This window comes from Phascolarctos cinereus, unplaced genomic scaffold, assembly GCF_003287225.1.
Source record: "Phascolarctos cinereus isolate Bilbo 61053 unplaced genomic scaffold, phaCin_HiC Scaffold_7;HRSCAF=346, whole genome shotgun sequence".
Taxonomy (NCBI): domain Eukaryota; kingdom Metazoa; phylum Chordata; class Mammalia; order Diprotodontia; family Phascolarctidae; genus Phascolarctos; species Phascolarctos cinereus.
The window spans coordinates 95,549,636-95,621,724 of NW_027556180.1; positions in this window are offsets into that span (position 1 = coordinate 95,549,636).

Below are 72,089 nucleotides of genomic sequence, written 5' to 3' on the forward strand. Positions count from 1 at the left end.
TTTTCAAAAGTCTTGTATTCAAGTCAAAGTTCATTTCAACATTATGACAATTTCTGATAGATTTAACCTTCTTTATGGATTTTATTATTACTATCATGGCAAGTTAGAACTGGCATGGAGCTTGGAGTTCATCTCTGCATTCTACAGAAGAAGAAACTAAGGCACAAAGAGAGGAAAAGACTTATCCAAGATTGTAAAATTAGCAAACAGCATTCAGATAAGGGACACAAATTAATTGGCCTCTATTCTAGGGTGCTTTTCATAACACTTTTCTCACACTATCTAAAGTCCATCTTATCTTCAGGCACATTTTGAAGACAAACTCCATTTTGACTCTCAACATGACTGATTTGAAAAAAAAAATGAGTGAGTTATTTAAGATAGTAATTGCCAAAATAAAGAAAAGAACTTCATTTTGAAATATTCAGCTAAAAGCGTGATCTGGAAGATTCAAAGAACTATATCATTTATTAATTGTTTTAGAATTATTCTCATTTATATTTGCTTGATTTCTTTGTTACAAGTGACATTTAATTCACTCACTCAAAAAATATTCACTGGAAGATGGCAGAATAAAAGCAGTGACCTGCTTGAATTGTCCCCCAAACCCCTCCAAATATCTGTAAAAATGGCTCTAAATAATTTCTAAAGCTGCAGAACCCACAAAAAGACTGAATGAAACAAATTTCCAGCCCAAGACAACCTGGATGGTTGATAGGAAAGTTCTGTTGTTCTGGGCTGGAAGAGAATTGCAGTTCAGCATGGGCCACACAGGCAAAGACCAGGCCTCAGTGAACCTGGAACAGTTCTCAGATGATTGAATCAAGGGGAGTTTTGGTGGTTTCCAGACTTCTCAACCCACAAACACCAAAGACAACTTAGAAGGTCAATAGGAAAGGTCTGTTGGAACTTGGCTAGAAAAAATTGGCTCCAGTCACGGCATAGCCCTGAGATGGTGTCTGCTTCTGGAGTTCTCAGCCCACTGACAAAGTGGAAATCAAGTGAATGATCACAAGGGAATTGCAGGGATCTCTGTGATGGTGCTGAGGCAGGATTTTCTTGTTCTGCCCATGCTTGAATCTGGGTTGCAGTTCTAGGTAGCAGTCCTGGGGTGTGGAGGAAAGCTGGCCTGGTGGAGCTTGTGGTGGCAGTAGAGAGGTAAACCTTCTCACTGTTTCAAGGCAGAAAAGAGTGTTTCCAGTCACTCAAAGACCAGAGCACAGGCCAGGAAAGGAGTAAACAATTTGCCTTTGACCATACCACCTTGGAAGAACTGAAAATTTGCAGGTCTCTAGAAGTATCTCTGAAAACACCTGCACAAAACCCCCAAAGCTTGGGACAGTACATTCTTCACACTGGAAGCAGACCTTAACAAAGAGTTTAAAACTCTAGTAATTGGCTTTTAACATGAGCAAACTACACAAAAAATCAGAACATATAATCTTACTTTGACAAAGAAGGTCAAAATATACAACCACAAAAAGACAACAAAGTCAAAGCTCCTACATCCAAAGCCTCCAAGAAAAATACAAATCAGTCCCAGGCCATGGAAGAGCTCAGAAGGGATTTTGAGAAGTGAGAGAAGTAGAGGAAAAACTGGGAAGAGAAATAAGAGTGATGCAAGAAAATCATGAAAAACAAGTCAACAGTGTGCTAAGGGAGACTCCCAAAATACTGAAGAAAATAACACCTTAAAAAATAGCCTAACCCAAATGGCAAAAGAGGTCCAAAAAGCTAATGAGGAGAAGAATGCCTTCAAAATCAGAATTGGTCAAATAGAAAAAGAAGTCCAAAAGCTCACTGAAGAAAATATTTCCTTAAAAAGTAGAATGGAGCAAATGGATACCAATGACTTAATGAGAAATCAAGAAATTGTAAAACCAAACCAAAAGAATGAAAAAATAGAAGACAATGTGAAATATCTCATTGGGGGAAAAAAAACTGACCAAGAAAATAGATCCAGGAGAGATCATTTAAAAATTATTGGACAATCTGAAAGCCACGATCAAAAAAAAAAGAGCCTAGACATCATTTTTCAAGAAATTATCAAGGAAAACTGCCCTGATATTCTAGAACGAGAGGGTAAAATTGAAATGGAAACAATTGTTGCTCATGGGTAGACCGAGGTAATATAATAAAAATGACAATGTTACCTAAGCTAATTTACTTATTCAGTGCATACCAATCAAACTACCAAAAAAATTTTAGAGACTTAGAAAAAAATAATAACAACATTCATTTGGAGGAACAAAAGGTCCAGAATATCAAGGAAACTAATAAAAAGAAATGCAGGGGAAGGTGGCTTAGCCATTCCAGATTTAAATTGTGTTATAAAGCAGCAATCATCAAAACTGCTTGGTACTGGCTAAGAAGTAGAGTGGAATAGTTTAAGTATGCAAGACACAGTAGTAATGACTACAGTAATCTATTATTTGATAACCTCAAAGACCCCAGCTTCTGGGATAAGAACCCACTCTTTGACAGAACCTGCTGGGAAAACTGGAAAAGACTATGGCAGAAGCTAGACATTGATAAAAATCTCACACCATATACCAAAATAAAGTCAAAATTTTGTCATGATTTAGATATAAAGGTTGATACTATAAGCAAACTGGGAGAGGAAGGATTAGTTTATCTATCAGATCTATGGAAAACAAAAGAATTCATGACCAAATGGGAGACAGAGAATATTATGAAAAGCAAAAATGGATAATTTTGATTACATTAAATTGAAAAGTTTTTGAACAAACAAAGCCAATGCAACTAAGATTAGAAGGAAGGTAGAAAATTGTGAAAGAATTTTTAGAAACAGTGTCTCTGATAAAGGCCTCATTTCTAAAATATATAGAGAATTATGTCAAATTTATGAGATTACCATTCATTCACCAATTGATAAATAGTCAAAGGATATGAACAGGTAGTTCTCACATGAAGAAATTAAAGCCATCTATAGTCATATGAAAAAATGCTCTAAATTATCATTGATTAGAGAAATGCAAATCAAAACACCTCTGAGGTACCACATCACACCTATCAAATTGGCCAAGATGACAAAACAGGAAAATGATAAATGTTGGAGAAGATGTGGGAAAATTGGAACACTAATGTATTGTTGGTGGAGTTGTGAAATGATCCGACCATTTTGGAGAAAAATTTGGAACTATATCCAAAGGGCTATAAAAATGTTCATACCCTTTGACCCAGCAATAGCACTTCTAGGGCTATATCCCAAAGAAATTATACAAATGGGAAAGGATCCACATGTACAAAAATACTCATAGCAGCTCTTTTTGTGGTGGCAAAGAATTGGAAATTGAAAGGATGACATCAATTGGGGAATGGCTGAGCAAGTTGTGGTATATGAATGTAACGGAATATTCTTGTGCTATAAGAAATGATGAACAAGATGACTTCAGAAAAACCTGGAAAGACTTGTATGGTCTGATGCTGAGTGAAGTGAGCAGAATCAAGAGAACATTGTACACAATAACAGCCACAGTGTGCGATGACTAATATAGATAAATTTAATCCTTCCCAGCAATGCAAGGATATAAGACATCTCCAAAGGCCTCGTGATGGAAAATGCCATCCACATCCAAAGAAAGAACTATGGAATTTGAATGCAGATAGAAGCATACCATTTGCTAATTTTTTTCCTCTCCTGTTGAGTTTTGTCTCCTCTTTCTGGTGGTTCCTCCTATTGGTTCTAATTCTTACTTACAACATCACTAACGTGAAAATATGTTTAATAGGAATGTATATGTGTAGTCTATATCAGATTGTGTGCTGTCTTGTGGAGGGTGGTGGAGAGGAAAGGGGAGAAAAATTTTAAACTCAAAAGCATATGGAAAAGATTGTTGATAAATCAAAACAAATTAATAAAAAAGCAACAACAACAACAACAACAAAAGAAATGGAAAGAATCCCCCGATCACCTCCTGAACAAGGTCCCCCAAGGAAAACTCCTAGAAATATTATGGCCAAATTCTGGAGTTCCTAGGTCAAAGAGAAACTATTGCAAGCAGCCAGAAAGAAACAGTTCAAGTATTGTGGAAACACAATCAGGATAACACAAGATTTAGCAGCTTCTACATCAAGGGACTGCAGGGCTTGGAATATAATATCCTGGAGATCAAAGGAGATAGAATTATAGCCAAGAATCACGTACCCAGCTAAATTGAATATAATCCTTTGGGAGAAAAATGGATACTCAGTGAAATAGAGGACTTTCAAGCATTCTTAATGAAAAGACCAAAGCTGAATAGAAAATTTGACTTTCAAATACCAGACTCAAAAGAAGCATGAAGAGGCAAAAAGGAAAGAGAAATCACAAGGTATTTATTAAAGTTGAGTTGTTAACCTTCCTACATGGAAAGATGATATTTATAACTCATGAGACTCTTTTCTGTATTAGGGTAATTGGAGGGAAATTACAGACAGACAGACAGACGGATAGACAGATAGATAGATAGATATAGATAGATAGATAGATAGATAGATAGATAGATAGATAGATAGATAGATAGATAGATAGATAGATAGATAGATGACACAGCCTGAGTTGAAGATGAAAGGGTGATATCTAAAAAAAATAATATTAAAGTGTGAGAGAGAATTATACTGGGAGAAGGAGAAAAGGAGAGGTAGAATGGGTAAATTACTTCACATAAAACAGAGAAGAAAAATCTTTTACAGTGGAAGGAAAGCAGGGGAAGGTGACAGGGAATGAGTGAATCTTATTCTCATATGATTTGGCTTAAGGAGAGAATAACATAAACACTCAATTGGGTATAGAACTTTACTTATCCTACAGCAAAATAGGGGGAAGAGGATAAGAGCTCGGGCAGATGATAAAAGGGAGGGCAGAATGGGGGAGAGGGTAATCAGAAACAAACACTTCTGAGGGGGTACAGGGTTAAAAAAGAGAATAGAATAAACAGGGGGCAGGGTAGGATGAAGGGAAATATAGTTATTTTTTCACAATATGACTACTATGGAAGTGTTTCGCATGACTACACATGTATAACCTGTATCAAGTTGCTTGCTTTCTCAATGAGGGTGAGTGTGGAGGGAGGAAGGGAGAGAATTTGGAACACAAAGTTTTAAAAACAAATATTAAAAATTGTTTTTACATGCAAATGGGAAATAAGATATACAGATAATGGGGTATAGAGATGCATCCTGCTCTATGGGAAAAATAGAGGGGAAAGGGGATAAGAAAAGTGGGGTGATAGAATGAAATGCTGTCTCAGGGTGGGAGGAGGGGTGAGATAGGGAGAAAATTTGAAACCAAAATTTTATAATTTCTCTAATAATTTTAAATGGAATTCATCTTTTTATCTCTTCCTGGAAACTAAGGGATGCCCATGAACTGAGGAAGAGCTAAATAAGTTGTGATATCTGAAGGTGATGGAGTACTATTGTGACATAAGAAATGAGCAAATAAAGTATTTCCAAAAGATATGAAAAGACCTACAGGAACTGATGCAGAATGAAATAAACAGAACTAGAAGAACAATTTATACCATGTGTCAATTATAAAAAATGAGTAATTGTGAGGACTTTTATAAAATGATGAAGAATGAAATTAGGAGAAGGGAGGAACAATTTATGCAATAACACTGTCAAAACAAATACCTTTAAAAGCTCTAAGGACTATGATCAATATAATGATGATTCATGATTCAAGAAGACCAGCACCAAATACATCTTGATAGTGTTACTTTCTTACAAGTGATGTCTCACAGATTAGATGCAGGAAGAAGTGGGGTTTGGGGGGATAATCAATAAATGTCTGTAATATAAAAACAAAACATATAAATGAAACTGAAAGGAGAAAAAAAGAAATATTTACTGGCAAACAAATTTATTAAAAACAATGTAATAATTATTTTGGAATACCAAAATGAATAAGCTTTCTTATTCTAAAGGAGTCTTCAGAGTAGAGTAGTAGAAGACGTAACTCATATACACAAGAAACTTTAACTGATTAAAGAAACTAAATATATATTAAGGCCGTAAATGAGATAACAATGTTTAATAGTAGTTCAGAGGTGGGATAAATGATTTCTGGTGTGGGTGGAGATTTAGCTAGCAAAATACATAACTAACAATTATGTAATCCTTCAAAATTTGCAAAAGTGCTTAACAATAATATTATATATGGTTCTCACAACAACACTATTATTATTAACAATATTATTATTCCCATTTTACAGTTAAGAAATTGAGGCAAATGTTAAATGACTCATCTAAGATTACACAACCAGTTTCTGAGGCTGTATTTGTGATTTCAAGTCCAGAGTTCTACCAATTGTGCCACCTCTACCAATTATGACAAGTGGCTCATTAAATAGTTAATGAAGGAAGAAATGCCTAGTTTTGTAGGTGGGTCATAGAATAGCATTGGAACAATATTTTGAAGGTTGAGTAGGATTTCAGCTGGTAGAAATAAAGGTTTTGGGAGAGTTAGAAATAAGAACTTCTAGGCAGAGAAAATAAAGCAAGCCAAGTCAAGGGAGAAAAAAAAGTGGTAGTGGATATACTTAGTAAATAGAAAGCATTTCTGTTTGGTGTAAGAGGGAGTGGAGAGTCAATCTATTAAGAAAGCAATCAATAATCAAGCATTTATTAGGCTCCTAAACTTCCTAGACACTAGTATATGCTGAGGATAAACAGACCAAAAAAAAAGTCCTTTTCCTTAAGGAGTTTATATTCTTGGGGGAGATAGCATGCACATAAACAAGTGCACACAGGACATTTACAGAATAAATACAAATAAATGTCAAGTAAAACATGTAAAGTCTGTAACTTATGATATGTCCTTGGAAAACAATGAGGATTAGATATAGGTGTCTTTTCCAATTTGTGATAAATAATAGAGATTTCAGGTGATACATCTAATAATTCATTTGGTTTACATATATGCTATTTAAGTTATTCTGTTATAAATCTGAAAACAAAGTATGCACTAAGTTAATGTAACTGAGCATTATGATGCATTTAGTACTGGGGGATGCTATTAGAAATAATGTTTTCCCTTATTTAAAAATACTATGTAGAAGCAACGTATTATTCTTACATATGCAGCACATTTACAATTTACCTGTGGATCTATATAATGTAGATAAATATGTGAGTATGTGTATAGAGTGTGAGATAAATGTATCTTAATGAACATGGTAGCCAGAATACTTAACACCCTCTTTTCAAATCATGTGTTATGTAATACACCTAGGGATAAAGCGCATCATTTCAACTCCCCAATTCACAGAAGTTAAGGAGTATGGGACACTGGCCTAACTGGAGTTAGAAATGTACTGCGTCAAAGAAATTGATCTCCATCATAGTTAATGAATCTGAAATGAAGACTAGAAGAGACAATGCTACAAATCCCATTTTTACTGCTTGGAATTGTATTCACCCTTGGCAAAACACCTTATTTACTGAGGCTCATTATGACTGATATAGTTTTGTAAGCTACCCTTTTCTAGGAATAAAGGTTATCAAAGATCATAACACAATGAAAGCAGGAGGTATTTTCACAACATTTCAGCATTCTTTTACTACTGACTATAATGCTGCAATATACCTAGTGTAAGTATTAGCATTACAATCCTATTACCAACACCTTCCCTCTATTTTTATTGTCAAAAGAAATTATATTTAGTCAAGCTTGGATAATGGTGCAACTAAAAGCGGTACTGAAAAATCAAAACTTAATACAAAGAAACAAATCTGGGAACATGTAGGACAGATTTATTATCCATCTTTAATATTTCTATAGTACCACAGATACAGGATAGAAACAAAATACTAACCAAGGTGACATCCTGGGAAGAATTATTATCTAACCCCAACTTTTCGAGCAGACAATAAAGAATGTGGCTCCAATCTTATTAGTTTAAAGATCCCAGAGGGGGAAAAAGTTCTAATACAGTACCCTAAAGGTTCCTACAAAATAGACATTTCTACTTCTATAAGACTTTCCCTGAATTAGAACTGTTTTAAAAGCCGTAACTCATTCTGGTGGGTTTTGCTGACACCATAATTCACCAGTTTGGAAATGTCAGACAATTGCAAGATGAATTGCTTGCCTGTTAGGGGTCTTCTCTAATTATATGGTATATTTAAATTAAATGAGAAAAATCTAATTTAAGTACCAAAGGTGGTGTTCTGTGCTGATATGAAACTATTATGAACTTCCCAAAGGTGTTAAAGACAGAGGTAAAAAACGATGGATGTCCTATTAAAACAGATTGGAAACATTTAATTTTTTTTTCCAGCTCAATTTTTTTTTTTGTGGGACTTTGTAAACTTCCTCAAATATGCATTAGGAAATGCAACATATTTCATCAGGATGGAAATAGCATGATACAAATTCTTTCTTTGCTCTTGCTTATGACTCTTGAGTGTCATTTTCTTCTACAACCCATTTTATCTCACTCTATATGCACTCACATTGATCTAGACCTACAATTAGAATTAGATATGTATCTACATATAGTCAAACTGGGTTTTAATCTTTCTTTCTCATCTATATAACTTTACTCATATTAAATTCCACAACATACTTCCTTTGTTTAAGTCCCTCCCATCCTTCAACAGCCTTCCTGACTCTGAAATATTAAAGCGGAGTCTTTTATGTCCCATAGTCCTTTGCCAGGGTCTTTCCTTTGAGCCTCTCTCGCTCTCCCTTTCTTATCCCTACCAATTTCTCACTGTCTCTTGTTTGTTACTTGTGTTCACTTCACATCTAACACAAGCCATAGTTTGTAAGCTGTTTGAGAGTGATGTCTGTGTTTCAAGTTGCATGGCCCTAGTTCCTTGCAAAGTACATTACACAAAGTAGGTGAAGAATAAGTATTTGATTACCTGAACTGAATTCCCCCTATACTTTACGTATCATTTCTGTGATCATTCCTTTTGCATCTCTGGTACAATCTTTTTCTTTCACATAATGAGGCCAGAGTAAGACAGGGAAGTCTTTTTAGAATATTTATTGCCAGGAGCAAAGTTTTTTGGACAGCAAGATAAGGAGTATCTCTACTACCATAATTCAGTGTCTAGATTTCATACATTATATAAAAATGCAAAAGAAAAAATCACCATCTGAATCCATCTTACTTGAGGGTATATTGTAACTTGAAAACTGCAAACTTCTGGGTGTTGTAGGCCTGCTACATAATAAGGCAACTTTAATTGTTTGGCAAACTAATCATAAGCTATTCCTTGTATAAACAGACTGAATGGGGAGTTTTCCATGTAGCTATACAATTAGTTAATAAGGTTGGTCAATATAGACAATCACATGATATGAGACAAGTAAAATTCCTTTTTTCTACCCTTACTAGAATTTGTCACCATATTTTCTGTGCTGAGATGTGTGCTAATCTTCCATTTTCTTTTACTTAAATGACTATACTAATAACAAATGTATTCATGCAATTTCCAGTAGTATCTAATGGAAATGTCCATTGTTTTGGTCTTAATTTCCATGTAGGATTTTTAAAATAGTATTTTATTTTTTTCTCAATACATGTAAAGACAATTTTTAGCGTCCATCTTTACAAATTTGGAGTTCCACATTTTTCTCCCTTCCACCCTCCCCTCCCCCTTTCCTAAAATGGTAGGCAATTTAACATAGGTCATATATGTGCAATCATGTAAAACATATTTCCATATTAGTCACAGTTGTGAAAGAACAAACAGACCAAAAGATGAAAAAAAACAAAGAAAATAAAATTAAAATAGTATGTTTTGATCTGCATTGAGTTCTTTCTCTCGGTGTGGATAGCTTTTTCCATTATGAGTCTTTTGGAATTGTCTTGGATCATTCTATTACTGAGAAAAGCTGAGCCATTCATAGTTGATCACCATACAACACTACTGTTAGTTTGTGTAACGTTCTCCTGGTTCTGCTCATTTCACTCAGTATTATTTCATACAAGTCTTTCCAGGTTTTTTCAGAAATCCACCTGCTCATTATTTCTTACAGCACAATAATATTCCATTACTTTCATATACCATAGCTTGTTCAGCCATTCCCCAATCGATGGACATTCCCTCAATTTCCAATTTTTTTGTCTTCACAAAAAGAGTTGGTATAAATAGCTTTGTACATATAGGTCCCCAGCCTCTTTTTATAATCTCTTTGAGATACAGTAGTAGTATTGCTGGATCAAAGGGTATACACAGTGTTATAGCCCTTTGGGCATGGTTCCAAATTACCAGAATAGTTGGATTAGTTCTCTACTCCACCAGTAATAGATTAGCATCCTGGTTTTCCCACATCATCTTCTAATAATTTATTTTAATGGGGCTGTAAATGTGAATAAACATGGTGCTTACTACAACAATTTTGAATACTTCCTTACAACAATGAACACTGGATACTTTTCTAAATTATTTTATATTTTAAATATCAAAAATCTGTTTTCTCTTCCCTCCACCTCTCCAACTCCTTTGAAAAAAACAAAACAAAACAAAACAAACAAAAAACACAACCCTTAAAAAATATGCATAGCCAAGCAAAATGAATTCCCAAAGTATCGACATACAAAAATTAGATGTATCTATCTGAAACATATAGCTATCTCTTCTTTCTACCAAGGTAGATGGTGGATTCCATCATATAACTCTGAAACCGAGATTGGTTAGTGCATTGATCAGAGTTCTCAAGGCTTTCAATTTTTTTTTAACATTTCTATTTTTGTATAAATTGTTCTGGTTCTTCTCATTCTGCTGCTCATTAAGTCATAAAATTCTTATCAAGTTCTTCATCATTTCTTACAGCACAATAGTATTCCCTTATGTTCATATGCCATAATTTGTTTATCCAATATGTAATCAATGAGTATAATCTTAATTTCTGATTCTTTGCTGCCACAAAAAGTCTATGTGTATATACATATACCAGTATGTATATGTGTGTGTATGTATACAAACATTTTGCATATATCATTCTCTTCTTTCTTTCATCTCTTTGGGGCATAGGCCTGATAACAGCAGTGTTAGGTCAAAGACCATAGAAAGTTAAATAAAATTTTGAGACAATTCCAAAATGCTTTGCTGAACATTTAAACCAATTCACAAATTTGCCAACTGTGCATTAAAGGGTCTATTTTCCCACAATCCTTCCAACATTTGTCATCCCTCTTTTTTTTTTTTGCCAATTTTATCAATCTGTTAATTAGGTGGAAGTTCAGAGTTGCTTTAGTTTGCATTTTTTCTGATTATTAGTGATTTTGAGTATTTGTTCTTTGCTTCCCATACTTTCTTTAAAAAAAAAAGGTAATTGTTGAAGAAGTGCTCAGAAGTATTTTTCTACACTTAATACAATCTGCTTCCATTCCCCTTTCCTTTGACCAGAGTCCACTGACAGGGTCTTACGACTACCTCCCACCCCCACGACCCCCCACCCCCCCGATTTTTTTTCCCTTTTAACCTCATCTTTACAATCAACGCTAAGTGGTTAGAATTTGGTTTGCTTTTAATGAATCCCTAAGTAGGCACTCTTTCTGATTCACCCAACTCCCTTCACCCCTTTCACTACAGTTTCTCTTTTGAGTTAAATGTATTTCTGGAACCAATTATCTATGTGTTTTCTCTACTCCTTTGAGCAATTCAGTTAAAAGTGTGTTTCAAGTGTTTTGCTTATCACTTTTTTTCTTTCTTTTTTATATAGTCTTCTACCTCTGTACCCTAATTATGTGAGATAATGTTGTCTATCCTCCTTACTTCTTTTCATTTGATTTGCTCCTTTCCCCCTCTATTCCTTTTCTTCTTTTAAGATAATCAAAACATTGCAAGTCTTCTGTTTTATTTAACTCCCTGATGATGTTAAGGTTCTGCTGGGACACAGTTTTTCATCTCACTCCTACTAGAATGTAAACACTTTAGTATATAGTCCCTTCTATTTGCTAACTCATGTTTATTCTTTGTGTTTCTCTTTATTCCAGTGTTTGTATTTCAAATTTTCTATTCAGATCCAGTTTTCTTTAGGACTGACTGAAAATTGTCTTTTTTTTTTTTATTAAAAATCCATTTTTTACCTTGTAGGATTATAATGAGTTTTTCTGGGTAAGTTATTTTTGGTTTAAGTCCTATATCCTTTGCAATGTCATTTTCTGAGTTCTTTGTTACTTTTCAGGGGCTGCTAAATTTTGTGTGATCCCAATTGTGTCTCTGAGGTACTTGAATTCTTTTAATGTGTCTGCTTGCATTATTTTTATTTGACCTGAAAGCTCTGGGTTTTAGCTATGTTGATCCTGGGATTTTCATTTTAGGGTTTTTTTTGAGGAAGTGACCTGCAGATTCTTTCAATTTTCATGTTGACCTTTGGTGTAAAGAGATATAGGTAGTTTTCTTTTATAATTTCTGGAAACATGATATCTAGGCTCTTTTTGTTGTTGTTCATTGCTTTTAAGTAGTACAATGATTCTTAAATTATTTCTCCTTGATTTTTTTTCTAGGTCAGTTGTATTTGACATAAAATAGCTTACTTTTTTTTCTTTCCCCCTCTTTTGATTATTTTTGTTGTTGTTTTATCATATTGTCATTAACTTGTACTTTGTTCATCCTAATTTTTCAGAAGTCCATTATATGGATAATTTTTTAAAAAATCTCTTTTATATAGGCATTAATTTTCCTTAAAATCTTCTCCATAGACCTCATTTCTTTTCCTTTTCTTTGTGCCCTCTAATTCTTCTATTTTGTTTATAACATATTTTTGAACTCCTTTAACTATTGCTTATTCCTTCCAAGAGTTGTAAATGAATTTGTGCTCAAGATTTTTTTTTCCCATTTGTGGCTTTCCTTGTAGGTGTTGTGGAGATATTCTTTTCTTCTGTATTTGTTTTTTAGGCATAGTTCTTTATGGAGGGGGTATTTTTATTTTTGTTGTGGTTGTTGTTGTTTGTTTGTTTACTCATTCTTCCACCATTCCCAAATTCAGTCTTTTTCTTAAAGTCAAGAAGCATACACTTCTTGAAGAAATGTTGGGGTCTTTCTTGGATGAGTTTTAGATTCTCTTGAACTTTGTTGTTGCTTTCTCTGGGTATTGGGTCTCTTTACTTTAAGGACAGCAGGACAAGCTTTCCATCCATTCAGAGCATTGTGATCCAGGGTGAATTCTGATCACTACCTTCCTGGCTTAATCTTGGTAAGCTATGATCAAAGTTTGGGCATGGAAACCCTGGTTTCCAAGCTAGAATCTGGAAAATGACTATGATTTTAATCACATTTAAAGCCGCAGTAGGATGCTGATGGCATGGTATCTGTCAGCAAGCTTGTAAGCTTTATAGGTCCAGATCAACAGAACTATATAATCCCCTATGATCCTACAGATGTTCCTTGCTGTACTCGTTTAGTTCCTGGCTTTAGGTTGATTTGGGGACTACATCAGAGGCCATGGGTCAGATTCACAGAGTCATTGCTCACTTTGATTCCTACTATTTGATCAATACTCAAGTTCAGGCCTCTGACCACTCCTTATCCTTATCTGCCACCCATAGGTGCAGGTCCTCTTCACAATTCACAATGTATCTGAGACCCAGTTCTAATGTAGGAGTGATAGAGCTGCTAGCTATCATTTCTTCCTGCTCCTTGGAACTGGGTCAGACCCATTTGTGATGAATCTGAGAACTTTTCTTACCCTACAGGGTAGGGAACTTGTGGCCTTAAGGCCACATATGGACTTCTAGGTTCTGGGTGCAGCCGTTCAACTGAGTTCAAATTTTACAGAACAAATCCTTTTATTAAGGTGATTTGTTCTGTGAAGTTTGGATTTAGTCAAAAGGCCACACTTGAGAACCTGCAGGGCCACATGTGCCCTCAAGGCCACAGGTTCCCCACTCCTACTAGTACAATACTGTAGGATTCAAGTCAGTCACAACGTAAGGAGGCTCTCTGGAGACGTCCTGTCTAACTAGAGCCACCCAGAAAAATTCTGTCTGTTTCCTTATGCCACCAAAGTCTTGACAAATTGCTCACTGTAATTTGTTCTTAGATCTCAAGATCAAAACTTCATCCAGTGTATTTTTTCAGGTCTTTATTGGAGCAGTTGTTTTGGGGTTGTGTTCTATATTTCTTCCTCTTGTCCTAACATCTTGTCTGATTTCCTTGAAGATTAGGTTCTTAAGAAATATAGGCCTTTATTACTGTCTATGCCTTCATCTGTTAAGCAGAGTGGCAGATCTGTAGCCTTTTCCTTAGTGAGGAAACAAGGAGACATGGGTTCAAGATGTAGCAGGTAACAACAAAGGGTTACTATGCTTAGAGATGGAGATACAATCTGTACATTGCTGCAGCAGTGTACTGAGTCTGCTTTATTCTTCATAGGTAAGCCACATCCAGAAGCAGTCAGAGGTCCCTGTGAGTAATGAGACAACAAGGGGGAAAGTAACAAGTGTCATGGTTTCTGTTTCATACCAGATTCCAAGTTCTGTGCCCCAGGATAAGCTAACATCTCAAGTTCAGAGTTTCTGTGTCTTTATCTAAAGATTTACTTTAAGGGAAACATGAGGATCAGGTGGGCATTCTTTGCCTTGGGGAGCTAACAGCCTTGGGGAACTAAGCAATCTCAAATAATAAATTTCCTAAAATTCCTGTGTTTTGATAATTCCTGTACCTAGGGACTTCCAGCCTTCTGGGAGAGGATGTAGTCATGTAGCTGCTCGGTAGATATTTTATTATGTATTGTTTTATTGTTAATATGTACTGTTTATTTGCTTATTGATTGTTTGCTAGTAATAAACAGTTTATGATGCCCAAGAATGTTTGTCTATTTATGTGGGAAGTTGAGCCAACTTCATTATGCCAAGGTCATACAATCTCAGCATCACACATATTTACAACTGAAGAAAACATGAAGATTTTTTCTGATTCCTTCATTTTGCAGATGATTAAATTGGTGTGTAGAACAATGAATTACCTTTGCTTAATATTACATAGGTAGTAAAGTGTAGAGAGGGAATTGGAATCCAGGTCTTCTGACTCCAAATCCAACATTCTTTCCACTGTACTATATTCCCTTATGTTTGGAACTCAGTAAAATGTATATATATATATATATATATTTTGAGAAGGAGGTAGTAGTACTAGGGATGGGCAGGGTAGCCAGTTTGATATAGTCACAATAATATCCCTAAATAATGAGTTGTTGCTGTCTTATGGAGAAGAGGTCCATTTACTTATTAAGAACCATGGAGAGTTTGGGATTTCCTCACTATTTACTCCCAATGAAATGCATGCATATAACTGCCAAAGTTTACATGGGAATCTCCAAGACCAAATCCCCACCCCCCCACTTTCCTTTAAAAAAAAAAACTGAACAGGTTCAGATGAGTGGCTAGTAGTAGTTCTACCTAGTAGGAAAAAAAAGAAAACATTTAAGCAGCAATAAATGATATGCCATTTTCTAGAAAATAAATTTAAAAATGTTTCTGTATGATAGAAGAAATTTTAGAAAATAGATTAAGTGTGCAATGAGAAATAATAATTATTAATAAAAAATATTGATGATAATAATATTAAATAACATGGAATAATTTGTTTATTTTAGTTTCTAATTTTTAAATTAATGAGAGTTACTTTCAAATCTCAGAAATGTTCATTAAAGGCCTATAATACGGTTCCCTTGCCAGGGCTCCCTGGCTTCTGGCTACATTGACATGGCTTCATATTTTTAATGGGAATTAAAAGGAATCACCTATGTAGAAGCTATATAGAAGCCTCTGAACTAGAAGACTTATCATTCCTTGCTTAACAACCAGAAGACTTATCATTCCTTGCTTTGTTGAATAGACCCATTTCCATATGAGGATGATGAAGTTACAGATAAAGAAATTTAATTTGTTAATTCATTTAAGCATTTATTAAACACTTTCCATATGCAAGGATAATGCTAGGTTGTTGAAAATACAATTTGATTTTATCCTCACAATAACCTTAGGATGTAGATGCTGTTATGTTTCCATAATAAAAATAAAGATAATGAGGTAGACAGAGTTTAAGTGACTTGCCTGGGGTTAAAGAGCTAGTTAAGTGTCTGAGGCTGGATTTGAACTCAGACTATCTTGACCACATATTCAGCACTCTATCTAGTATACCACTTAAGGGTCCTGAAAGTAAGTGCAACTACATAATTTTTTTTTTGCATATTTTTGAAATATTAGGGGTAAATAAAAGTTCCTTTTGTTATCTGTTCAATGCTTAAAAGTCCTCATTTCATCCCAACTTTGAACTTGAATTAACAGTATGCTGGTATTAGAATTGTTCTAATAGAGCTAAAAAGAAAATTAGTATACAGGTTATCATATATTTAGGTTTAAAAAGACATAAGTACTATAAAGATAGGCTACAAAAGAACATCAAAGTATATGTCAAACTATATATCCAATGTGATGTTGGAAGCATATGTTCATGTGCCATTTTATGATAAGACTTTATAATCCAGAATTCTAAATAGATTTTTAATTTTGCACAATCCTTAGCTAAAGAATTCTTGTAAAACTCCCCAGGTTTCTAATTCCTGCCTTTTTAAGAAAATGCAGTCAGTTGGAATTCAAGACCAGTCATCATATAGACTGTTGATCACTGGTTGGTCAGCATCACTAGGGTGTTTGGAACTGAATTTTAAATTTTCCTAAAGGTTGTGACAATATAGGGTCATAGATTTTGAGCTGAAAGGGACTACAGAGGGCATATATTCCAACCCTTCATTTTACAAGTGGGGAAACTGAGGCCTAGTTTCAATGACTATTCTAAGTTCACATATATAGTAAGTGTCACAGGTGGGACTTGAACTGTGTTGCCACAGTACTTGAGATTCAGTGTTCTTTCTACCCTACCATAACAAATTGGTCTTTTAAAACTTTGTAATGCTTTTTGATACAGTTCAATATTTCTTTCTACAAAATTAATATTGGGGCATAGCTGGTTAGCAAACTCTCTGATCTGGCTGATCAAGTGGAGTTACAAAGCCAAACACCCACGTGGCAGCCCACCACTAGCGAAATTAAATATGAAAATGTTGAAGTGCTTCACTAATAGAATGTATGTGATAGGTGGAATAATCTGTAGTTTAAGGTAGTTTACCTTATTAATAAAATCTAGTCATTTGTGGTTATGCATTATGCATCAGATTCATGTTCATGATTGTACTACCTACCTTTGCTCCCAAATCACTTTATTCTATTATGCCCCTATTCTGCCCTCTCCATTTCCCTTTTAATTTTCATTCTCTCCTCATTCATTCAAAGACTATTTAGCATTTATTGTGTACAAAAACCGTTTGTGATGACGAAGAAACCACAAAAGAAATAGAAGATAACACCCATACTCTCCAAAATGTAAAAACTCTCTGTGGAATTCCATGTTATCACAATGAATTCTGAAAACTCTGGGTTGTTTTGACTTCTTTCACTTGAATTAATTTAAGAAGTAAAGGTAGCTGTCAGAGTTAAGAATGTCCAGGCACTAGACAGATTTCACACAAATGTTATGGTTATGTTCTTTTCATTATCTAACTTCAAATAATCCAATACCTGGACAATGACTTGATTGAAAGATTTTATTTTCCTCCACTGTGAGTAAACAGGTTCTAACATTTTTTTCTTTAGCCTTCTTGCAAGAACACCTGAATTCTGTTGGACGTTATTGTCATGCCAAACTAGACTGCGTCTCTTTTTAATGGAGTGCTGTCCTTAGTGTCATAAATATAGAAGTGAAAGAGACTTTATAGGTTATTGACTCTGGCCCATTTATTTTTACTGATTGGCAATGAGAGAACTCAGGCTCAGAGAAGTTAAAAGACTTGCCCAAGGTCACACAATAAAAGGTGGGATAGGGATTCAGACCATATCAGTAGGCTCTAATTCCAGTACTTTCCACTAACTCCCTTCTATCACCATGATTAAAGCTGGAGTGATTTAGATCTTTTTTCTTTTCATAAGACTATAGATAGTTTGAGTACTTTGTCTAAAAATTGCCTGTTCATATCCTTTGACTGGAAGAGGACAAAGGAGAGATCTGTAGAGGGGAGGGAAAGGGAATAGGTTAAAGAAGGGTATAGAAGGGTGTTTAGATTTATGGGAATAGGACAATAAGGATCCTTGGGGTGGGGGCAGGTTAAGTAAGAGGAGAGAAAGACAGCAGGTAGATGTAAAGTAGAGGAGTCAGGAGGGATAAGAAATAAGAGATATGCACAAACACAAAAGCGAAGATCAGGAGTATAATTTGTTAGGGAAAGCATATGTCTGTATATGCATGTATGTGTGTGTGTGTTTATACATGTATGCACATGTGCATATGCATATGTATATGTAAATGTTAAATTTCTACATAAAAATCTGCACTTGAAAAAATAAAGTTATTTGGAGGGGTTTTGGGGAGACTTTAGACTAGTCCTTGCCTTTATGCCGCCATCTTGGCTCTGCCCTCCATCCTGGGTTTTTCAATTGATGCTGGCTGCCTAGTGGACGATATTTTCTGCCACAGACAGTTTTTATTTTTAATCAGGAGTTCAGCTTCCAGTTTTGTAAGAAAGGCCATGAATTATAGCAAAATGGGGAGGTGAAGGTGATGGATAAATTCATATTTTCATTGTATTTTTTTTTCATAATTCCTGCCATAGGTGCTGCTAGGTGGCATAGTGAATACAGCACTGGCCCTGGATTCAGGGGGAAGTGAATTCAAATCTAGCCTCAGACACATAACACTTACTAGCTGTGTGACCCTAGGCAAGTCACTTAACCCCGTTGCCTAGCCAAAACAAACAAACAAACAAACAAACAAAAACCCCATAATTCTACATCATCCACAATGTGCAGAGATAAGCAGAAAGGATTTAGGAAGAATCAGAATATCAAAATACAGGAGGAAAAATACAGAGAGAAAAGAACATATATGAGCCCATGCTATTTGACCATTTCACAGTCCCTTTGATTAGAGCCTGAGCTCTCTCTTAGTTTTATCTAGCACTAGTTCCCTTCGCTCACACATAGCACAATCAAACTATTGCACTTGATGTTCTTTAAGAATACATCACGTTTTCTTGTCTCTGTTTCTTGATTGATGACATTCGCCTTGCCACCTCAACTCACTTATAATAATAACTGACACATGCTACACCATGAAACTGATAAAGTGCTTTACAGACATTCAACATGTCTTTGCAACAACCCTGTGAAAATGATGCTACTCTCCAAATTTTACTAATAATGGGGATTATGCACTCAGAGAAGTGAAATAAAATTGCCTTTGGTGGCAGAACCAAGATGTATTAGTCAGTATTTGAACTCATACCTTTGCTGACTTTAAGCCTCATGCTCTTTCTCCTATATTGTGCTGTCTTTCCTTTGACTTGCAAGCCTACTCCCCTTTCATGGTCAAAAAATCACTTCTTCCATGGATCCGTTCCCAAAGTGACCTCTCTTTCTCTTCTGCGATCCTATAGCTCTGTGTCTGTAACTTTTTCAAACTCTTTATACAAATACTTTTTTTTCTTGTGAGAGTCCCTAGAGACTGTTGTTCAGAGCTCTAAGAGGATGGGAGACAAAATTTCACCTCCAGCATTCCAAATTCTACGCTAGGCGTGGGTGAGGAAGCAGAGTGGATGGAGGGGGCAGGTATTGCACATTTTAAAGCTTCAAGTCAATCTTTAACTAAGGAGGACACCGTTTTTTTTCTGGGAGACACATTATTCTGGCTAGTGTCCATTTGGAGGGAGAGAAGAGTAACTTTATATCATCATTCATTTTAAGTAACTAGAAGGCAACATACTGACCATTGAGAACTATATTATTTTTAAGGATACTTTGATGAACGGTTTCTTAATGGCTCCGACTACTGCCAAGCAATAGAAGTGAAGTTCTCCCCTATGTCCAAGCTAGAATCCCAGAATTTGATAATTGCAAGGGACCTCAGAATCCTTCTAGTTCAATCGATAACAAAGGAATTCCCACTATAACATGTCCAACAATTGTTTATTATACCTCTGCAATACACACACATATACATATCCAAGGGAAAAATAGGGTATTGCTAAGTTTCTTCAGCCATCCTAAACACACTTCCTATTCTATGTCATTCCAATTTATATGATTTTCTTTTTTAATTTAATATATTTTTTCTAATTACATGTAAAAATATCTAATGATTTTCAAGACTTTTTTTTTTACTCTTAGTATAAAATCTTTGAGATAAATTCTCACCTGGTTAATGAATAAGAATGAAGAACATTATTACTTACTTTGAGTGGGATGAGTTGATTTATCAACCTACTCAATGAAAACCACACTTACATTGGCATTCCTCTTTTATAATATAAGTTCCTCAAGAGCAGGGACCAGCTTGCTCACTTGTTTGCATATTCAATGTTTAATATCATTCTAGGCACATAGTGCTCAATAAATGATTTTTCATTCATTAGATTATACTTTCTTCTTTACTATATACTTCTCCTTGAAACACATGCTCACATAGAATTTGTTTGATGATCTCTAAGGGTTATTATTTCCAGAAACAATATAAAAATGAGTGGTTTTTATGAAAACAAAATGAATTTTGCACTTATAACATTCTGAAAACCCTCAAGGTCTATATAAATATCAGTCATCATTGTTATTTTTGCTACTGCTGCTACTACTCAGGCTTCTGCTGCTTCTTCTGCTACTGCTGTTTTCTTCCTCTTCCTCCTCCTCCTCCATTATTATTATTATTATTATTAGTTTAAGGAGTGGAAGCCCACAAAAAGAAGCCAGTGAAATAAAAAGAGGAGAAGAGGTCAGAGAAATAGAGGAAACATGAGAGGTAAGTATCATAGAATCCATGAAAAAATTGGGGTTTTCTTTGGTGTCAGTCGAAATGCTGGTATCTATCATTGATCAATAAACAAACATTTATCCACCTAGCATGTTCCAGGCACTATGCTAAATGCAGGGCATACAATGATAAAAATTAAAGGATTTCATATTATATTGGGGGAGAAAACATATACATTTATATATATGTATACATATATACATATATATATATATCATTTGATAGAATCAGACAACACTATTATTAACGTTATCTTTGTAGGAGAAAAAAAGTCGCTTATTGTATTACTGGAAGCAGAAAAAACTAATTAAACAGAGAAAATGTCGATAAATAAACACAGTGAAAGGTGAACATCTACTTTCCTTTATTATAATGCAACACAGTATAATGGAAAAGAAGAATGAGTTTGGGTGTCAGAAGCATATAGGTTCAAATCTCAATTCTTCTACTTATTACCTGAGTATTCTCGGGCAAGGTGATTGACCCTAGGGAGGAGTGGCCTTAGTTTCTATAAAACAATGATTTGGTTAGATGGCATCTGAGATCCCTTCTAGTTCAATGTTTTTTTGTTTGTTTGTTTGTTTGTTTTTATACTTTGACTACTACAAGTTTTAGGTCTTTTGCTTTCTCAGAGCAAAAGTGTAATATGGAAGTAGATATTTCCATGCCTGCAATAAAACAGATAGGTACAAATGTGGTATTACCACCAGCTTCCTGCTTTCCTTCTGTTAAAGAAATGTGTACAATTTTCCTAACCCACAGAACCTTTCATTCTAAAAGACCACCAACATCTTTTGCATTCAGTGCATCTATTAAAGCCATTTCTATTAGAGATTTCTGCTTACTTAATGCTGCATCATCAATCAGCAGGTTGTCATTCTGAGTCAACCTCAGCTCATGCTGACTCATCATCCTCATAAAGAATGCTAGGATACTCCAGGCACAGGCTGGGCAAAGCCAAGCAGGGTGAGTGCTCCCGCAGTGACATTGGAAACAAGTGTGTTGCTGAATAATTGTGATGGATTGATAATTCCTTTGCTGCAAAAGAGCTCTGAAGATAGAAAACCTCTATGAATGAATGAGCTGTGGGGCCATAATGAGCAACAGGGTAGCTCCCACTGCAATCACCATTACAAATTCCTGACATGCACCAGGAAAGTAGAAGTTCTAATTCTATGTATTCACTTACAGACCTTGTTTCTAACCCAACTTTTCAGAAGTAGAGCAAAGAATCAGACATATTAACCACAGCTCAAATTTATATGTCACTGGGATTTTTGCGAAACACTTTGCATATATGATCTTATTTGTTCCTCCCATTATGCCTGCAAAGTAGAGTCTCCACATACCAAAATTGCACCATCTTCATTTTACAGATAAAGCAACTGAGGCTCAGAAAGTTTAAGTGACCAATCTATAGTAACACATCTAGCAAGTGTGTAATGTTTGATTTTAACACCAAATCCAATGCTCCACCCCTTATCCAATCTCCAACTATCCCATAATATTTGTGAGTCTACTATTTATTATTTTTCATCCACTGTGGTAGACATTGGGGACAAAAAGATGAAAAATTGAACAATCTTTGTCTTTAGAAAGGATACGATTTAATGAGGGTTGAAAAGACATTTGCAAAGAGGAAAACAACATCAGAGCAAAGAGAAGATTCAAACGAAAAGCTCTAAGGAAATTTTAAAATGTAGATAATTCAGTTTGGGTGAATCAGAATAGAGCTAGGAGCAAGTCCTAGTTCTGCCATTTATTGCATTTATTTAACCTCTGTGACCTTAGAAAATCTACTTAATCTTTCTGAGCTTCAATTCCCTCATCTGTAAAATGGAGATAATAGAATTTTAGGGCAAGAAGTTACCTTAGATAACCTTCACCTTGTTTCCAGAGTTGTTCTAAACATTGAGTTACTAGACTATATATTCCCTCCACAACAAAAACTACTGCTGTCTAATGCAAAAATTAGAACCATTTGGAAAAAAGAAATATTTTTAGCAGTCCAATCCAATTGTTAATTGGCTTGAAGAGTACCCTGGGAATGGGCTTTGTATCCCTACTACCTACCACAGTGTCTGGCATGTAGTAGATCCTTTAAAGACATTAGTTTATGATTGATTATCCCTCTACCTCTCTTTACTTTTGACCCATGATCACATTAAAAATAATAATTTCTGCCTATATACGTGTACACACATGAATGTATATTTGCATATGTATGCATATATAGTGCAGATATATGTTCATATATACATGCATGCATGTATATTATATGACTGTGTATTTACACATGTGCATATACATGTAAATGTGCATACATGCATAAATCAAAGGAAGTTTGTATATATTGTATATATGTATATACATACACAAGAGCAAGAAGTTAAAGGAGGCATGTGTGTATATATGTACATGTATATATGTACACACACATATATAATCTCTATCTCTGTCTCTCTATATATATATCTTAACCTCTCCTTGCCTGTGCCTTGAAATGCCCAATTTGTATGTGATTGCATGTGGCAATGCATTTTACGTATTCCTCACGATCATCAAAATACATATGGTCTTTTATCCTCTGGGCCATGATGATGATTACTTGTCTAATCTCTTGTCCTTCTCTCTTATGTCCTACCACCATTTGCCCAGCCTTAAAACCCAGGTATACTCAGCAACAATATTGCCAAACTCACCTTTGTCTTCTTCCTTTGCTTCTGATGACTAATTTGTATAGCTGCTCACAGGAACCCTCCCCATCTATTTCCAGAATGTTATCCAAATGAAGGCTGAAGGTATGCCAAGCTCACTACAACAGTATATTGTGCTAACATAGTACACTTCTACAATAGTATATCAGGCTTATGGTATGGTTCAATACTTCCCATCTTCTAGCACCAGAATTCCATTACTTCTAGAGTATTTCTAGGCATTCCTTAACTGAGAATCTGTCTCAGTTTTCATCTCTTTAACATAAAGCCACTAAACTACTGGATTTTCTGTGTAGTTAAGGTTTTGAACATGATTCCACCCGCTCCCCACCCTCCCCACATACACACACACAATTAAATTCAAAGATATGCATGTATTTCTGAAATATTCTGTCTTGTCCTGGTGACTAAGCAGTGGAAGAGGAGAAATGGGCATTAAAGATTCAATTGGTAGATCAGGCAGAATGGTCCCCTGTGCCAACTGATTATTATGCTGCATCTAACACTCTATTTGTAGTAAATCTGCCATTCCTATGGATGTCTACCTTTTAAATGTCCCCCCTCCCCTCCCGGGGCCATTCAAGATGTTCAGTTTATGAAAAGATTTCTATAGTATTTTAACTTCATTAATGCCATATCAATTCAAACATAGGGTTTCTGGGTTTGCCTGTTGTTTTGCTCTGCTTTTTTTTATATTAAAATCTACATTGTCAAGAAACAGATTTTAATTCAGAGTTCCATTTTCCAACATCTTCCCAATGAACACATTTTTTTACCAGTTAATATTTCCTTATCAGATAAAATAAAAATACTTTTAAATGTTACCAGCCATTTTGTCCATATTGTTTATGTATTGAAAATTCATTAAAGTAAGAGCCCTTAATGTATAGTGTGATAGCAAATATTCTAAGAACTCCCTATAATCTCCCTCCTTTAAGAAAAAGGAAAAGAAAGGAAAGAAATAAAAATTTTTAAAAATACTCTAAGACAAAATATTCTTTTACTTCAGTAATGGTTGAAACTGCTTGAACCAAACCAAATCCTTTAATTCCCCAGTGAAAGATAAATTTTCAATTGCAAATACCCCAGGAGAGGTAACATATTAACTTCAAAAACACACTCAGCTGAAAGTCATAGGTATCACATCCTTTCCTAAAGCATTATGATAGAGTAAAAGAGTCCTTGTTTTGAAGTCAAATGCTTGGGTTTTATATTGGTTTCCACATTTAGGAACTCTGCGTAAGTTAGACAACTTGAGTTTTCTCCACTAAAAATTTGAGGTAGTACTTTAAATAACTATCTCATAGCATAAAGTGAAAAACGTTTTGTTAATTTTTAAGTGCTACATAATCTGAAAATGCTACATAATTATGAGATTATTATTGTATCATATTTTTAAAAGGCAGAAATATAATGGGTACCCAAATGGAATGGAAAAAAGATTGAGGAGGAAGGGGGGAAAAGACCCTGATGTGGAGCACAGATCCTGGTAATAGGAAATCTGGTCTATTGAGGATTAATATTTCTAATTTCTTAATTTTCCATAGAGCTCAACAAATAAAGAAATTAATGCCTTTCAGCTTGAATTCTAGTTTTTAGTAAGATCATACTCTAATATGTCTGAATTCTTAGTTGACATTTTATGTAGCTACATATACTACATATTAAAATAAGTATGTCTTTTAAAAAGAAAACCAATATCAAAGTATTATAAAGATGCTACAAAGTGGGAAAACTGAATGTTAGAGAGGATGTAGGAAGGCAGGAATACTAATTTACTAATAGAAGAGTTTTAAATTTGTTCAACCATTCTTGAAAATATTTTCAAAATTAGAGAAGTTGCTAATTTTTCTTTTCAGGCCTTTAGATCCAATGTGAAGACAATATTCCAAAAATGGAAGACTTTAACAGTTGTAGGAGAAAGAAGAGCAGGGAGTGACCTCCTGCAGAAGATTGAGTTTGAGCTGAGCTTGGAGAGTTTTGAAAATTGTATAGTACATTGCACCTAGTGGTTGCTTCACAAATAACTGCATGGAGTTGCAATTTTACATGATGCATCAGGTGCTTTTCTTAAATTGGCAAAGCTAATCACAGCAGGCCTTATACCTCTTAGGCTTATGACTAACGTATGATGAATCCTATGAAGATGGTCTGTTTTATACCCTCTTGAAGCTTGCCTGTTCTCTTTTGATAACTTTACTCATGGATATCTTTGATGTACAGATAGAATATTCATGCAAATATTTTTATAGAAACATAGACATGAGAAAATAAGAATAAATCCTTTACTTTGATAACTTTAGATGTTGTTTCATTACCTTTCTTTTTTATTGTTCTTGTTAAAAGTACTTCCAGTGATCCTTCCATTCTCTTGGAATCTTACCCTTAGCTTCCAATTAATGGTTTTAAACAAAGTGATCAATTTCAAATCCATAATTTTTTAAAAACTAGATTCATATTTTCATTGCAAACATTTATTTTTAAGACTTGAAAAAATATCCCAGAAAATGGAAAGAGAAACCACTGCAAGGGTAGGCAACTATTATTTGTCTTACATATACATTGTTGTTCATAATTAAGTTATATTTTATATATAGATCTTTGATAATGATATTGCTGTGGCTTTGCTTTGTCAATTGTGTTTGTTACTTTTATTGCTGTGTATAATACATATGTGTACTTTTGAAATATGGATTATTATGTCATACATGTAGTTAGGTATCCTCCCAGATGATGCCCTGCATGTTCATGTCCACTGCATGTGCTATTAATTGCATTTGTTTTATTTCAGCTTCAGTGGTACTTAAGGTTGATTATCTAGAATGCTAGGAAACCATCCACCACCCCCCCCCTTGTTGTTTTCAATCACTGATGCTTGTGTTTATACTGCATAATTACAGATTTTTGGATTGGCCCCAGGTGATCTTTGAAGGGGACTGCAAAGTATTTTGGGCCAGATAAGGAATATTACCCAAGTAACAAAGCTTATTGGTATGGAATTGTCTCCTCATTGGTTGAGATCAAAATCCACACCTGTGTGAGGAAAAAGGTGGAATTTAGAGAAGAGATAGAGGGGAAACCTTCACTATCTTTTTGTTCTTAATTTTTTTTTTTTGAAATCTCTGGAACTTCTTTGAGTTTCCTCATTCTCTTTGGACTCTGCAGTTTCTTTAGACTTTTCAGATTCCTCAGACGTTAGATGCTTTTGATGTCCTGCTTAGAGAGATAAAGATGGATAATGCAAACCCCTCTTCAGATTATTGAACAGAAAATAAGATTTCAGGAAGAAGCTGATCTGAGAATAACTGGCAGTCTCCATCATGTCCCTATCCACAGCTTGCTGCATTACAGATTTTAAAGAATTTCTCCATTGGATAAGATCTAGGACTCTTTCTCTGTCTCTGTCTCTCTGTCTCTGTCTGTCTGTCCTGTCTGTCTCTGCCTGTCTCTCTGTATCTCTCGGTCTCTGTCTCTGTCTCTCTGTCTCTGTCTGTCTGTCTCTTTCTGTCTCTGTCTATTTCTGTCTCTGTCTCTCTTGGACTCTGTTTCTCTCTCTCTCCCTCTCTCTCTCTCTCTCTCTCTCTCTCTCTCTCTCTCTGTGTTTTTCTCTGTGTCTTTTTCCCTGTCTCTCTGTCTGTCTCTGTATCTCTGGCTCTGTCACTTTGTCTGTCTGTCTGTCTCTGTCTGTCTGTCTCTCTTTCTGTCTCTCTCTGTCTCTCTCTCTGTTTTTCTCTCTGTCTCTGTCTCTCTCTCTATCTCTGTATCTCTCTCTCTCTCTCTCTCTCTCTCTCTCTCTCTCTCTCTCTCTCTCTCTCACTGAGTTACCTCACTCCTAATGGAAAAGTTATTTGACTCTGGTATGTAGCTGGCGTGTAGCCTCTTATGTATAATTTCTCTGATTTCTGTTTTGCTATCAGTTTAGACAAATGATTTTCTGTGCTGTTTACTCTATGTGTGTGTTCATTGTGAAATTGGTATTTGGTGGAAAGAATGTCAAGTTTGGGATATAAATATAAATAAAATCCCACTTCCACACCTACCCAATTAATGAACAATGATCAGAAGTTTAGCTTGAACTGAAAGTCAAATATCCTAGACCATGGCTAAGGAACTTGTAGCCTCAAGGCCACATGTGGCCTCCTAGATCCTTGTTTTACAGAACAAATACTTTTATTAAGGTGATTTGTTCAGTAAAGTTTGGATTCAGTCAAAGGGCTGTACTTGAGGACCTAGAGGACCACATGTGGCCTCAAGGCCACAGGTTCACCACCCCTGCCTTAGACTAATAAAATTTAAGGGAGAAGATAGCTATTATTTTAGGCCAGTACCCCCTTTTTGAGGAAAGCCAAGTGGCAAAGCTTTTGGTGCCAACTCCCTTCTTTGTTTCTAAACAGAAAATAGAGTTTTGGAGAAGGATGGGTGGGAGGGAAAAGAAACTAGAGATGTCTACTCTGCCTCCCTTTGAGTCACACAATGACATTCCACAATACATATGGGGTGAGCCTTTGTTATAAATATGTTACTTAAAAGGACTGAGGATTTTTTAGAAAAGACAGGGGTAGAAGTTCTGATAGATGACTTCAAAAATTTGGAAAGCTATTATGTAGAAGATGAATTCAGTTTGTCCTGCTCAGTCCCAGAGATCAAAACTAGCAGGTATAAGTGGTAGATAGGTTGCAGAGTTTGCAGAGAGGCAGAGCGTAGTTCTACATAAATAAAATCCAGCTATCTATCATAAAAGTCCAAAGGTATAATGTCCTCACCACAGAAGTAGTGACTTCAAATAAAGTTTGAATGAGCACCTATTCGGTATGTTTTAGAGCAGTGCTTCTTAACCTGTGTGTTGTGACCCTATATAGGGTTGTGTAACTGAATATGAGGGTCATGAAAAATTTGGCAACAGTGAAAGGTTTCTGAATGTGCAATAACCAAACATTATTCAAAATCAAACGCACAATGAATCCCGAAGTGTTTCTGAAACAACTTACCCATGCTGTATCATGTAACTTCACTGCAGCTGTGGTTCTGAACACACAACATGCACACTTTGCACTGTGCATTCTATAACACCACACAACACCAACAAATGCTCCCAGAAACACCTCAGCTCGGATCTGAGATTATTGTGTCTTGTGAACAACAGTGTTTTTACTGTACATACAAAGTTTTCTGTCCTTACAGAACATAATAGTTTAATTATGGAAAACAAAGATTTTAATACTTGGTAGGCATTTAATTTTGCCATTTATTAAAGAAAAAAGCAAGGAATGACCAAGTCAAGCGTGTAATGGCCCTATCTCTATGTATATATTTGGAGATAGAGAAAATTCTAGAGAATTAGGAGTAATAAATTAATTGAGCTCATGCATTACCTGTAATCAGTAATTGTGGTGATTTTGTGGAAAAACATCTTTGCTTAATTTGTAATGAAGTTTTGGCTGCAGAGAGCGTGAAACCAGCCAAACTAAAATGACATAATACCAAGCATGCAGTGCACTGCAGTAAGCCAAAGGAATATTTTGAATGACTTTTAAACTCTCCAAAGAAAGAAAAAAACAATGTTTTGAGAATTTTGTTACTGGCAGAAAAAAATATTTATTTGCAGCTTACGAAACTTCTCATTGTATTGCAAAACCTAAAAAGCCCTATGCGATAGAAGATCTTTTGTAAACTACTGCTATTAAAATGTCAGAAAAAGTTCATGGGGAAAAAAGCATGCAGATGAAATTCATAAAGTTCCTTTATTGAATTATCATTCTATTTCCAAAAGAATTTCTAAAATTCATAATGACAAATTCCAGCAGCTTATTATCAGGCTTAAGGGCAGAACAAAGTTTGCAATTCAGTTAGATGAGACAAATGATATCTCTAACATGGCACAGTTATTACTTAATGTAAGATATGTTTATGAAGGGAGCATACATGAGGAATTATTATCTTGTCACCCTTTGAAAGGGCACACAAAAGAGGAAGGTATATATGTATTAAAGTCAATGAATTTTTCACAAGTGAAGGTTTACAGTGGAAAAATTGCATTAGTCTATACAGACAGTGCTAGAGCAATGATGGGTGAGAATGTTGGATGTGTAGCAAAAGTTAAAGCTGGTGATAACGAACATATCACTTTTACTCACTGCCTGATCTATTGGTAGGAACTTGTAGTCAATGTATATATATATGTGTGTGTGTGTGTGTGTGTGTGTGTGTGTGTATGTATGTGTGTATATATGTATATATGTTTTACATATATACATATATATATATATATATATATATCAATATATATGTATCACCAGAGTTAGATGTTGTGCTTAATGATGCCATCAAAATAACTAATTTCTTTAGAAGATGTGCCCTGAACAGTCATTTGTTTAAATAGATTATTGAAATTGAAAGATGAAGTTATATTTTTGACTGCATAAAAATCTAATTTTGTTAAATTTTTTTCATAATGACTTATGGCTTTCAAAATTGTGTTATTTGTTAGATATTTTCAAAAAACTCAATGATTTAAACATGTTCTTTCAAGGAAAAATTGTGACATATATGTTAAAAGATAAATTTGAAAGTTTTACTCAAAATGTTACAGTAGGGGCAGTTAGGTGGCCCAGTAGATAGAACATTGGCCCCGGAGTCAGAAGGAATTGAGTTCAAATCTGGCTTTAGACACTTGACACTTAATAGCTGTGTGACCCTGGGTAAGTCATTTAACTGCATTGCCAAACAAAACAAACAAACAAACAAACAAAAAACCCCAAACAAACCCTCCAAAAAACAAAGCCAAAAATGAACAAACAAAAAAAGAGTAGGCTAGAAAATGATTCTTTAGTAATGTTTACAGCTACAGTTGATTTTAAATTTGAAAATAATCTTCCCAATGATTTAATTCTAAGAGTTATAAATGATCACCTGAAGTGCCTTGAAGAGATAGTTTCAGAAATACTTCCCTTTATATTTTGACTCTAAAAAAAATAAGTTGGGTGCATAAACTGTACTCAATTGAAATGAAAAAGTCAGTCATCTGACACTAAAAGTTCAGGAAGAATTTGCTGAGTTATCAAGTGACAAAGGTTTAAAACATGAGATGGTTTTAAAAAAAAATGTTAAATGAAATTTGTCTTGAGATTAGGACAGAATTTCCAACAATTTCCGAAATGCCCTTAAACAAACTTCTGCCATTTTGTACTACATATTTACGTGAAGTGGCATTCTCAGCATTGACAAAATACCCATCAACTCTGAAAAACATTGGAGATTCTCTGTGTCCTGCAGTATCAAATATTCCCCAAGATTTAATTATTTATGTCAAAATAAACAAAACATCTGTCTATTAGTATGCAAATTTGCATGTCTTTAATAAATGGCAAAATTATATGAGTACCAAATAATTGTTTTAAAATAAATTTCTTCATTATTTGTTATCAGTAAATGTTTGATTTGTATACCTATTTTACATACCTATATATCCAGGGTCTTGTAAAAATTTCTCAGGTGAAAAGGAGTCATTAGTGGAAAAATGTTTAAGAAGCCCTGCTTTAGAGGACATTCTTCTGTAGTTTAAGCCTTAAACAGATGATCTCTAAGGTTCCCTCTATCCCCTCATTACAGGGATTGGAGACAGCTTATGTTGCAAGGATAGATTTCAATCCATATAATCTGGAATGCCCATTGCCATGTCTTCAAGGGAGACTGTGATTTCTGCCATTGTGGAAAGGAGGGTGACCATGACTGGGCAATCACTCATTTGCTCTCCTATGTTCAAGAATGACATTGGGCTAGAATTATATCTATTACACAACATAGATTTTCAATCTAGGGTTATTATTGTTATTATTATTGCTATTGTTGTTGTTATTATTATTATTATTTAAGTTCAGGATGAAATCCATTTACCCTACTTGCTCTGGTTGGGAAATAATTCCACCTCAGTCTGGGAGTGTAACATTAGTTTTAGCCACTTGAGTTCCCCTACCATCAACTTTTTATCACAGACAAGACAGCCATTGACAGTGAGCAAACATTTATCTTAAAAGTCACTAAAGCAGTAGTCAGGGCAATTATGCAGATCAGGTTAGGCAACAGAACACTCCAGATTCAGGGACTCTGACTCAGAAGCAAAATAACATCTCAGTTCAACAAAGTAAAGAACAATCTCAATTGTAAAGTCCACTCTTAGCAGGTTATGAACATTCAGATGCTTAGAATCAAGGGACGTGTTGGGATGCCAAGTTCTCTACACAACTGTGGTCCAGTAGTTTTCAGTTTGACATTCAAAGTCCTTGCTTTCCTTATCTCTTCTCCTCACCCTATTTCTCTCACCTCCACCTGTCTCTGAAATTTCTTCAAAGTTTCTCTGACACTACACAGCCATAATTTGAACCAAGCACTTAATCAATAAACATGCGCCTATTATGTGCCAGGCACTGTTCTAAGCATTGGTTATACAAAAAGAGGAAAAAGACATTTTCTGATCTCCAGGAGCTTACGATCTAAGAGAAGAGACAACATGCAAACAAATATATACAAAGAAAGCTATATAAAGGCAAAAAGTAAATAATTAATAGAAGAATTTGGAATTCCAAGGAGTTAGGAAAATCTTCTTGTAGAAAATGAAATTTTAATTGGGACTTAAAGGAAGCCAGGGAGGTCAATGGCTGGAAACAAAACCAGAGAACTTTCCAGATGTGGGGAAGAGCCAGAGAGAATTCCTGAAAACAAGAGATGGAATGTATTTTTTTGTGAAACAGCCAGGAAGCCAGTGTTACTGGATCAAAGAGAATGTGTCAATGAGGAAGGTGTAAGAAGATTGTAAAGGTAGGAGAAGGTGGCTAGCTTATGAAGGACTTAGAATGCTAAGCAGATTATTTCGTATTTGTTCTTGGTGTCAAAGGGAAATCACTGAAGTTTATTAAGTAGTGGGGTAACATGATCAGATCTGTTTTGTGCGTGTGTGTGTGTGTGTGTGTGTGTGTGTTTTTAGGAAAAAAAATACTTTAGTTGCTGAGTGAAAAAAGATTGGAGTGGGAAAAGACTTGAACAGACATATCCACCCACAAGTTATTCCAATAATCCAAGCATGAGATGATGAGGAACTTCACTAAAATGCACTTATGCACATTCCCAGAACTATACTTCAAGGAATGACCAAATCAAACATGTAATGGCCCTATCTCTATGTAAATGTTTGGAGATAGAGAAAATTCTGGAGAGTCAGCATTAATAAATTAATTGAGCTCATTCATTACCTGTAATCAGTAATTATGCTATTTTTTTCTTTCTCTTTACTCAAAGCTTTTAGAAATTACACATTGTCCCTTGACCCTTGTTAGTCAACTTGTAGTTGTGTTCCTTGGGACTTGTTGAAAGGGTGCAAATGAAGAGACAAATTGTCAAAAATACAAATATAAGAAATGTGAAATTAAGCATCAATTAATAAACATTCTTAAATCCTAACTAAATGCTAGCTACTATACTAGGCACTGGGGCTACACTGACAAAAATTAAACATAGGTACAATAATTCATGCCTTTTTGAAAATTAAGGATAGCCATCTGCTCACATACATACATATATATATATATATATGATATATGTACATGTATATGTGTGTATGTATATGTACATGTGTATACATAAAGGATGTTAGATTCCATCTAGGCTAATTCCTTCATTCTGTAGTTAAGGAAAATGATGTTTAGAGGAGGTTTGGTGATTTACCTGAGGTCTCAGAGGCAGGAAAACACAGAGGAAAAAATTGAACCCCATTCTAAGACTCCATATCCTATACTCTTTCGATTATACCGTGAAGAACATTCTGAATTTTGGTTAAAATTGATGTCCCTCAGCTATTAACTGCCCATGAAATGAATGCCAAAAATAATGTTTCAGTTCCATATATTTCCCTAGTTGTCATATTATTACTATTAGTATTTTGCTCTATCAGTTATCAGCTATCATACTACACATTTGTATTAAACTGTTTCAATAATTTTCAGTACCAGTTCTGAATGGTCTCATTCCCAAAAGATGAATCAAATCATTCCACAAAGTCTTTATTTAGCTTTAAACATTTAAAGGAGATATAATTTCTCATTTACTTAGCAAGAATATTTTCATTCATTTTTATGTAAATGATGTAAATATTTGGAGCACTTTACGGACTAGGTAAGCAGCTAAATTTTATATGAGTCCATTTTTATATGTACAACACTGTGCTCAGAGAATTTATCTAAAAGAAATAAGGCAAACTATTTCTGAAAAAGACTTGTTTAAGAAAGCAGGCAATAATAGTTCTTATCCCAAATCCAGCAAGCATATGGTCCAGCTTCTACATCTAGAAGATGTTCCTTCATTTTTTTTTTTAATGTCTATCTGAATCCAATCCCACTTCGGTCATTCAATACCTTTGCAATACTTAGGCAAATACTTTAACCTCTGAGTTTAGTCTGTATTTAGCAATATGAAAACCACATATTTAAATATTTGGAAACCATACATAGATGTGAATATTTATATAATATTGTTTTCCTCTTAAAGGCCATGGGGGAAATGCATATTAAAAAAATCCTCCTTTAAAAAAAATTCTTAGAGGAATATAAAACATTCAAATATTTTTTTCAGATTAAATACAGTTAAAAAAGTTTATTGATCATAACACATTTTTGTGTATGTGTGTACACATATGAGTATAATCACAAATGTTAAGATTACAGACAGATCTGGAATAGTCCTCGAAACATCTAATAGCAATGCCTCATTTTACTTATTGGGAAATTGAAGGTCAATGAGGTTAAGGAATTTGTCCGAAGTCATATAGTTATTAAATGTCTGATCTGAGATTCAAATTCAGGTTCTTTGACACCACATTTTTTTTGTATTAAATCATATGTGTGCACATGCATATATGTGTGTGTGTGTGTGTGTCCTTGGCTTTCTTATAGTACATAGTTTGGGCAGAAGGGGTAGATGGGAGAGGGAAGTGACATGGAAACAGGAGAAAAGATGGCAGAACAGGGAGATAACAGAAGAAGAAAGGGATAAATAAAGAGAAAGAAAGGCAGGAAAAAGGACACAAAAATATAGAGGGAAGGGGAATGACTGACACTCAGAGGTATACGGAGACACAATTCAGCAGAAAAATTGTTTATTATGCATCTCTAAAGTGCAATATACTGTGCTAAGCTGCTAGGTTATAAAATTGACAAGTGTTGTGAGCCCTGGCAAGAAGAAGCTTTTAAGAAAAAGATGTAACATGCATGTAAAGAAATATGCTAGAAGGTAAAATATGATGTAGGCAGAGGAACCAGCTAGGTAGCTCAGTGGATAAAGTGGTGAACCTAGAGTCAGGAAGACCTTAGTTCATATCCAACTTTGGATTATTTACTAGCTGTGGTACCCTTGGCTAATTCTCTGCTTCAGTACCCTAATCTGTAAAATGTGGATAATAATAGCAACTATCCCTCAGGGTTGTGAGGTTGTTTTTTTTTTAGGCCACTGGGGTTAAGTGACTTGTCCAGGGTCGCACAGCTATTAAGTGTTGGTCTGAGGCTGGATTTGAACTCAGGTCCTTCTGACTTCAGGGCCAGTACTCTATCCACTGGGCCACCTCACTGCCCCTGAGGTTGTGAGTTTTAAATAAGATATTCCTAAAGCACTTTGGAAATCTCAAAGTATTATATAAATGTTATTGTTATTAGAAGACATTCAGGAAAGATTCTTTGCAAGTATTTGAGAAAGAGGAGAATGCTTTCGGCTAGGAGCATAAGAGAATTCTTCCTGGAGGAGTAACATCTGAATGGAACCTTAAAAGACTTTGAAAAGCAAAAATGGGTAATCCAGGCTATGAAAGTTACTGAAGGTACAGTGGGCATAAGGCCATTTCTGTTCTTTTTGTACGGAAAATCTTATTGTGGGAATGCATAAGAATGGGAGAAGGTAAAAATGAAATGGAAAACAGTTTATAGACCAGTTTGACTAGATGTGTTTTATAGGAAATACTGTGATGTAAGATAAGGCAAGAAAAGTAGATAGGAAGAAAATTGTAGGGGGGGAATACACAAAGGAAAAGGAAGAGTGATGGAGAAGGAAGAAACATAGACTATCTTCTGAAGTAAAAGTTAGTTTTTACAATAGTACTGTCAGTTATTATTCACTGTCTTTTGAAAGTTGATTGTTCAACTAATTTAAGACTTATTCCTTCAGAAATGCCAATTGGATTTCAGTAATGAGGTCTCTCAGGCAGCTAGGTGGCTCAGCGGATAGAATATCTGGCCTAGAATCAGGAAAACTCATCTTCCTGAATTCAAATGTGGCCTCAGACACTTATTAGCTATGTGACTCTGGGTAAATCACCTAACCCTGTTTGCCTCAGTTTACTCATCTGTAAAATGAGCTAGAGAAGGAAATGTTAAACCACTCCAGTATCTCTGCCAAGAAAGGAGTCACAGAGTTGAGTACAACTGAAACAACTGTCCAAAAATATGAGGTCCTTTCACCAGGGATACATTACCTTTTAGACAGAAACAGCAGTAAGCAGAGCAGTTATCAACCTAAGGGAAAGAGGGAAGGTTAGATGAAGCTAAGATTAGTTTTGGTCTAGTCCCCCCTGTTTATTTTTCTTCCCTAATTCTATTATGGAAGGAAGCTCTGGTAAAGGCTCCCAGGATAATTCTGACTACATTTTCATGAAGTTTTACTCTGATGCCTCATTGTGGTGTGCAAGTAACCTAGGATTCTTGATGATCATGACAGTAGAACACAAGCCAGAAAGTACAAGACTAATGCCAATCTGAACACTTTCTGTTTGAGGACAAAGCTAGCTGAGTTTGGAGAGGCTCATGATCGGATTGGATACACAGTGACGACCACAACTATCACGCCACAATGATCAAAGACATCTACTACGTTTTAGGGCAGTTGTGATCAGTGAAGCACATATACAGGTCAAGGAAACAGCAGTACGTGATCAACATTGAATCTTTGTAGCCACTGGGGTATCTAGGGACAGAGGGGAAAAAGAAGAAAGAAAAAAGCATGTACCTATATATTATTGGAGATTTGTAAACTCGGAAAAGCTGCAAACTGTTAATAGGAGTGCTCACTTCATAACTATTTCCAGTATTTCTCTAATAAGAAGCAAACAAATATCCAGGGTTTGGGTTTGTCTGTTTTGTTTGCAAATATAAGGTGCTGACTTTCCTATGTGAAGTTTGGCTGATGAAAAGGGGAAAAAAAAACCCAAAAAACATTTGTGTAAGGAAATCTGAAAATCAATTTGAGAAGAAACAGTATGTAAGATAAAATATTGAGAAGAGATGAAGACTGATCTGAGATAGGGGTCAAGGAGGCTGAGGGGGGCTGCTGGGGCTGCGGGAGCCAGGGGGCGCTTAGAGTCCAAAGTTTGTCCCTATCTCAGCCCTGGCTGGAGTTCCAGATGTAGTGACTCATGGGAGCACATGGAGGAAGCTCTGGTTGACACTGTGAACTCCGCTGCTTTTTTCCCATAGTCTTCCACCCAGACTTTTACTTGATGATGCCCTTGGACCTGTTTTCATTGTGAAATAAAAGCTTCCAGCCCATTATCTCCCACCTCCAAGCCTTTGCCTCCCCCACCCCAAGCCCAACCTCAAGTCTGCCTTCGTTCATCACCAAGCTGCTCATGAGTCTCCTGATCGGAGAAGTGGACTTTAGAAAGAAAGAAATTTAAAAAAAAAAGAGAAAAAGAAAAAAATTCAAAAAACAGACCAACCCAAGATCATCCCTCCTTTCCCTGCCCTGCCCTGCCCTGTTAAGGTCATGACTGGCAGTGAAGACCCAGGGAGAGAGTCTTGTTGGAGGCCCTTCTTGTTTCAGCCAGGAAGTGAGAGATTTCTTCAATGTGAAAAATGTCATCTTTAAGTCCATCAGAGCTGGATAGAGACTCAGATGATTCAGAATTAGCAGCTAAATTTCAGGAAGTAAAATTGCTAGATGCTGTACCACTAGATGACCTTAAAGCCTAAGCACTTAGTTGTTGAATAAGTATAAATTTTTGCATTTGTACCAATTTCTTTGTCTCATTATCCCAGAAGACACAAAGTAGTTTTAAGATGTCTTATTTATGGACCATACGTTTGTTTTTAAATTAATTTTGAATTAATTTGAACTCTAGCTTTTGTGTCCATAATCATTCCATACCTTGTATTTTTCTCATATATGGTAAGATTATGCAACTTGATTCACATATTTACCAGATACCTTCTACATAGGACACTGTGTTAGGGGAGATTAAAAAAAAAATCTGACACTTCTTGATTACATGGAACTCTCAGTCTACTACTGAGACCATGACTCATGGCATCAGGACATGCAAAAAAAAATAAAAAGTAGTTTGTCAATAACATTTATTATGATTGTAGCAAGAACCATGAATACAAATGATTTCATATTGCTCCTTACTCTCAATAAGCTCACATTACAATGAAGGAGATAGCATATAAATGGGTACATACAAGATTTATACAGAGTAGACGAAAATTAATTTCAGAGGGGGAGGCAGTAACCAGAGTGAGTTGAGAGGAGTCAATGAAGGCCTCTTGCCAAAGGTGAGAGTCAAACTGAGTCTTAAAGAAGCCAGGGAAATAAGAGACAGCAATGAAGAGGAAAAACACAGCAAGCATGGAGATAACCAGTGCCATGGCACTGAGATGGTGATGGAGGGTTGTGTGTAAGAAACAGCAAATTGGCCACTACTTCTGTACCATAGGGAGGAATAGTGTAAGAAGAGTGTCAAATGATTACAGAGGACCTTATATTTGGTCCTAGAGATAACAGACTAACTAAAGGTTACTTTTAGTAATGGAATGACTTAGTCAAAACTCTGCTTTAAGAAAACGATTTTGGCAGTTGAGTAGAGGATGGATTGGAGTGGTAGGTAGGGAGATCAATGAGATGGTGTTTGCAATAAATAGACTGGGCAAGAGGTGATGAGGGAGTGATCTGTGACTAGAAAGAAGGGGATATGATACATACAAGAAGTGCTGTGAAGGCAGAAAAGATAAGATAGGGCAATGATTTTTTATTTATGGTGAGAGAGAAGAGTCATTCCTTTGGCACTTTGGTATCATAGATGACCCCCAAAATATAGCCCTGGGTGCCAATACCCTCAACAGTAACAAAGTTTGAAAGGTGGAGCCAAGATAGCAAATTAGCAGGAAGAAGTACAAGTCCTTTCCCCAGCTTCCAAATCCTGAAAGATTTGTGAGTGTTGAAGATAGTATCTCTTTAGAAGCATACTATGTAGAGGACACAGAGAGGGGCTGTGTCCCAGGGAGAGAAGAGGTCTCAGGTCATACAGAGGGAACCTAGCGCATGAACCGGTGCCAGTTGACAGTTTTTGTCACCTACTACCAAGTCATCCTAGGTCACCGATCCAGGGCAGACTGAGGAAAGGACCTGTACTCAAGGGTGAAGAACAGTTGCAGACCCTCAGTGGCATCCTAAGCAAAGAGAACATTCAGAAGCAAGCTGCAGCAGTGTGGTTTAGATTGCAGAAGCAGAGTGGGGTCTCAATGCCAGCTTTCAGCCCAATCAGAAGCTTGCAAGGAATAACCAGGGGAAAAATACCAAACCACAGGGGAAACTTGCCTTTTTGTCTCTCTGAACCATAGGAGCTTTCAAGTTGGCTGATTAGGGCTGAATCTAACAGCAGTTTAATGTTGCTCACATGCAAACCTAGGTAAGGAACTTACAGTGCTGACCAAGGCACCAGGAATCAGATTCTGTCCTGGATCAGAAAACTCTTAGAGCACTGAAAGAAAAAAGAAAACTGAAAGCTTGCAGGTTCCCAGGTTAAGCTTTCCCTGAGAGCCTAGAATAACACAACATTCAATACTGTCCCCCATCCCCCTAAAAAGTAGCAGCAGGACCAGTACAAACTTTCCTTCCGGAAGTGCATAGAGCCTAAACCTAACAAAGTCTGGAGTTAGAAATTAGGCTAGAAGAATAAACAAGCAAAAAACAAAGAAACAAAAACAAACAAACAAACAAAAAAGAATCTCACCATAAAAAGTTCTTATGGCTACAGGGACACTTAAGACAAAAACCCAAAAGAAGAGGATGACTCCAAAACTTCTACAAGTGAAGCCTTAAATAAAAATAATAGCTTGGACACAAATTCAACTAGGATTCCTGGAAGCTATGATGCAAGAGTTTAAAAAAAAATTAAATCTTTTAAAAATTTTTAGTGAAATGAGAATATGGGGGGGGATTGAAAACAAACAAATGCAGAAAAGCAGGAATATTACATATACCATGTTCTCACCAGAGTGTAATAAAAATTACATTCATTAAATGTCTTTTGAAGTATAAATTAAAAATCTGTTACAAACTAAATAACCTAATCCTAAAGAACAGGTAGAACAAAAAACAAATCATAAAAACAATAATTTCATTGAAGATGGAGACAAAATGAGATAACATACCACAATTTGTGGAATGTGGCCAAAACAGTACAGAGGGGAAATTTTATATCTATAAATTCTTTCATTAATAAAAGAGAGGAATTGGTCATGCAACTTAAAAAATCTAGAAAACCAACAAATTGAACAGCTCCTGAAAGCAGAAATCCTGAACATCAATGGAGAGATTAACTATATTTAAATTTTAAAAGTCACTAACTATTAAATGAAAAACCTAATAACAGAATTTAAAAAAAGGCTGGTCTGAGGTAAAGAGAAATTCTTCTCAGATGAATATACCAACACTTGTTTGAAATCAGAGAAAAGTCTGAAGGAAAGATGGCTGTAGGGAATTGTGGTCTACTAGCTCATTTCCATGTGACTGGCTTTAGAGTTTTAGAGGTTATGATTTAGAAATAATAAATTAAATAACTGTTTGGGGGTTACTCTCTTCTGGAACACTGCCTTGTCATGGCAGAGTGATTCGTGTAGCCCAATGAAACTATAAGCTGTGTCGTGCAGGGTTACCCAAAGTGGACAGATCACAGTAGAGAATTCTGAGAAAAGGTGATCCACTGCAGAAAGAAATGGCAAAGTATTCCAGTATCTTTGCCAAGAAAACTCCATGGGCAGTATTAAAGTGATAAAAGATATGGTACCATAAAATAAACCCCTCAGGTCAGAAAGTGTCCAACACATTCCTGGGGAAGAGTGAAAGACAAGAAGCTCCAATACTAATAAAAGGGCTGCACCAACACTGAAAGGAAGCTCAGCTGTGGATTTGTCTAGAGATGAAAGGGAAATCCAATGCTGTAAATATTAATATTGTATAAGAACCTTGAATGTATGACATATGAAGCAAGGTGAGTTAAATGTGTTCAAATAGGAGATGGAAAGATTAAACATTGACCTCCTTGGTGTCAGTGAACTTAAATGGATAGGAACGAGTGAATTTAATTCCAGTGATCACTGCGTATGCTACTAGGGGCAAGAATGACTTAGATGAAATGGGGTAGTCTTCATAGTCAATATAAGAGTGAGAGAAGCAGTACTGGGGTATAATCTCAAAAATGACACAACCTGTTGAATTCAATGCAAACCACTCAACATCACAGTAATAAAATACTGTGTTCCAACCACTGATGCTGAGGCCTAAGCTGATCAGTTCTATGAAGATATACAATATCTTCTAGAAATAATGCCAAAAAATCAAAAAAAAACCCAAAAAGTCACATATATCATAGAGTATTAGAATGCTAAAGTAGGAAATCAAAAGATAATTGGAGTAACACTCAAATTTGGCCTCGAGCTATAAAATGAAGCAGGGCAGAGACTGACAGAGTTTTGTCAAAATAACTCACTGGTCAAAGCAAATAATCTTTTTCTACAACCCGAAAGTAGACTCTAGACATGAACATCATATGATGGGCAATACCAGAGGTAGATTGTTTATATGCTTTGCCATCGAATGTGGAAAAACTATATAAAGTAAATTAAAACAAGACATGGAACTGACTATAGCTCAGATCATGAGCTTCTTATTGCAAAATTCAGACTTAAACTGAAGAAAGTAGAGAAAACCATCAGGCCATCTAGGTTTGACCTAAGTAAAATCCCTTATGAATATGAAGTAGAAGTGATGAATAGATTTAAGGGATTAGATCTGGTACATAGAGTGCTTGAAGAACTGTGGACAGAAGTTTGCAATATTGTATAGGAGACAATTAAAAAAATTGCAAAGAAAAGAAAGAGCAAGAAAGCAAAATGGCTATATGATGACACTTAACAAGTAAGGGAGGAAAGGAGAGTGAAAAGCAAAGCAGAGAGAGAAAGATATACTCAACTGAATTCAGAATTCCAGAGAACAGCACAGATAAGAAGGTTTTCTTAAATGAGCAATGGAAGTAAAAAAGGAAAGAACATAATAGAGTGGGAAAGACAAGAGATGTTTTCAAGTAAATTAGAGAATATCAAGAGAAAGTTTCATGCAAAAAATGGGCATGATTAAAGACAAAAACGGTAGGAATTTTTAACAGAAGTAGAAGAAGGGATTAAGAAGGTGTGGCAAAAATGCATGGAAGAACTGTACAACAAAGAGCTTAACATCACCAATAACCATGGTGGTGTGGTTACTGTTGTTTGTCCTTTGCTTTCAAAGAGGACCAACGACATTACCAATGGTGTCTTGATTTGCATGTAAACTGGATTTCAGTGAGGCAGAGTTGACTCCTCCAGAGTTATCAAAGTCCAGTGTCAAGACAAAAGTTAAGATGACTGAGAATGGCTCAGGATGCAACTCCACAAAGCCTGCTTCAGCTGTCTTCATGGCCATTGGAACAAATTGTTCTCATCTTCCTTTTCTTTCTGTTTTTAGGCAATTTGGATTAAATGACTTGCCCAGGGTCACACACTCACACAGTAAGAGTCAAGTGTTGGGTCTGAGGCTGGATTTGAACTCCAGTCCTTCTGATTCCAGGGCTGGTGTTCTGTCCACTGTGCCACCTCGCTGCCCCTCATCTTCCCTTTCTTGCGAAAGTCTTCATATACTTGGGGTAGACATCTCCTAACTCACTGGGTTTGAGGCTGGTTTAGCCTGTCTGCCAAGACAGTTTTACCAGATAACCACTGTGAATGCATGCTACAGTGTTTTTGAGCCACATGTGAGACTTAGGCAAATCAGGTTGATACCAAAGGTGGATGAGCAGTCTTGAAAAGGGCTTAGAAAGCTGTCACACCAGAGGTACTAGACCTCCTAAACACCCTATACACTCCTGTGGTTACTGATTTTAGTCCCAGACATTCTGGAGAATAAGGTGAAGTGGACCTTAGGAAGCACTGCTAACAATCAAGCTAGTGGAAATGATGGCACTGCAGCTGATCTATTTAAAATCCTAAAAGATAATGCTACACTCAATATGTTCAGCAAATTTGGAAAACTCACCAGTGCCCACTGGATTGGAAAAGATCAATTTGTGTCCCTATCCTGAAGAAGGGTAACGACAAAGAATGTTCAAATTACTGAACAATTGTGCCCATATCTTATGCTAGCAAGATTATGCTTAATGTTCAGCAAGCTAGGCTGCAGCAATACGTGAACTGATAATTACCAGAAGAAAATGCTGGTTTTTGAAGAGGCAGAGGAAGTAGAGACCAAATTGTCAGTATTTGATGTATAAGGAGAAAGCAAAGGAGTTTCAGAAAAAACAAAAACAAAAACAAACCAAATTCAAACAAACAAAAATCTACTTTTGCTTCATTGACTATACCAAAGACTTAGTGTAGATCACAACAAAATGTGTCAAGTCCTCAAAGAAATTGGAGTACTAGAGGAACCTGTATGTGGTTCATGACCCAACAGTTGGAACCAATCATCAAACAACTAATTGGTTTAAGGTTGGAAAAGTATAACAAAGCTTCATATTATCACTTTATTTATTTAACTTATATGCAGAATACATCATGTGAAATACCAGGCTAGATGAATCAAAGGCTGGAATTAAGATTTCCCTGAGAAATATTAACTACCTCAGATATGCAGGTGATAACACTCTGAGGCAGAAAGTGAAGAGAAATTAAGAAGCCTCTGGATAAGAGTGAAAGAGGAGAGTGTAAAAGCTGACTTGAAGCTCAACATAGAAAAAAATAAACAAGAAGATCTTGACAACTGGACCTATTATTTCCTGGCAAATAGAGGAAGAAGACAGGGAAGAGGTATCAGATTTTATATTCTTAGGCTCAAAGATCACCACAGAGTGATGGTAGTCATGAAATTAAATGATGGTTGCTCCTTGAATGAAAAACTCTGGCAAATATGGAAAGCAAACTAAAAATCAGAGACATCACTTAGCCAACAAAGGTTCATTTAGTGAAAGATATGCTTCTTTTCCAGTAACAATGTATGGCTGTGAGACTTGGGTTATCAGGAAAGGTAAGTGTAGCAGAATCAATGCTTTTGAAATGTAGTGCTTTTGAGATTCCCTCGGGTATCAAAGAAATAGTATCAGATAATACTTAAAGAAATTAATCTGGACTGGTCATTGGAAGGTCAAATACTAAAAGTGAAGATTAAATACTTTGGCCACATAATGAGAAGACAGGAATCACTGGAGAAGAACATGATGTTGTGAAAAATTGAAGACAAAAGGAGAAGAGGATGACAGAAGATGAGATGAATAGACTTTGTTCTGGAAGCCATGAACATAAGCTTGGACAAACTTAGGGAAGTAGCAGAGAATAGAAGGGACTGGCATATAATAGTCCATGGAATCACAAAGAATAAGTCCGACTGAACAACTCAACAACAACAACAATTTGGAGACTATGAGGCTATGTAAGGACTGCTGGGGTTATATATGATGGAAAGGTGACATTATTCAGATTCACATGGTAAGATGGGCCAATTTTTGTGAGGCAGTATTGAAATGAGGCTTTAGAAGACAGAGAAGAAGGTACAGGGAAAAGAAGCCCACAAAAGAAAAACAGGCAAGTAGAAGAGGAAAGTAGAAAAGGGATATGCTGAGTACAGAGGAATTCAGGGACAGAAGACACAAGAGGTAATGAAAAAATCTAATTATTAAGGACAGGATACAGCAAGCTGGTTGAAGCTGAGTCAGATGATTGACACCTATTAAACTCTGCAACCAGTAGAAATTCATTAGAAGACAGTTGAATTCTGAAGCTGTGTGAAGAGTTATGTGGGCTTATTATTCTCTATAGCCATCTCTAGCCTGAGGGAAGGGAGAGCTTTTAAGGTATCTGGGTCACCATCTACTGCCTCCATTACTTTGAAATTGAGAAGCAAATGGGAAAAAACAGATTTTTGCATCTTCTTAGTTGTGAGAAGAGGCTTGGAGCTAATTGAACAACAAAGAATTTTCTACTAGATGAAGAAAGGCTGGGGAAAGGCTACATGGTCCTAATGCTATCAACAGCTTAGAAGAGAGAAAGTCCTTGGAGCCCAAGAAAAGATCTGAAGAGCTTGACAATTCTCATATCTAAGGAAAATACTTGTCACTGAAAGAAATACTTTCTCAGGACATCGACAAGGGTGGAAATGTAAGCAACCAATGAGTAGCAGTGAAGTGGCTTGGCTCAGTAGGATTGCTGTATGGACCATGTAGGAAACAGATAACAAAGAATTAGTTTTATTTAGCAGGTGACATATTGCTGACTAAACTTTCTCTAGAAAGAGCCATGTCTTCCATGTGTTTTTCCACTTACATAATTCTAGTTATTATATATATAAATATGTGTATACACACACACACATACACACACATATATATATATATATGTATGTATATACACACACATACGTACATACATGTATAATTTTTTTTCTTGCTGTGAATACTTTACCCAGCATCAGTGCATGGAAATCATTGTTTCTCATTATTCATCATATCTGTAATTTCTCACAGTACAGTAAGATTCCATTATATTCATGCACTATAATATATTTGACCCATTTTCTCCATCAGTGGACATCTGTTTGTTTCCAATTCTTTTTTATCACACACACACACACACACACACACATACACACACACACAAACTGCTGCTATAAATATTTTGGTATGTATGAACACTTTCTTATCAATTTCTGTTTGTCTTTCCTTCTTGAAGAGGGCAATGACATCAGCAAGGTGATGATATGACTTGCAATTGATTTTGATTTGAGTGAGGGAAGGATGTGCAAGGTCACCACCCTTACTTTCTCTTCCAGAGCCATCTGGGTCCAGTGGTCAGATATTGATGAGGATGACTGGAGATGACCCAGTTATCAATAACTTATTTGGGTATGACAGCCTAATAACAAAAATTTGTGAGAAAGTGTAGGTATATTTTAGTCACTTTATATGCATAATTCCAAACATCTTTCTAAAACAATTATATGGATCCCACAAACAATTCTCTAGTGCGCCTATCTTCCCTCAGTCCTACCAACATTGACTATTACCATCTTTTATTGTCTTTGCCAATTTCCATGATATAAAGTTGTTTTGATGTGCATTTCTCTTATAATTAATGACTTAGATAATTCTTTAATATGGTTGCTAATAGTTTGCAATTCTTTCAAGAACTGATATTTCACATTTATTTAGCCTACATAATTAAAGAAGTATTTTCACACATGAAAACATGAAAGGTATGAAAACAACTTTTGATTAGACTGTAAGGCCACTTTCCATAGGGATAAAACTGTGACAACCAATGTTGCAATGTAAAAGAAAGAAAAACACTCTTTTAAGGAATGCTGAACTTCAAGTCTACCTGATGTGAGTTTCAGTATTAGGTCTTAGTGCCCATGTGACTCTAGGCAAGTCATTTGACCTCTCTGGTATTACTTTCTTCAATAGTAAAATGAAGAGGTTGGAAGGGTTAACCTCCAAGTCCCCTCTCAACTAAAGATCTATGACATTGTGAACCTACATTATATCATGGATTCTAAAACATATTTTAATTAAAATTAATTTTCAACTGTCCTATCAGGATTTTGCCTCTGGTAGGAAAATCTACTTGAATCTTCAACTAAGAAGGACCAAAGAGTTTGATATATCATGACAAGTTTTCCAGAACAAGCACACGATTTATATTATGAGAATTTTTTAATGGAATAAACAATTGCTTAAGCATTAACTAATTGATCACAACAATTTTTTCTAGAAATTCTAGGCAGATAAAATATCAGAAGAGACCATTGTGATGTGGTTTAATGGAGGACACTATGACATGTTTGCTGTATAAAATATACACATGAAACCCTACTCTTCTATTGTCAATTTTCTTTCATTGTTTTTTTAAATTATGAATCTCTCTATTATGCATATAACATCAGAGAGGAAATTAGACTCCGTGAAACAAATGGACATTTTAAGAGCAGCCAAAAATTGGGATTTGAGACATATCACGTGAGAGCTATTCAGAGTCCATAATCCATTTCCCCCAAAGAACATAAGAACAGCTTTAATACTGTGTATTTAGTAATTTATGTTGATAGTTTTACAAGTATTTAAGAAGCTAAGCATATTTCCATTCAAAATCACAAAGAAAGACTGAGCTAATTAGAGGTTCTAAATCAATCTAGTGAGGTAGGCTTGATATTGTGAAGAGGTAAAATAGTTCAGGGAGCTTAAGCGGAGTTCCCTTTTATTCTACACTTCCTTCTTAGTATGGATAATGAAACCAATTACCAATAATCTGAGAGAGTTGTTTTTGTTTTGTTTTCTATATCTTATTAAGGATATATTTGATACAGTTATGATGCTCCAACCCTTCTAATACCAGTCAGCCACTTCTTACAGTTTATAAGTAACTGCAGATAGACAGACACACTCTTAAATAAGCATGCTTTTCTAGCTTCTAAATGATACCCCAGAGACTGAAACAGCTAGCACATTTCACTACAATGGTGACCCAGTTATTAAGCAGGTTATGACTTCCGAGACTTGGTGCTGTGTCCTTCTTTTTCCATCTTTTCTTCCTGTTCTATTTCACAATGCTGATTTCTACCATTTTTTAGGAGTTTGGAAGCAAGACAGATTTCCAAATTGATTTCTGATTATCAGTGAATAAGATTGCCATCATATGTTATCTCTAATGTTTTCTTTAGATATGTAAAATGGGGAAAATAACATTTTGCTTTAAACATTGAAGTCCTAATACTTTGAAAATGTCTTTCAAGAAATAATCTAAATAGGTTTCACTTCTTTAACCCCTTCTTCTCTGTGAATAGATATTTATATACCCACATAAACACACACACAAACACATGTGCACATGAGCATCCATATATGTATATACACATACACCTACAAAGACATTTGTGCATATATGTATAGATACAAAAATAGACAGATTACATATGCATGCATATATACATAGTTGTACACAAAGGAATCAGACTTTCCCAAAAGATTTAAATAGTTTGATTTATCTAAACTCATGGAAACTGTCATACAAGTGGTATGCAGTGATACATACCAGAGCTGTGTACTGAACCAACAGAAATCAATTTGATACACTAAATCTTATACCACATATACTACTTTTGCATTTACATAAAGACAAAATGTATGCATCTAAGGCATTTAATAATTTCTCAGTTGAGAGAATCTGGTTGATAGTATAGCTTTGTAGTCTCATGAATACATTAGGACATGTGTGTGGTGTGTGTTGTGTGTGTGTGTGTGTGTGTGTTTTAGTCTTGTTTCTATTATTTAGCTTCTTGGTATAATTCAGCAGACTGAGCAACTTTCCTTTTTCCTTATTTATGGGAGAAATGGAGAAAATGCTAAAATGTAATGAGTACTGCTTACATGTTTAACGGAAGTTGTGTAAATTCTTATGATATCCAAGCGACTCCTTATGACATACCTGAGATAATGGCCATAGACTGACTAGCTTTATAATCAACATCTACAAACAGCATCCAAAATATCTGTTAATGATCTAAGCCAGTGGTTACTGATTTGCTTTCGTTGCTAAATAGTTTTGTTCAGTTGTGTCCAACTCTTCATGACCCCATGGGGGTTTTCTTGGCAAAGATACTGGAGTAGTTTGCTGTTTCCTTGTCCAGCTCATTTTACAGATGAAGAAGCTGAAGCAAACACAGTTAAGTGACTTGTCCAGGGTCACAAAGCTAATAAATGTCTGAGCCTAGATTTGCTCAGGTCTTCCCAAATATAGGTCCAGCATTCTATTCACTGCCCCACCTAGTTAAATAGTACTTTCCACCATTTTTCTGGGGTTGCCTTTTAAATAATGGAAATTTCCTTGCCCTACTAATGGAATCTATTGTCAGCACCATCTTCTTTGTTTCCTTTAGGGATCTCAGGACTTTAGAAAAATTTCAAGAATACAGTGCTCTGGCTATGAGCACAGTTTTTAAAGTAAATATTCAACCAAAATACTACATTCTGTGAAAATATTTCACAGGAGGCAGTTACTTTCAGAGGCACAATGTTATGCATGGGTTATCAACTGAACAATGGAATATAGGGGTTACAAATTTACAATATAGTTCAGATACAATGAATTAATTTTAATACAAGATTAAGTTCATATAATCTAATTTCAAGTTAGTATATCAATCATAGCTGTAGGTTCTTCACACAGAAATTTTGGAGCCTAACCTATTTTATCATATGAAATCATAGGCATGAAAATATTGTTTCCTGTTGACTATATGTGTGTTTGTGTATTCATATGCATATGTGCACAATGGGTATGTAAATGTTTATACATGTATTTGTATGTAGATACATACACATGTATACTTATGAGTGTGTATTATACATATATGTCTGTTTGTGTATGCAGACAATGGAGATATGAACCAATGTAAAACCAGAGGTATGCTCTGTTTTCAGTCCAAATATCAATTCAGCTTGCTACTCTTAGAATGCAGTTTCCTATTATCTAAAATAAAAGTAGTTAGCCCAACGACCTCCCAATTTATCTGACTTGTCCCTGTGTAACTAACCTAGCACACTGAAGACATCCATCTTTCTTGCTCTAATGTGTGGGTCTCTTGACAGATTTTGGCAATACTGCGCAAGTCTGATTTGTTTCCTTTTCTCATTCACTCCACAAAGCTATTAGCTGCACTGAATTATACAAAGATTTTGAAAACTGGCAAGGACATCAGAATGCTGACTCTGGTCCTCAATTCATTGAACTATCAGCACTTTCATGTCCAACAGCTTCAAATCAACAAGTTAAACATTTACTCAGTTGAAAAGCAGTAATGTTGAAAGCCAGCAATGTCAGTCCTTTGTAATTTTTTAAAAGCAGGTTACTGCTTCTTACGACAGCTTATAAAATAGTGTTACTGATCCTCACAACCACCACACCACCTGAGTTCTTTCCTTCTTTCCTTCTCTCTCTCTCTCTCTCTCTCTCTCTCTCTCTCTCTCTCTCTCTCTCTCTCTCTCTTTCTTTCCCTTCCTTCCTTCCTTCCTTCCTTCCTTCCTTCCTTCCTTCCTTCCTTCCTTCTTCCTTCCTTCCTTCTCTCTCTCTCTCTCTCTCTCTCTCTCTCTCTCTCTCTTTCTTTCTTTCTTTCTTTCTTTCTTTCTTTCTTTCTTTCTTTCTTTCTTCTCTTCTTTCTTTCTTTTTCTCTCTCTCTCTCTCTCTTTCTTTCTTTCTTTCTTTCTTTCTTTCTTTCTTTCTTTCTTTCTTTCTTTCTTTCTTTCTTTCTTTCTTTCTTTCTTTCTTCTTCCTCCCTCTCTCCCTCCTTTCCTTCCTTCCTTTTTCTCCCCCTCCCCTCCTTCCCTCTTTCTTAGCTCCAACTCTCTTTCTGACTTGAGTGTCTTAACTACCACCAACCACAATGCTGCTGCAAAGCTCATTCAAGCTTAAGTTTGGGGAATCACTTCAGATAGGCAAGATATATGAGTGAATATGGCACAGCAATTAACAAGGACACAATGTCCCAAACATTATGGTGATTGAGCTTATCACAACTCATGGCAGGATATTAAGTTACTGCTTTTGAAATAATCTGTCTTGTATTCTATTATGCATTGTAATCTATTCTTTAAATTTTTATTCTTCAATGAAAAACCACTGAAGAATTTTTAAAGGTATTTTATAGGAATTTAAGGAATCAGAAAATTAGAGAACTAAAAAATAAATAAATAAATATAGCTCCACCTATTATCAAAGCATGAAAGTACCTGAGACAAATCAGACTAAAGTTCACTTAAATAAGCTTTCCTTCTCTAATATGTCCATCAGGAATACATCTAGCCTTTGTTTGATGACTCCATTTAAAAAGATCACCCAGACTAGATATCTCTTCACTCTCTGCCTACAATATTCCTTTGGACTGAATTCCATCTTGATGATGAGGTTGTACAGATTAAGTTTCCTTCCACTGCTCCTTGTCCCCTCCCCCTCTTCAGTTTCTGTTGTTATGGTTGTTATTGTTTTCCAAGGAATGTCTTTCTTTTTGTATTTTTATCTCTAGTCCTTAGCACAATGCTTGGCACACAGCAGACACTTAATAAATGTTTATTGCCTTTTGACTGACTTGAAGACCTGTGGTGATAGAAGCTTACATTTGGATATCTGTAATTGTAAGGAAGGTGTGTGTGTTATGTATATTAGAGTTATCTTTCGTGATTATAATGAATCTGTGAATTTATCAGGGTGGGGAACATTCAGTGTGGGAAATCTCTCTGTCACCACAAGCTAAATGACTTCCTCGGAGTGAAACAGATGGCAAATGTCAGAGGCATTTTTAATACAGTTCTTCCTGACTCTAAGGCCAGAATTTTATCTACTACATCATATTATCTCCACCAGAACAAAGCAAAGCAAAACAAAACTCACAGACTCATTTTCAACTCTTTGTAAATTAAAGGAAAAAAATACCTGAAAATGTTTCTTCATTTTAATTTTGGGCCATACCAATCAGGGAGCATACATAGGGTTAGGGAGCCCATTCAAGGCTGATTTTTTTTTTATGTTTTATACATTAGCTACTAGTTGGGAGAATTTTTTCCCCCATCTGGAATTATAGTTGGAATTGGAAGATAACTTTTTAAGAGTATATTTTATGCATGTGCACAATGAATGTATTTGAGTACATGTGCATACATTTTTGTGTGTGTGATCTTACTGCTACTGCCAATGGACAGGAAAAAGAATGCCACTCCCCACTCAAATTAATGCATCTATCCAATGATTTGTACCTCTAGGCTACTTTATTGTTCTTGTTATCCAGTCATTTTAGTTGTATCAACTCTTCATTATCCCATTTGAGGTTTATTTAGCAAAGATACTGGAGTTTTTTGCCATTTCCTTTTCCAGATCATTTTACAGACAAGGAAACTGAAACTAACGGTTAAGTCACTTGTCCAGGGTCACACAGCTAGTAAGTTTCTGAGGTAGGATTTGAACTCAGACCTTTCCGACTCCCACTATAGCGTCTATCCACTAAGCCACCTCACTGCCCTATTTAATCTATTTTCTCAACCTAGAATTATCAACATACTAGTGATGGATTGATTAATTGATTGACTGAATTAGATCTGTGAATTCACGTTTATAGAGAACTCCCAATTAAAAACAAACAAATAAATAAATAAACAAACAACAACAACAACAACAAAACTACCTCTAGCTAATTAACAAGGTCTTAGAGAGTTCCCTGGAGCACTAAGTGGTTATAGGACTTTCCAAGATTTCACATTCAGTTTGTGTGTTAGGGGCAAGACTCAAATTCAGATCTTCCTGAACAATTACACCAGCTCTATTCACTATACTATACTGCTTTTCAATAAAATTATAAATATACATATAGGACATCAAATTAATTTTGTTTTTTCATTTCAAAATATGGAACCTTTTTCATACTTCTACAAAATCGAATGCAAGCCAGACCTCTTTTCTGATTAATATGGTGTTCCTAACCAGACATGCCAGAGATATTGGAGAGATGAACAGCACGGAGTTTAAACAGATGTCTTCCTTGTATATCTCTGTAACACACGGGCAGGTTTTTCATCACAAACTCCAAGGTCTCTTGCTTTGCAGTTAGCTGGAAGAACACATGCACCTGATAAATGTGCCGAAGTTAACATAAATCAGTGCAGCTGTGACCCAGGTCAGAATTATTCTTAATATTCACAATTAATTTCTGGAGAGCAGCTTGTATACAACATTACCAGCTGCTCCCTTAACCAGTATCTGCACATTTTGGCGACCTACAGTGAATGATTTGGCAATTTCTTGACTCACATGTAAACCAAAAGGTGACATCATAATTGTCATCATGATGCTTTTTTTTTCTTTACCTGATCCTTTAGATTACATTTAGCTTTATTTGTTTGTTTGTTTGTTTCCTTTAGTTTTTCTTGGTAATTTCTGTTTCTTATATCCCTTAAGTATCCCATTTATCCCTTCCCCTTACCTTCCTAGAAAGGTATCCCATATGACAATTGTATATTTTGAGAGGAAAGATAAAAGTCAGCACAACTGATGGAAATATTGAAAAGTTCTTAACATGTTCAATGTGTAACACTTGTCGATGCCCACCTCCATGAAGTGGTAGTTTGGGTGTGTCTTCTCATATCTTTTCAATCTAGGCCTACTTGAGATTTTTAACTTGTTATTTACTGTTGATTTTTTGTTGTGGTGTCTTTGCCATTTATATTGTTGTAGTTAATGTATATGTTGTTTTCTTGGCTCCACTTATGTCACTATAACATCACATTAGTTCATATAGATCTTTGGATAGATTGTCAAGCCTGGAGGTAACAAGACTAATCTTCCTGAGTTCAAACCTAGCCTTAGACACTTACTAGCTGTGTGACCCTGGACAAGTTATTTCACCCTGCTTGCCTCAGTTTCTACATCTGTAAAATGAGCTGGAAAAGAAATGGCAAATCACTCCAGTATCTTTGCCAAGAAAACCACAAGTGGCGTCACAAAGAATGGAAAGCAACAGGAAAATGACTGAAAATGTATTCATCACACACATGATTTCTTACATTTATGTAATAATTCAAAATAATTACATTCATTACATTTATGTGTTACAATTTGTTAAGCCATTCCCCAAATGATAGGAATCTACTTTTTTTTTCAATTCCTAGCTATCACAAAAAGTGCTGCTTTAACTATTTTGTATATTTTTTTAATCAGCTTACTGATGGAGTCTGTGGGGTAGCTAAGTAGCACAGTGGATGGAGCACTGGGCCTGGAGTCAGGAAAACCTGAGTTCAAATCCTGTCTCAGACACTTACTAGCTATGCGACTGAGCAAGCTACTTAACCTCTGTTTTCCTTAATCCTCTGGAGAAGGAAATGGCAAACCACTCCACTGTCTTTGCCAAGAAATTCCCATGGAAAGTATTGTTGTGCTAGGTCCATGTGGTTACAAAGAGTTTGACAGAACTGAACAACAATAGTCTCTAGTTCAAAGGGGTGTTGACATTTAATAATTTTACTTACATAATTCCAAATTTCTTTCCAAAAATTTCTTTCCTTGCTTTATAATTTCACAACTCCACCCACAATGTATTAGCACATCCTGTCTTTCCACAAGTTTTTCGACATTGAATCTCCATTTTTTATCACTTTTACCAGATTACAGAATATGAAATAAAACCTCAATGTTGTTTTGATTTTCATTTCTTCTGTATTTGGAGAATTTTTTCATGTGCTTGTGAAAACTTTGTAGTTCTTTTAAGAATGATTTTTTCATATGCTTTGAACATTTATTTAATTTATCTATTCAGGATTGGCTGCTACTCATACATACACACACACACATGTATTTATGTATGTGTGTCTCTCCATATATATATATATATATATATATATAGTATGAATGTACATATGTATATTAAAAAACGCTTATCAAAGAAATTTGAAAAAAAGATTCTATTTTCCTATCTGACTGCTTCTTTTCTTAACCTAGATGCATTAATTTTGTTTATACTTATGCTTTTCTATGTCAATTCCCAACTTCTCCTCTAAATACAGTATTATGTTTCTTCAGTTATTTTTCTCTCTTTTTAGGGTGGTACTGTTCTCTGTAGCTCTCTTTCCTTCACCCCAGATCCCCTCTTTTCATCTGATATTCCCCCTTCCTCTTATTTGGTTAGTTCTGTTTCTTCCCTTCTTATGAGGTAATAGGGGTTAAATGACTTGCCCAGGGTCACACAGCCAGTAAGTGTCAAGTGTCTGTGTCTGGATTTGAACTCAGGTCCTCCTGACTACAAGACCAATGCCACCAAGCTGCCCCCTTGTTCCTTATTTTTTAAATACCATTTTTAGCTCTCTCCTTTCTAAAACATATTCTATGACTCTTCATTATTAATGTTCTTTTTCACTAATTCTCTGATTCATGTAATTATGATAATATAATTATATGGTTTTTCTTTTTTCTTTGTGTTCTTCTACAAGCAAAGCTTCCAAGTTATCCATTCTAGGTTCTCCACTCTATATTCTTTCAGCCACTGCCTTGTAAGGTTTTCCTCATGGACTCTTCTTTCCCATTGTATGTCACTTCTACAACATGCTAATTATTGTAGGCGTCAGAGAAGAGGCTGACCATAGGAGGGTCCCTTCCTCACCATATCCCTGACTGTGCAGACTACCACTGTCTATGGCCTCTCTTCTAGATTTTTTTTTTTACATTTGCCTGGAAACCTCCTGCTTTTGCCCATGTTCTCCCTCTTTTCCTGGTACCAGTTTCCCCAGGGATTCCACCTCTACCCTTCTTAGGACAAGTAGACTTTTCAAGCACCAAATACCCCAGGCTTAATCCAATATTAGGTTTTCATATCTCTGTGTTCATTGGAGCATTCTTCAGTGGAACTTCCTCCTACACTCAAAGTACAGCCTCCTTCCCTCCCCCTTACCCCTATCAATCTTTTACCCTTCTTCTTCACTCATTCCCCTCTAGACTTTTCTATTTTTAAGACAACAAAAGTCACCTTTCCCATTACTAGTTCCTGATCTGACCCCAGACTACCACTGGTTACCTCTTTTTCTTCTATGTTACCTCTCATGTTGAATACAATCCCACGAAAGAAGCATTTACCTGTAGCCAGGGCTATCATGTCATTCTTGTCACCCTTGTCTATCTCTTCATAGTTATATTTAACGAACTTCTGCCTTTTATCCCTGTCTCCTTGTGTACATAAAGAAAGTAGTCTCTTACTGGTCTTTCTATTGTCACTCTGTTGATCTTACTGTCCTGACTTGTCGTTTTATTTGTTTCTCCTTCTTTTCTCTTGTTTAGGGTGTATGAGAGGCAAATAATTTCTTCAATTCTGCTTTCCTTTCTCAGAATGTTTCAAACTCTTCCTTATCATTGAAGGTCCATCTTTTACCTTATGTAATTAAGATGAGATTTGCAGGATAAGACACCATGGGCTGCATCTTGAGATATTTTGTTTTTTTGCTTTTTAGAACACAATATTGTATTCCCTCCTCTTTTTCTAGTGAATGTTGAAAAGTCTTATATTATTCAAATGTCCTTTTTTCCTAAAAAGCTTACAGAATTTTTTCTTTCTGAATTGAATTATTAAATTTAACCATTACATATCTTTGAAAGTATAACCATAGCTTCTTTCTATCAGAATTTCATTTTCTATATTTAGAAATTCCAGACAGGTCTTTCCATTATTTTCTTAATTGTGATGTTAAGGGGTTTTTTTGTTTGTTTTTTGTTTGTTTTGTTTTGGCTTGTGAGATTTTTCTGGGAAACATATGAACCTTAGCTTCTCTCCATGCATCCCAAGTTCAATAAGTGTTTTTTGCATGGTGAGCATATTTTCTTTTAATGCTTTTTTTGTTTCTCTTTTCTATGTTGCCTTTTACATCTGTGTATTTGTATTCCCAGTCTATTGTTCTCTCTTTAGTTTCTTTGCTGAAGCTTACCTTGCAGATTCAAGCAGATTCAACTTTTTTCTATTCTGTTCATTGTAGGACACTCTGAATCCAAAAGAATGTTTTAAAAAACCCAGGAATTGAAACTCAATCACCCTGAACTCACTTAAAACCTTTTCCTCATCTCCCATGCTATCAGAAACAAGTTTGTACTAGCAGATCCAAATCATTTCTACTCTGATTTTTTGCTGTGTAAGAGATAAATTCTGATTTCATAATTCTCATTTCTTCTTTAAACCACTCAGAAACAGCATATTTTGTTTTCATTGCACAGGGTATTATGTTTCCTCAAGCATTGGGTTATTTTTTTCTTGATTTTGAAACATTTATTCATAAATGCCTGGATTCATTAACTAAATCTGAATGCTATATTTTCTTCTTTTGTTACAGTTTTTTCTTATTGATCTATCTATTTATATCCAAGGTCTTTGCATTTCCTTTCTAATGAAATCTTGGGTAATTTCAATTCTCCCTCCATCCCCTTTATTTTCTTAATTGCTCACTTCCTGACTCCTTTTCCTCTGATTTTGGACTCTTCAGGTTCTAGATATCAAAGGGTCTCAACCTCTTCCCACAATAGGAAGTTCTCCACTCTCCAGCTTATGTCTCTGCCCCAGATAACTTGGAATAATGAGAATTGCCCCAGACTTTCCTTCAGATGTGGTGGAGTGCTAGACAGCCCATCCTCCAAATCCCCCTTCGCACACTGTTTTGTCCTGGTGACCGTCCCACACTGTCTCTGCTCCTCAGTTTTTTTGCCTGGCACAGTCAGTTCAGAGCCTGTTTTCCCCAGCACCTCCAGTTCAGGGCTTTGTAGGACTGGTACTCCTGGATTATAATAGCACCTGAAAGCATTTATGCTCCTAAAGGGCTGTAGCTAAGCTGGTTGTGGAGGTCTCAGCAAGCTTCCACTGCTTAAAGTCAGTATCTCCACAGCTTTGGGAAGAAGGAGAGGGGACTGGGGTGCAAGGATGAGTTTTAATTTATACTTGTCCTGCGTCCTTAGGTCTGCTAAGATAGCCTTGTTGATAATGTGGGAGAAAGGTGTGCTAAGTGAGCTCAGGGTCAATGATTGCAAATTCTGTTTATTTTTACCTTCATCTGGATTCTAAGTGATTTAGACCAGGGAGATAGCTGAAGCTGCTTTTTCTTTTGTGCACAAATTCCGTTTTGGAGAAGTTTGAGAGGATTGGGACATTAAATAAAATGTCTAGTTAACTTGCTGCTCATGTGACTCAGAAATGTGGTTCAGTTTTATTTCTGAACAATCATACCTATTTCCATCTGAAATAAGATTAGAGGAAAATCAAGTGAGACAAGACATTTTAACTTTAGAAAAATGAGTGAATGTGTCTTTATCAATGTGTAGACTGCTGGTAAAGCCAGAGCTCTTATTTACTTTTCCCCTCTTTCATATGACCTCAACCAAAGGATTTTCATTTTCATCTGTCAGTTCATTTTCTACCTCTGTTTTAAAACAGAGTAGGCAACAATTTTGAAATAAACCAAGAACTGATATAAATATTAACTTGTGTCTGGGATCTGATAGAAGAAGCTGAATTAAGATAACATAAATCTCAAATGAAGGATAACAATAAAATTTCAGGAAAAAAATACTTTTATTAAAATCTCTATGAAGGAATGAAAAACAAAAGAAGGAAGGGAGGAACAATTTATTAAGTATTTACTGTTTCAGGCACTATACTAAGTACTTTATAAATAGTATCACATTTGATCCTCACAACATTGCAATGTACGTGTTACTACTATCTGTATTTTACAGCTGAGGAAACTGAGGCAGAAATGACTTGCTGAATATCACACAGCTAGTTCCTGAGACTAGATTTGTACTTAGGTCTTCTTGACTCTAGACCCAACACTCTGTCCACTGCACCACTTAGCTGCCTCCAATCCCTAACACAGAGCTATAAAAAAAAAAGTAAACATTGAGAAATATTTGGTGAATGAATGACAACTAAATGAACAAACAGACATTAGAAACAATCTAGATTTATTGCTCACATATTAAAGCCTATTACCTCTAGTTTAAGACTATTGAGAAACTGACATACTGAGTCTTTTCCTCTACAAAGACTGCTTAATGGTAGCCTAAGAAGAAAAGAAGTAATTTCTACATCTTTGACACTTTCCTCCCAAATTTTCCATTGATTTTTAGTACTTTATCAAAACTTACCTAGAAGCTAAGGATTAGATAATCTGATTTCTTGATATTTCTTCCAATGTCCTGTTTCTCTGGCCATGTTTCCAGAATATACTGAGGAGGAACACAAGAGAAACTTGATGGTTAACTTCTTTTTCTTTTTTTTTTCTTTATTTTATCATTAAAATGATATACTGACAACCAATCACTGAACATAATTGATTCTATCTGACCTGGCAGTATCTCTGTTTGAAGGATCCTCTTTTATATGTTACTTATGGATTTAATTATTTTCTCTATTTAGGTGACTCCTAGATCTATATCCTTAGCTCTAGTCTCTCACAAGAGCTCCAGTCTCTCATCAGTAATTTCCTATGGGATATTAAGAACTAGAAATCTACAAAGCATACAAATTCTGCAGAACTCATTGTCTTTCTCTCCCCCTAAATATACCTCTCTTCTTAATTTCCTATTTTTATGGAGGAGCATGCATCATCCTAGTGGTGAAAAAAACTGGTGTCATCCTCAAATTCTCACTATACTTCATCCCACATATTCAGTCAGTTACCACATATATTTGTTTCTATCTCTCAACCTCTCCAGATTCCATTTTCATCTCTTTTAAAGGAAAAGCAAAACATTACCTTATACATGAAATCTTTTCTGACCCTTTGTATTTATAGTGTCCTTCCCCCACATCCAATTAACTTAGATCTATTTTGTATATGTTTTTTTTCCATAGCTAAATGTCTGTGTCTGTGTCCAAATACACACATGTTGTCTCCCCTGAAAAAATGTAAGCTCTTGAAGGCAAACACTGTTATTCTTTGAATTTATATCCTCAGCTTCTAACACATTACATGCCACTAGTTAATGACTAATTGATTGATAAAGCAATCCATTTTGTTGTAAAAAACAGGACCCCACAAACACAATTTTTATGTCCCCATTTCTAAATAGCAACATACTACTTAAGATTCCTTCATGCTGACAGATTTGGTTTCTGCTTCTGAAGGTTTTGAAAATGATTATCCAGTATTACATATAGCCTACCACCAGTGGGCAGTTAACAATCAAGTAGTAGCCTTCTAAGCTGTTTCCTTTCATAAAGCACAATTAAGCCTAACAAAGTTGTCATTTCCTACCCTCAAGCACCTTATACTTAAAATAAAATAGATGTTTGTCTGAAAAAAAATGTTAGGGTTTAGTGCATGATTAATTCAGAGTTATTCAAAGGTATGAGATGGCATCCGAAAGGGGAGATACACAAACAAATTCAATCTTTGATTACATTAAAAGAGGCATAGCTTCAAAGAATAAGCAAGTCCTCCTGAATTCTGCTCTATTCAGATCACCATGGTATATTGTGTTTAGTTTGGGGCATTAAATCTTAGCAAAGGAATTGGAAGGCTAAAGAAAGTCTAGAAGAAGGAAGCCAGAAGGATCAAGGTCTTGAGGTCAGATTCTATGAGGATCTATTAAAGTGTGTGCTATTTGAACTGGGGAGAGAAAGTTCGGGTAAGATCATGATAGCTCTATTAAAGTAGTGCTTGGAAGTCTGTCATGTCTAAGGCTTATCCTGTTCAATCTCAGTGGGCAAAACTAGGATGCAAGAGCGGCAGATGATATCAAGAAAGGCTCCCTATCAATTAGTACTAACTAAAAATAGGATGGCTATCTCAGAACATAGCAAGTCCCCTCTTACTCGAGGTGTTCAGGGAAAGGTAGGCTGACACCTTGTCATATACATGATAATGTTCACTGAGAGTCTTTCAAATCTAAAATTCTATGATTTAATCATTCCGAAAGTCAAGACTTTATCCAATAATGACATATTCTACCACTTATTAAACGACTAAATTGTGTGGTGTGGAATATATATGTTGTTGGAATTTTAGAAAAGGGAGATAATGAAATCTAGAGTAAATAAGCAAATTATGCTATTTATATGAAAGCAGGTGAACATTAGAATAACAAGTAAAAGAGTTTTAGAAATTTCTAGAGAAAGAAGTTGTACAAATGGATGCATTCCCATAAATTTGGAGTTCAAAGGGATTTTAGACATTATTTCCTCAAACCCTTCATAAGTCATAGAGAAATTGAGCATAAGAGGTTGTGACTTGCACAAGATCATTTAGCTATTAATTGACTCATATATATATATACATTTCATTATATACTTGTATATGTTAAGAGCATATATTTTGTCCATATATGCTAAAGGAGGTAAGATCCATCAGGGCAGGGACTCTTTCATTTTGTCTCTTTCTCCATGCACCGTAGTAGAGGGTATGGTATACTGTAGAGGTTTAACAACTGTTTGTTGACAGATTGTGTGATTGATTAATTAATAACAAGACTGGGGGGCAGCTGGATGGTACAGTAGATAGAGCACTGGCACTGGATTCAGGAGGACCTGAGTTTGGTGGAGTTGTGAAATGACCCAACCAGTTGGAGAGAAATTTGTAACTATGCCCAAAGGGCTATAAAAATGCACATATGTGCTGTGACCCAGCAATACCACTTCTATGTCTATATCCCAAAGAAATCATAAAAATGGGAAAATGACCCACGAGTACAAAAAATATTTATAGCAGCTCTTTTTTTGTGTGGTGGCAAGGAATTGGAAATTCAGGGGATGCTCATTAATTGAGGAATGGCTGAATAAGTTGCGGTATATGAATGTAATGGAATATTATTGTGCTATAAGAAATGACAAACAGTCAGAGTTCAAAAAAAAACTTGGAAAGATTTACATGAACTGATGCAGAGTGAAATGAGCAGAACCAGGAGAGCATTGTACACAGTAACAGTGACATTATGGGATAACTGACTTTGATAGACTTGGCATTTCACACCAACGCGAGAATCTAAGACAACTCCAAAAAACTCATGATGGAATTTGCTATCCACACCCAGAGAAAGAAATATGGCATCTGAATGCAGGTGGAAGAATACTATTTGCTTTTCTTTTCCTTTTTTTTTGCTTTTATTTTGTTTTATTTTCATTTCCGTGGTTCCTCTCATTAGTTCTAATTATTCTTTACATCATGACTAATGGGAAAATATGCTTACCATGAACGTATATATACAGTCAAAATCAGATTGTATGCCATCTTGGGGGGTGAGAAGTGGGAGGGGGAAAAATTCAAAACTCAAAATCTTATGGAAGTGAATGTTGAAAACTAAAAGTAAATAAATTAATTAAAAAATAAACAAGAATAGCATGAGGAAAAACAAAAGACTCGGGACTAAACCACAACTCTTGATCTCCAGCTCTATATGCTTTTCCTTAGGTAAAATTCTTTCTCACATTTATTTTTCCACATTGCAGTGAATAGCATATTCATTAGAAAGAGCTGAGAAATTATTCTCTCCAGAAACCAAGAAAGTACTTTTCTAATATGGTTAATGGCTTCTCAAATAAACCTTGTCAAAGAGCAACCTAGTTTTACCTTACCTCTAACCACATATAACATCAAATAAATAAATAAAAATTATTTAACATCAGAAATATTGGCTTCTGAATTCTCCCAGAGGAGAAAGGGAGAGAGATAGGTCATACTTAATCACTGAGATTCATTTCTTTGAGAAAGAGACAATAAGATTAGACAGGAATGAAGCAGTGGAAATCATTTACCTGGCTTTTGAGGTATTGTGGAAATAATTAAGCAACTAAAGCCCTAGGGTTATCAAATATGAAGTCAATGGCAATAAATGTATTGAATTGTTGTTTTTTTATTTTTTTTTTTTAGTGATTCTCAGTGATCAGAAAATAAGAAGTAAGCACACTACGAATAAAGTATGCTAAAGGTAACAAGTGATGAACCACACAAACTTTTGTTTGGAACCTTGTTCTTCATTTCCTTTAAAATTTAAAATTCATGTTCCTACTCTTGCCTCATCTGATGATCCAGTCAAAATGAAAAGATATCATATATGAACGTGGAGGTATCTGTTATTGTGTGCTTGTCTTTTAAGGACCAATATAAAAAAAAAAGGACAATCTCATTATGAGAAGGCACCACTTGCTAATGGATCCTTTGGGCTCATCAAGTTAAGACCATCTATTAAGCTAAGGAAAAGCACTTATTTTTGTCAGTCAAAGGAATACGTATATTAATAAAATCATAGATCTTTTGAAGTGTTTTTGTTTCTTAGTAGCCATTTGCTATATGCCATTTTGCTCAGAAATTTTCCAAAATATTTTCCCACTTTCGTTAATTTGGCAGTTGTAGATTTAGGGCTTCAATTTTTTTTTTGTCTAAAAAAATGGAAATTGTAAATTAGGTGATATCTAAGATCTATTTAAATTCTGGATTTTTATAGTGCCATACATCTTTAAATCAAGAGTTTTCAATCTTTTTGGTTCCCAAACATCTTTACCTTTTAAAAATGATTAAGGAGCTCAAAAGGCTTTTGTTTATGTGAACTGTATCTATCAATATTTACCACATTAAAAATTAAATTAGATATATTTTAAAATATGTAACAATTCATTAAGAATGATAACAAACCCATTATATATTAACATATGTAATAAATTCATTAAATGAGCAATATATTTCCATAGGAAAATTGTCAAAATAATACATTTGCATATCTCTTTAATGTCTGGTTTAATAGAAGACAGTTGAATTCTCATATATTACTCCATTCTATCTATTGCAATATGTTGTTTTAGTTAGAGAATATGAAGAAAATCCAGCCTCACACATATATGTAGTTGAAAAAAGAAGGATGGTTTTAATAGGCAATTATTGTCTTAGTAGTATTATGAAAATAATTTTGACCTCATAGACCTACTGAAAGTGTCTCAGAGACCCACAGGTGTCCACACACCATACCTTGAGAACACTTTTGAGAATATTTTAAATCATTTTTTCAACATCTATTACTTATTTCACAGTAGTCATTTTCTGATCATATTCCATGCATCACTTTCTAACTTTAGGTAAAATAACTTTGCAAGAAGAATCAAATTTTGAAAAAAAATAGAGTTTGTCACCTTCAGCAAGACACATTGAGGGAAAAACAGGAGACAGTTTGTTTCCAGGCCACCTCAATAGCCTTAGCTCCTCTGAGTCCCAGGTAGAATTTTGAGAATAACAATACATACCCTATCCTTTTCCAGAACACCAGTTCTGTTACTCACTTAGCCTTCAATGCCAGTATCCTAGAGTACAACACCTATGAGGATTTAATCTGACAGTTTCTTCTACGTTGTTGCTGACGTTGTTACTGAATATGGTGGGGTGGTGGTGGAGATCTTGCCAACAAAGTCTTTTGCATCATGAAATATTATAACATTAAAAACTAATATGCTCTTGTCAGTGGAAATTGTGTTGAAAAAAGTTCATTACCACATAATTTACCAAGGCATCCTAAGGACCATGTGACTTTTCTGTTTGACTTTCAGCTGAAAACTCTTATATATCCCTCCCCCCTTCCCCATTAAAGTATAATGATAATGTAATGCTCATTTACAACATGGAATAGCTTACTTTTCTATTTGTATTCTCATTACTTAGTATAGTACTTTTTTACATAGTAAACACTTAGTAAATATTTTTTGATTCATTGATTCATTCATTCATTCATTCATTCGTTCATTTCTAAATATCTCTTTCCCTCCTTCCCACCAAGAAAAAGTATTTTGTAACAAAGGAAATAAAAGAAAAAGAAATATAAAAGAAGTGATTCAGCAAAGCTAACAACTATATAAACTAAATTTATCAGTACTTGCAATATTTCATACCCAAGATATCCATGAATTTTCTCAATCCTTTTTCAGGACTACACTTGATCATAATAATTACATAGCTATCAGTTTTTATTGTTGTTATACTTTCCATTTATGTTAGAATAATCACGTTGTGTATTGTTTTTGGGTTCAGCTTACTTTGTATTAGTTCTTTTCTTATAATTCTCTCTGTTTTTAATAGTAATCATTTCTATGATGCAGTAATTCCATTATATCTACACACTACGATTTTGTATTTAGTCATGCCCTCAAATAATGGACATTTCTAGTTGTTTCCTACTACCAAAAAGCAATTAGAATTTAATTTCATAGATGTTTTTGTAGTGATATTTACATTTATGCAACCCATGGTAGGATACATGCTAATGAAAATGGTAGGTGGGACAGTAGATAGAATACTGTGTCTATAGTCAAGAACATCTTAGTTCAAATCTGGCCTCAGATACTTCCTAGTTGTATGATCCTGGGTAAATCACTTAACCTCTGTTTTCACAGTCTCTCTTTCCACATCAGTGAAATTGAATAATAGCAGCACCAACCTCAAAGGGTTGTTGTGAGAATCAAATGAGAGATTATTTCTAAAGTGATTCACAAAGCCTAAGGCATCATATAAATGCTATTATAATTACATTAATGATTTTTTTATATACATATATGCCCACTTGAATCATTTTTCTTATGCCTTTCTGGTCATATTAGGTGATAGCCATCAACTGTGGTATTTCTACTTCTTGAATGATTGGAAGAGATACTAAAGTATCATTTGCTTCTCATCTTGATGGTATAGACAAATTATGGCTGTTAATTTTAAATTACTAGATTATAAATGTCTTCTTATCTAAAATAATCTCTTTTTCCTCACAGTGCCAAGGACAATGCTTCATACATAATAGGTGGAGTGGAGTTTAGTGGAAAAAAAAATTTTACCCTATGTAGAGAAGGTGATCTGACTCTAAAATAAATTATCCAGATGATCTACTTGATATCTATTTAATTAAGACTCATCCTGGAGTTGTGGACAGAGAGCTAATTTTGGAGTAAGGATGTCCTGGGTTCAAATTCTATTTCTAGTGCATACTATCTGTTTGACTCTACAAAAGCCTCATAACTAATCAGTTCACTGGACAACTCATTAAGACTATTAAGGAGTTGCAAAACCAGTTAGATCTTGTATTAATAGAGGGAGTTTCTTCTTATCTGGAAGGTGGTAGGACTGAGTCAATAAAATCATAAGCCTTCACAGACATGGAAAAATCTGTTAGTAATTTTTTTTCATATAATTACATCAAATTTGGGGATTAAGTTTAAAGAGAATATGTTAATCAGAAACATTAACTGCTTTCTTATCCCTTTCTTAATACTAGCAAGTAACAGGATTTCTTTCCTTTATCATCTCCTCCATTTCTGAATACTATAAAGGTTAATCCAGATCTCTCTCTCTCTCTCTCTCTCTCTCTCTCCCTCCCTCCTCTACCAAACATAGTTTTTATTTTGTTGGTTTTTTGGTTTTTTGGTTTTTTTGGCAATTGGAGTTAAGTGACTTGCCCAGAGTCACACAGCTAGTAAGTGTCAAATGTTTGGTCTGAGGTCAGATTTTAATTCAGGTCCTCTTGACTTTAGGGCCAGTGCTCTATCCATTGTGCCACCTAGCTTCCCCCCAAGCATAGTTCTTGATGCTGTCCAATCAACCACTTATATTCAGCTCATGTATGTAAGACTTTTTCCTCCTCTTATACCAATAGTGATACTCCTCTAGCTTCTGCTTTCTCCCTGCATTAAGCACCCTATATCTATAATTTAACTACCTTCAATTTCTATATATATATCTGTCCAACCCTATACCTAGTTTCCATACCCACTAAATTTCTCTCAGACTTCTTTTATAGCTAAAATGAAGGTCTGGAGCTGGCTTCTCTATTCCGGAATTTGAACAAATTCTTCTTCTGGTACCTCTTCCTCATGCTTAACTACAGGTTATCTGATCACAAGACACATTCCAGAGCTTAACATACAGCTTAGCAGAAAGTAACCAATACTTTTTTTGGAATGCTAATTTTCCTCATTTAAATTCTAGTCTCTTCATCTCCAATTCTAAAATCCGCATTTCTTTTAGTCTGTAGCAAAATCTGTCCACTAATACGTAAAACGCTGGTGTTGTGTTGCTCAAAGAGAAACAAAATATATATGTCTAGTTTCTACTCCTTGCTACGTTCTCCAAGAGGGACTTTATTTCCTACAATGCCATTGAGTTTCCAACATTAAAACTTTACCTCTCTCCTCACTAAAACTCACTTTACTCTATTCTTTATGGACTAAGTTCTTTTTTCATATCTAAACATGGTACTTTAATATACCTTGATGAACCCCTAATTCATGATTGGGGGGTATTCTATTCATTCACTTAAATTTCAACCTTTCCTTCTTTTATTATCTCTATTAACTCTTGTTCATGGTTTCTTTCTTTTTTAATGAATTTATTTCTTTTTCCCAGTTACAATTTTAGCATCCGTTTTTAAAACTTTGAATTCTAAATTCTCTTCCTTCCTCCCTCCCCACCCCCCCATTGAGAAGGCAAGCAATTCAACATAGTTTATACATGTGTAGTCATTCAAAACACATCCATAATAGTCATGTTGTGAAAGAAAACATAGAAAAAACTCAAGAAAAATTAAAAAAGTAAAAAGAGAAGTATGCCTCAATCTGTATTCAGACACCATCAGTTCTTTCTCTGGGGATGGATAGCAATTTTCATCATAAGTCTCTTCAGAATATTGCTGAGACTAGCCAAGTCATTCACAGCTGATCATCTTACAATATTTCTGTTACTTTTGTACACAGTACATTTCAGCCCGTGCAAGTCTTACCAGGTTTTTCTGAGAGTATCCTGCTCTTCATTTCTTATAGTACAATAGTATTCCATCATAATCACATACTATAACATGTTCAGACATTCCCCAATTGATGGTTATGTCTTATTATACATGTTATTCACAACAACATGAAAAAAAACGTTTCATTAGTTATTTTTTAATATCTTGCAGATATGAGAAAATATTTTATCACTCCATGGATTTCCAATTGTGTGACTATACACACATATATACATTTATATATGTGTATATGTGTGTGTTTATGTATGGGGTGTGTATAATATATACTTATAAAGATACCTATGTTTGCCTATATATAAATATTTTGGCATAGATAAGTCTATAAACATATGTATATATTAAAATACTTATTTCTCTAGTTTATGAATATCTAGAAGAGTTTATTAAATGAAGAGGGTTTTTTTTGTTTGATTATCCATGATATTTCAACAAAGTTCCATTAAAAATGGGATTTCAATGTGTTGTTAATTCTGCAGACTTTGTTGTAACTTCATTACTGGAGGTTATTTCCAGGTCCTTCCAATGTCACTTGGCTCAGATCATGTGAAATTTGTTTCATAAATACTGGTAAAAACAGATTTTAATATTACTCTCCAAAGACTTGGGAATACTCAGTAAGGAAAACTTAAAAGAATGAAGTTAAAGGGATGCTAGACATATTCAAAATTTTCTCTTTTCAAGAGATTCACAGCCTAATGTACACAGGTCAATCAGCCATTATTTTTATCTCCTAATCAAGTTCTCTTTGCACTTTTCATTTTGAACGTTCCATATCTTTTTAGCTAATGAATTATATTGTTGAAACCAGTCTGCAATGTTAAAAAGAAAGACTTTGCAAATCATCTGAACTGTTTTGGTAATGTGAGTTAATTTAATTTGTGCAAAACAGATCTTTGCTATTGGAATTTTTTCTCTGTACATCTTTTAATTTTCCTGAAGGTTTTTTTTTAACCCCACGATGTTTCTTTTTTTTTTGTAATTGAGTTATGTACCTAATGTCAAAAATTTGCTAGAGTATTAGTGTCCAGATGATTGACAGCCTTGTAAGAATTAGATCTCTAAGCAATCACACACCTCAAAGTATCAAAGCCTAGAAAACACAACTCTGGTGCACAATATATCATCATCTAAGTCTTATAATTTCCTTGGTCCATGAGCTTAAAGGTAGATCATGTATATTGAATAAACAACATTTGTCTCATCTGATTTGTTTTTGTTATTCCAGATATACAGAGCACAATTTCCTAACAAAGTTAAAAAAATGCACTTTCCAGATATTTTTTATATAGGCAATGTAGGAGATGGGTCTCTCATAGCTATAAGAAGAAATACAATCAACCCAAAGTAAGGAGAAGCCATTTCCAAGTCTCATTAATTGTCATTAATTCAAGGGTTCATTTTGATTCTATGGGTGAGCTTGGAGGCTTAGTGAAGAGATGATCAGTATCACGTTCTCCTTCAGAAGAACTCTGGGGTTAATGCTAGTAGTTAAAAAAATAAATCCCTCTGATGCATCTTTGTTAGAGATATTTAATAAAGGTTTATTCTTCTGATACAGAGAGGATACAAGTGAAAACCACCGAGAGAAAGACAGAGAAAGATAGAGAGACAGAGAGAGACAGAGAGAGAGACAGAGAGAGACAGAGAGAGAGAGACAGAGAGAGAGTGCTGGTTGTTTGGATGCTTTGGGACTTACATCCTGAGTTGCTTGTTAGAGCAAGGGGAAGCCCAAGGGTTTCACTGAACATGGAATGAAGACAAGAAATTCTTATTAGGAAAAAAAACATGCATGTATGGTGAGTTTCTTTTGCAAAGATCTCATAAAACACTTTTCCATACCAGGAAAGCCATATTTCTGAGTATGACATTTGTAAAGCTTAAGGCAATTTGTTTCCATCAATAGACAACATCTAGACCATCTGTCCATTTTACTCAGTTCCCATAGTAAACCTGTGCCTGCTGACGTAATTGACCTAAGAGGTCATAAAGATTGGTCCTATTTTGTTAAGGGTCACATTGGATACTTTGAATGCTTCTATTGGTGAACATATAGATTGCATTCAGATGCTTTGAAACATTTTATTAACTAACGCAGTAAGGTATGCAATTGTCAAAGAGGCTTGAGATATCTATGGTATATGAATATTATCCAGAAAGCAATTACTTCCAGCAGTAGTAGCATCAGGCAGCTTTTTACTTACCAACATCACCCAGGGCCTTTCAGATGCCATGAAAATTCAGTAGATGGGGATGAAGAAAAATCAATTACGTCAGCAGGCACAGGTTTACTATGGGAACTGAGTAAAATCAACGAGTAGAGGATGCAAGTATTGCTCTATCACGTCCTGATTAACTGCTAACATGCTCCAAACACAGAAGCAAACAAACACATTCGCCTGTAAAGGAAGCTGGGGTTCTCTGATCATCTCTGTTTCAGACCATGATCTGTGAGCTAAGCTTCTTGCCACTTTGTACACAAGGTTTTTTCTGATCCTTCCCGCTGCTGAAACTTTCCCTTTTCCATTAATTTGCATTTTTGTATAGACTTACTTATCTCCTTATATAGAAGCTTGAGGATGAAAGGTGTGGTTTTTGCCATTGTATCTTAGTAGCTCTTGGCACACAGTAAGTCCTTAATAAATACTTGCCTATTGCCTGTTTATCATTAGTAATCAACACATGGTACCTGATAGGGCTACTTATTCGCTACTTTCTGCTGACCTGAATGACACGCACAAACTCATACATGAGTAAACCTCATTCTCCCAGAGATAGCAATAAGATAATCTTATTTTGTGCTGGGGAATGAATTTTACCTGGAAGATCTCAAGTTCCAGAGTTAGCTCAATGAAATAATGTAGCTTTATTAAGATCATTAAATTATTTCAGAACATCAATAAGTAAGGGTTCATGACCAAAGCAATTGAAGTTTTATCCGGCTCTCTTCACTTGAGTAAGGTAGGTGACAAGTGGATAGAGTGTTAGTCTTGGAGTCAGGGAGACTTGAGTTCAAATATGACCTTAGACACGTACTAGCTGTGTGACCCTGGGCAAGTCACTTAAGCCTGTTTGCCTCAGTTTGCTCATCTATAAAAATAAACTGCAGAAGGAAATGGCAAATCATTCCAGTATCCTTGCCAAGAAAATCCTAAATGAGGTCACAAAAAGTTGGACATGGCTTAAATGATTCAAAACCAGCAAAGCCCCTTAATGTATAACCTTACACAGATGTTCATACTGGGTTCTGCTAACATCACCCTTAAAACACTGTGAGGATCTCGTCAGATTAGAATAATATACCTTTCCCTACTATTATTTTTATCTTCTAAAGATTGAATGCCACATCAACCTTTAGCATTATTCAGGCAATGTTAAAAGAGTGTCTATGTAACTTTGGGCTAAACTTTTCTGGATTCCACTCATCTTGTATTTTACAATTTTATTTTTTACATAGTTAATTTTACACTGAGCTACCTCCTGAGAGGTAATGATTTATCATGATTCTGTGGAAGCAACTGCTATTTAGTGGGGATTGGAGCATGTCCTGGATAAGTACCACGCTAGGGGTTGAATTTCTCTTCCCTGGACAATGTACACAGAGCTCCCATAAATGAAAGATGAAAAACTGAGCGCCAATAGTGATGGGAAAAGTAGCCCTGTTATGCCAAACGCTATGGTATACAAACAGACTGAACTCAAAATTCCAGCTGTTAGAATCCAGACAAATGTAGAGCCAGAATTGCAGGGTAAAATGCTTAGCATGGAGGAAATTTCTTCCCTTTGGTTCTCATAGTGCCAACATTCTAGGACATAAGTGGGCTGGGCATCTTTTAGGAACTCTACTTTCAAACCTAAGCTGCGCTTAATTTGGCCTCAGCCCTGCTTGCAGGGCTCCAGATTTTAAACGGCCACATGATGTGTTAGGTTTCCACTGTCACAGTTACATAATCTTCTGAAGCACCTAACATTCTATGTCTCTTACTCTGCTACTCTTTGCTTACAAGCTTATGTCTTTCAAAGACTCTGGTTTCCTTCAGCTACCACTTGGGTGTGCAGGGTCTTCCTTAAACTCTTCTAGGAAGAGCTCCAAGTTCTAAATTTACCTTTTTCAAGTATGATTTAATATCAAAATATTTTGCAAAGTCCCCCATGATATTGTGTCATAACATTAGTTTACATTGATGAAAAAATATATGATTATAAGCTACTATGAATTCAGGAACAGTTTTAAATGAAGTATTTTATTAATTACATTAGCATGTATATATGTTTTAAATATCAATAAATGTAACTTAATTTAGAAATGGTATGTTTCCTAATTTATTATGCTAAGTTGTTCTTAGCATAACTTGTTCAACTAGGTGGTACGGTGGAATAGACTACCATGGCCTGGATTCAGGAAGACCCAAGTCACAATTCAATTTCAGTTGCTTACTAGCTGTATCACTCTGGATAAGTCATATAAAGTCTGTCTCAGTTTCCTTATCTGTAAAATGGGGATAACAATAGCACCTACCTTGCAGGCACCTATCTCCCAAAATACCTACCTCCTAAGGTTGCCATGAGAATTAAATAATATAGAACTTGTGAAGTGCTTAGCAAAGTGTGTGACACATAGGAGTCAGTAGTATTACTATTCATATTTTAAAGCTGAATTATTATCAAAATATAATGCTTTAAATGAATATGAATTCATCATTGACCCTTTGAAACAACTTCTCAAATACTCTGTCTCTGTGTGTGTGTACACAAACATGCATATATACACACACACGTATATACATGTGTACATATGTGTGTATGACATATATTAAATATACTATATAACTATAAGTTTCTATATAACTTTAACCATATGTATGTATCTATCTCTATCTATCATCTATTTATA